General features: G+C 41.3%; 4 protein-coding genes across 8 annotated transcripts; 2 read left to right on the forward strand and 2 right to left on the reverse strand.

Annotated features, from left to right (window-relative positions):
- The first annotated feature begins 2,761 nt into the window (after window positions 1–2,761).
- LOC128596678 (cytochrome P450 2G1-like) lies at window positions 2,762–31,718 on the forward strand. 3 transcript variants are annotated; one of them, XM_053606290.1, is made up of 10 exons: window positions 2,762–2,956; window positions 19,029–19,253; window positions 19,807–19,969; window positions 21,620–21,769; window positions 23,826–23,986; window positions 24,497–24,673; window positions 25,702–25,843; window positions 27,471–27,658; window positions 27,778–27,919; window positions 31,110–31,718. In XM_053606290.1, exons 1-10 carry the CDS (start codon window positions 2,900–2,902, stop codon window positions 31,289–31,291), a joined length of 1,587 nt encoding a protein of 528 aa, XP_053462265.1. In that variant the 5' UTR covers window positions 2,762–2,899; the 3' UTR covers window positions 31,292–31,718. The 3 variants fall into 3 exon arrangements, with proteins under 3 accessions (XP_053462265.1, XP_053462267.1, XP_053462266.1); XM_053606292.1 differs by lacking the exon at window positions 2,762–2,956 and adding an exon at window positions 2,995–3,137; XM_053606291.1 differs by lacking the exon at window positions 2,762–2,956 and adding an exon at window positions 3,003–3,158.
- Window positions 27,926–31,103, reverse strand: LOC128596680 (serine/threonine-protein kinase 31-like). Its single transcript, XM_053606293.1, has one exon. It carries the CDS (start codon window positions 30,293–30,295, stop codon window positions 29,516–29,518), a length of 780 nt encoding a protein of 259 aa, XP_053462268.1. The 5' UTR covers window positions 30,296–31,103; the 3' UTR covers window positions 27,926–29,515.
- A 5,778-nt stretch (window positions 31,719–37,496) lies between the features above and the next one.
- LOC128596719 (cytochrome P450 2G1-like) lies at window positions 37,497–66,443 on the forward strand. Of its 3 annotated transcripts, none has more exons than XM_053606373.1 (10): window positions 37,497–37,679; window positions 53,751–53,975; window positions 54,529–54,691; window positions 56,342–56,491; window positions 58,552–58,712; window positions 59,223–59,399; window positions 60,427–60,568; window positions 62,196–62,383; window positions 62,503–62,644; window positions 65,835–66,443. In XM_053606373.1, the coding sequence occupies exons 1-10, from the start codon at window positions 37,623–37,625 to the stop codon at window positions 66,014–66,016; spliced, it is 1,587 nt and encodes a 528-aa protein (XP_053462348.1). In that variant the 5' UTR covers window positions 37,497–37,622; the 3' UTR covers window positions 66,017–66,443. The 3 variants fall into 3 exon arrangements, with proteins under 3 accessions (XP_053462348.1, XP_053462350.1, XP_053462349.1); XM_053606375.1 differs by lacking the exon at window positions 37,497–37,679 and adding an exon at window positions 37,719–37,860; XM_053606374.1 differs by lacking the exon at window positions 37,497–37,679 and adding an exon at window positions 37,726–37,881.
- On the reverse strand, window positions 62,651–65,828 carry LOC128596720 (serine/threonine-protein kinase 31-like). The gene has a single exon (XM_053606376.1). It carries the CDS (start codon window positions 65,018–65,020, stop codon window positions 64,241–64,243), a length of 780 nt encoding a protein of 259 aa, XP_053462351.1. The 5' UTR covers window positions 65,021–65,828; the 3' UTR covers window positions 62,651–64,240.
- Window positions 66,444–71,037: the final 4,594 nt, after the last annotated feature.

The following is a 71,037-nucleotide window of genomic DNA, read 5'->3' on the forward strand; positions in this document are numbered from 1 at the left end:
ACTTTGGTGAATACCAAACATGGAAAGTCTTCCTCTTTTTATGGCTGAATAGTATTCCATGGTATACATATACCACTGTTTATTAATCCATTCATGGGTTGATGGGCACTTGGGTTGTTTCCACATCTTTGCGATTGTGAATTGAGCTGCTAAAAATATTCAAGTGCTAATGTCCTTGTGAAAAAATAGTATTTTTTCTTCTCAGTAAATACTTAGCAATGGAACTGTGGGACAAAGTGGAAGGCCTACCTTTGGCTCCTTGAAGATTCTCCATATTTCTTTTATAAAAGGACTATAAATGTTCCTCATTCTCTGCACCCACATGAGCATCTGCAGCTTTGGGAGCTTGTGATATGAACTGTTCTGACAGTTCTGGCATTAGGTGATTTCTCAAACTGATTTTGATTTGTATTTCTCTGATGATTAAGGATGATGAGCATTTTTCATGTGTTTGCTGGCCATTCATCTGTCCCCTTGGTTCTGTTCATGTCCCTAGCCCATTGATTGATGGAGTTGTTTGCTCTTTTCCTGTTGATTTCCTTGAGTTCTTTGTAGATCCTGGTTACCAGCCCTTTCTCAGAAGTGTAACATGGGAATATCTTCTCCCATAATGAAGGCTGTAAATTTGCTTTCTTGTCGTGTCCCTCACAGTGTAGAAGACTTTTAACTTGATCAGGTGTTGCTGCCATTGCCAATGGTGTCTTCTTCATAAATTCATTCTCATGGTCAATATCATCACATGGTGGGTGAGTTTACCTGATGGGTGTCTATTTTGCTAATCCATGTATAATGCAGGTCTGAGGATTTCCTGCAGGGCAGGTATGGTCTTGACAAATTCCCTCAATGTTTGCTTGTCTAGAACAGACTTAATTTCTTTTCTTTCTTTCTTTTTTTTTTAATAAGTTAGGCCTTTTTTATTTGTTTTTGTTTTTGTTTTTTTGGCCAGGGCAGGGTTTGAACCCACCACCTCCGGCATATGGGACCGGCGCCCTACTCCTTGAGCCACAGGCGCTGCCCCCAGACTTAATTTCTTTATTAAATGTGACATTTAGTTTTTCAGGATAAAAATTTCTATTTAATAATGTTGAAGATGTGGGCCCATTCCCTTCTGGCTTCTAAGTTTTCTGCTGCTAAGCCTGCTATTATCCTGATGGGTTTTTCCTTGTAGATCAGTTGCTGCTTACATCTAGCTGCTTGTAGCATTTTCTCTTTCATCTGGACTTTGGCCAGGTGGAATACTATGTCCTCTTTGGTATGAATCCTTCTAGAGTTTGAAGACCATCTTGTATCTGCATGGCTGGATCTCTGGCGGTACTAGGAAAGGTTTCCACAATAATACCTCAAATAGGTTGTCTATGCTTTTAGCACTTTCTTCTTCTCCCTTGTGGATTCCTGTAATTCATATGTTTGCTCACTTCACATGGTCCCATAGTCCCATGACTCTCTAAGTGATTGCTTTGCCTCTGTTGTTCTCTTCTGTACCTCTTTCAATGGTTGGATTAGCTCAAGAACCTTGTCTTAAGCTATTCATTCTTTTTTTTTTTTTTTTGAGATAGTCTCACTCTGTCACCCTGGGTTCGGTGCCATCGTGTTATAGTTCACAGCAACCTCAAACTCTTGGGCTTGAGCCATTCTCTTGCCTCAGATTTTCAATTTACAGTAGAGACAGGGTGTTGCTCTTGCTCAGGCTGGTCTGGAACACCTGGGCTCAAGCAATCTACCCTCTTTGGGCTCCCGGAATGCTAGGAATACATGTGTGAGCCACTGAGCCCAGCCCCGATATTCTTTCTTCTCTTTAAGTCTAATCTATTGCTGAAACTTCCTGCTTTGCTTTGAAAATAACTGAATGACTCTTTCATTTCTTAAGTCCTATCATATCCTTTCTAATTTTGTCTTGTTCTTTAGTCATACTTTCATTAATTTCTTGAAATGTATTTTGGGTTTCTTTTTGTTTTCAACTTTCTCTTCAATTCCACTCATCTTCTTTGCCATTCCCATTCTGAATTCCATTTCTGTTATTTTTGACAATTTCCTTGGAGTTTGGAGTGAATGCTGTAGCTCCATTGTGATCACGGGGCAGGGGGTGGTGTAGATCTGTTTTGATTTTTCATATTTCCAGGATTCTCTCATGGGCGTCTCCTCTGAGACTTCTTATCTCAATTCAGTGCTAACAGATTTTCTGGACACCTGTTCTTTACTGGGAACTCTTGAGAAAACTGTAGGATGCTCATAATGAGAGCCGGTGAGACCCTCAACACTGAGGCTAGTGTTGTGGGGATTGCTCTACTTAGAGTCTTCCCACAGAGGTAACAAGCAGCAGCTGGATAACACTGTAATTCATTCCCAGGTTGTGGGCATTTGCTCAAAGCAGGTCACAGTGAGCAAGGTAGACCAAGGCAGGGGATTGCTAGAGCTCAGGAATTCGAGAGCAGCCTGAGCAAGAGTGAGACCCTGTCTCTCTACTAAAAATAGTTGGGTGTTGTGGCAGGCACCTGCACTCCTATCTACTCAGGAGACTGAGGCAAGAGGATCACTTGAGCCCCAGAATTTCATGATTCTGTGAGTTATGATGCCATGGCACTCTACCTAGGGTGACAAAGTGGGAATCTGTCTCACAAAAAACAAAAAACAAAAAAGCAGGTCACAGTGAGCTTCTGCCTTGAGGCCAGGCATTTCCGTTGGAACACTGGACTTCGGAGCACAGTTCTTCCAGGCCAGATTTGGTGGTGGAGGCTCTGGGGTGGGATTTTGGCATCTAGGTGCAGTGGCAGAATCTTGGGGATGGTGTCTCATTGCTTGTGAGTGTTCTGGGGGAGCAGGGGCAGATCCTGAGACCCTGATGTGATACCCTCAGAGCCAGGACAGAGAAGCCATAAGCAGAGCTTATAAGCATGTCCTCATGAATACAAGGGCTTATCTTATCAGTACGGAAGAACGCCATGAATGCATGGGCCAGGTAAGAGCTTGGTGAGGGGTGGAGTCAGCACAAGCCAGTAGGAGGCTGCTTCCGAGACACAGAGACCTGTCCTGTGGATGCATTTTGAGCCAGGCAGAGGTTGGTTCCAGCAACCTCTGGACTGCAGACCTCACCATTCCCCACTGAGAACCTGCTGAAGTGGTTGCCAAAAGCCTCTCAGGTCAGCCTCTGTTGTGCTCAGGTATGAAAGCCTCACAGGTGTACCTGGGAAGGAACATTAAGGAAAATCTCTGAGCAGGGCTTGTGAGCTAGAAGCAGGGCTGTGCAGATAGTGGGATGATCTGACTGGAAGGTGAGGTCAGGGCCAAGCGGGGAGGAGGCTGTTGGGGCCTGGTAGGATGCAATCAGGTCAAGCAAGCAGTTGGCTGTTCTGCAGGTAGAGGGGCTGGTGGATGTCAGGTTAAGCAGGCAGAAGTTAACTCCAGTGTCCCCGGAGCTATGGGATTCTCCATGCCTCATTCAGGAATTGCTGAAGTGGTCTCCCAAAGCTCCTCGGGTCAAAGCCTGGTGCGCACCCCACTCCCCCACCAACACACACACTCATGTGAGAGCCTCAGAGCTGAAACTGGGCAGGAGCCACAAGCCAAGCCTCTGAGCAGGGCTTCTGGACCAGAGCAGGGTGGTATAGACAGAGAACTATACAGAGGACCGGGTCAGGGCCAAGCAAGCAGGAGGCAGATGGCACCTGAAGGGCAGACTCTGTGCACCCAGCACCCACCAAACTATGGCCCAAAGCCTGCCAGGTGGGTGCCTACTGCATTCGGGTCAATTCTTGTGCTCAGGTCCCGTTGTGGTCTAGGGGTAAAGGGCTCAGCTTCAAGTTCCAGGGTCCATTTCAGGGAAGCCACAAGTCAGTCCGCTGCCCCCCTCCAGCCTGGTGGAGACCGGAGGTGGTGCACCCATGGGTACAGGATGGCTTAGCTTTTGCCTGATCCCCACCGCACCTGTTGTCTGGTGCATTGGCTGTACACAGACTTCGGTCAGGTCCCCAGTCCCATAAGGTAAAAGGTCTGGTGTGGTGGTGGGAAGCGTCTTGCACTGAGCCAGCACTCACATTCTCCGATCTCGTTATATGTGTCCCCCCTTCACCTTCTGTTGCACACAAATGTCCTTTGCTTCTCAGCGATTTCACAATGCTGCATCAGAGAAGACTTATCCATATGTACGAAGTTGCCTGCACCTTTCTCTTCTTTCCTTGTGAGTGGCGTGCTGGGAGGCTGCCTCTACTCTGCCACTTTTTAAACCCACATTTTCTTTTTCTTAATCTTTTCTTTTTAAGCTTGTTAAATGATGTTCAAACTCCTGAAAATGGAAAGTAAACATAGGGATTAAAACAATGACATGAGGCTGGGCGCGTGGCTCACGTCTGTAATCCCAGCACTCTCAGAGACCCAGGCGGGTTGATTGCTTGAGTTCACTAGTTTGAGACCAGCCTGAGGAAGAATGAGACTCCATCTCTAAGAAAACACCAGGTGTTCTTGTGGGTGCAGCTACTCGGGAGGCTGAGGCAAAAGAATCATTGGAATCTAAGAGTTTGAGGTTACTGTGAGCTATGATGGCACATCACTCTACCAAGCGTGACAAAGTGAGACTTTGTCTCCAAAAATAATAAAATAAAATAAATGGCATGTATGTAGCATGTAAAACATTCAGAAAAGACGGTTTGGCTTGATTTTGTCAGTGTTCTTCATGATATATACTGCAAGTGGTACTGTTATTTGGTACAGTAAAATGTAATTACATTTGCACTGCACACATTCTTTTTGTCCAGACAGGGCGTCGCTCTGTTGTTCAGGCGACAGTGCAGTAGGGCAATCAGATCTCACTGTCACCCGAAGCTCCTGGGCTCAGACAACCCTGCCTCAGCCTCCTGTGTAGTTGGGATTGCAGGTGTGTGCCCCCATGCCCAACAAATGTTTTTTTTATTTTTTGTGGAGATGAGTTCCGACTATGCTGCCCAGGCTGATTTCAAATTCCTGGGCTCAAGCAGTCTCAAGTGATGTTGATTATTTTTTCATATACTTTTTGGTATTTCCCATGTCTTCTTTTGAGAAATGTCCATTCACATCTTTGCCCTATTTTTATTTTTATTTTTTGTGTGTGACAGAGTCTCATTCTGTAGGCCTGGGTAGAATCCTGTGGTATCATAGTTCACAACAACCTCAATCTCTTGGGCTCAGGCTCCAAGAGCTGGGACTACAAGTGCCTGCCACTGTGTCTGACTAGTTTTTCTACTTTTAGTAGAGATGGGGTTTTGCTCTTGCTCAGGCTGGTCTTGAACTCCTGAAATCAAGCCATCCACCCACCTTGGCCTCTCAGAGTGCTAGTATTACAGGTGTCAGGCACCGTACCTAGCCCATTTGCCTATTTTTAAATTGTTCCTTTTTCTTGCTATTATTTGAATTTCTGATATGTTTTGTATATTAACACCTTGTCAGATATAGGGTTTGCAAATATTTTCTCCCATTCCACAGATTGTCCCTTCACTCTGTTGATTATTTCCTTTGTTGTGCCTAAACTTTACACTTTGATGTAATCACATTTGTCTCTTTTTGTTTTCATTGCCTGTGCTTTCAGGGACATATCCAAAAACTCATTGCCCAAACCAGTGTAATGGAGCTTTTCCCTTGTTTTTTTTGGTGAGTAGTTTTGCAGTTTCAGGTCATATGTTAAAGTCAAGTCTTCAGCGTCGTCTTTGTGTCAATGCCGCCAGGAGTTGGGCTTTAACAGAAGTTTGCTGTTGCCACAATCACTGATACTCAGAATTTCCTGTTGCAATGGGCAGCAAAGTTTTCAAATTGTTCCAGTGACCTTGTTTTTATCTCACCTCTGGTTTCTGGGTCTCTCTGTTTATGCTGACCCTCAAAGAGAGTCTTTCTCCTGTAGCTGGTTCAACTAACACCTACTGTTTTATTAATAAACTAACACCCACTGTTTTATTAATATACAACAGTGTATATTGCTATACAAGAGGCTTAGTAGTTGGTCACAGGTTTTGGGGATGGGGGAAGGAATCCTCTTTAATATCTAATTCAGGCCCACTCTTTAGAGCACACAATGAACCTGTGACTCAGAAGTGTGTCCTTAACACATTTCTCTACTCCTTATCTGGGACATCAATTTTGTTCAGGAATAGTGCCAAGTATTTTCTATGAATAAACCCATGTAAGAATTCCCTTTTATAATTGCATGGTAGATGGAGAACAGAGTAATCAGGTTTGCAGACTAGTGGTAGAGTTATCTACCAAAAGTCACATAACAAGAACTACGGGAGCTAGAACTAGAATTCCAGTCTGTCTGCGGGCAAAGTCCACGTTCTTGAGCTCTACAAATGTATTAGGAGAGAAGTAGTGATAGGGTAGGAGAAATAGAGAAAAGGAGGAGACGTGAAACAGATGGAGAGTGGCTAAGAAGAGAAAGAGAGAAGGAATAGGAAGAAATAGAGTTGAGGTGACACTTTGAGAAAGGAGAAAGGAAAGAAAAGAAATAGGATAGACAGAGTAAAAGATGGAAATAGAAGAGCTGGGAAATGAAGGGATGAGGGAAAAGGAGAAAGGAGAGAAGAAGGAAGAGAGGAAGAAGGGAAGAGGAATGAAGAATGATCCTCAAAATGATAAAAACATTATTCTTTTTTACTTTTCTGAGACAGAGTCTCACTGTGTAGCCCCAGGCTGGAGTGCAATGGTATCAGGCTAGCTCAAAGCAATCTCAATCTCCTGGGTTCAATGGATACTCTTGCCTTGGCCTCCCCAGCAGCTGAGACTGCATGCACCCACAATAACGCCCAGCTAGTTTTTCTATTTTTAGTAGAGACACAGTCTTGCTCTTGATCTCAAACACGGTCTTGTTCTTGAACTCCTTAACTAAAAGGACCCTCCTACCTTGGCATCCCAGAGTGCTAGGATTACAGGTGTGAGCCATCGTGCGCCACCAAAATGAAAAAAACATTCTTACAATAGATTGTTTCACAGGTCAAATTATATAATTCATTAATGTGTAAACTAAGTGTAAACAAACCTGGTTCTAAAGACAAATGGAACACGGGTATTTTAAATCCATATTGAAGAAACACAAAACTGGTTAATGTTTAATTTTATTGCATTATTGCTTAAATTGCAGGGGTTATTTTCTTGATCTAATAGAACAGAAAGTCATCATGACTTATCAGTTTTATGTAAGTGTGAACAAACAAGTTTACACAATAATCAATTGACCAAACAGGAGAGACATTCCATTTTGGAACAAGATTACCCTTAACCAGGCCTGTCAGGAAATATGCTTACAATGACTTCTTAGAAATTCCATGACAAGATTTTTTCTTTTGAGACTGAGTCTCACTTTGTCACTTTCAGTAGAGTGCTATGGCATCATAGCTCACAGCAACCTCAAATTCTTGGGCTCAAGAGATCCTCTTGACTAAGCCTTCTGAGTAGCTGGGACTACAAGTATCCACCACAACACCCAGCCACTTTTTAGAGACAGGGTCTCGCTCTTGCTCGGACTGGTCTTGACTCATGAGCTCAAGTAATCCACCAGCCTCAGCCTCCCAGAGTGCTAGGATTATATGTGTGAGCCATCCCACCTGGCCTGTAAATTCTTTCTTTATTGCCATGTTTTAACAAGGAGATCAGAATCACTATTAACAATCCTTTCACTTTCCAATAGTAAAAATGACCCCTCTGCCAAATTCAGCCTCTATGTTAACAGACGAAGAGGGTCTTGACATCTGTCACTGTCAGCCAATATGCAGAGATGGGGATAGGTCCACCAAACTTGATTTGTTAGAAGTCCAGTATTCTAGAGAACAGTGACAGTAGCCTCTCCAAGACTGTTCTGTTCTACAACTTCCAAAGTTATAATTTTATTCATTAAGTTCAAAGTGAAGACCATGTTAACCCTCATATTAAGCAATAATCTGCAGAACCCATGACACCCAGTAAACAATAATCAGTATAACCCATGACCCAAAATAACATTCTAATTCAAAATTAATCTCCTAAATCAATCCACCTAAACTACTCAAGATAGGCATCTTTAGGGTGGGAGCTAAATTCACAAACCAGGAAGAATGGGAAACAGTGGGTGAAGGTCAGGCAGGACTTAAACTGACCAGACCAGCTGTGTCATGTCTATCCTAGCCTGACAGAATCCACGGTATTCTCACTAGACGTGTTTTCATCCCCTATTCCTATTACTGCATTTCATATCTATGAAATAGATTTTAAATGGAAATAATGGCTACAATTTATTGCACTTGTCCTGGGATTCAGCTTATGTGGGCAAAGAACAGGTTTTAAGTTATACTGGGAACAACATGCAGCACAGTTAATAAAGGACAACAAGGGACACATTACATACAATAACGAACAAAGATATCTGAGAATAATAAACTTCCCATCCCAACAACTGAAGCTTTTAACCCTTGTCTCTGCACAGTTCTGCAGTCCACTGGTCCAGCTTGAGGTTGCTGGGTCTTTTCAAAGGGATAAGGCTAGATGTAGGAATGATGTAATCCAAACAACTTGACCGCTATAGGGGTTGCAAGTAGGATGTCCCAGAGGTCATCCACTTACCCTTGAGTTTGTCAGGTCTTTCCCTTCAAGTCCTAAGGATAACCTGCTTATTGGCTGGAATGTATGTAGGCTTTAGGAAGCAGGGCAAGAGACTTTTTAAGCAATTCAGAGTGCGGTGGCAGAGTGCAGCTCAGGAGGTGGCTGGGCTTGCCATGACAGAGATCAAAGATCATCTGCTGGAGGCCTTGAAAAAATCAGGAAGGCCTCTTGGGTAGAGGGTCCAAGGCCAGCTGAGTAAGTTCCTTGGTCTGGGTGAGTCTGTTACTGGAATGCAGGATCTGGAAGATATATCTCAAAAACTACTCCAGGGTAAAAAAGCAAACAAAGGATGTTCAATCTGGCTTCTTCACACTGACAGGGATGAAGTTGGGGCTCTGTCCAGGGTAAAAGAATGAAACCATTTAGCAGTCATCTACAAATATCTATTAAGTTCTGGGTTTCAAGGCTAAGATTTGCATGATGAGAACATTAGCCTTCTTACTTATAGCCTTAGCACAGTTCTTAAGATAATACTTAGTTTTATGAGTCTCTATAAAACTGATCTTAAGTATGTATGCTTTTCCATTTGTTAACATCTTCATCTACTCTTACTGGAGTTAGATAATATCTCAAAGTAGTTTTGATTTGCATTTCTCTGATGATTAAAGATGATGAGCATTTTTTCATATGTTTGTAGACCATAAGCCTGTCTTCTTTTTTTAAATTATTTTTTATTAAATCATAACTTTGTACATTGATACATTTTGGGGGTTCAGGATACTGCTTCAATATACAATGTGAAATGCTTACATTGAACTAAGTAAGACATCCATCACAATTATTCTCATGTCTTAATAGTTTTGAAATGTACCATTGCATCATGCACATTAGGTGAGGTCCCCCCAGATACTGTCCTCCCATATCTCCTTTCCCATCTCCTCTCTCTCCTTTTCCTTTCTATGTTCTGGACTATAGTTATGTTTTGCCATTCATATGAGTGTGTAGGTGGTTATATGTTGATCTCATAGTAGTATTGAGTACATTGGATACTTTCCCCCCCATTCTTGAGATACTTTACTGAAAAGAATATGTTCCAGCTCCATCCAGGTAAACATAAAAGATATGAAGTCTCTATCTTTTTTATGGCTGCATAGTATTCCATGGTGTACATATACCACGATTTGTTAATCCATTCATGGGTTGATGGACACTTGGGCTGTTTCCATGTCTTGGCTATTATGAATTGGGCTGCAATAAACATTATGGTGCAAATGTCTTTGTTGTAAACTGATTTTTGATCATCTGGGTATATACCTAGTAGAGGAATTTCAGGATCAATCAGTGGGTCTACTTTTAGTTCCTTGAGTGTTCTCCAAACTTCTTTCCAAAAAGGTCGTATTACCTTGCATTCCCGCCAGCAGTGTAGAAGTGTTCCCTTCTCTCTGTATCCATGCCAACGTCTGTAGTTTTGGGATTTTGTGATGTGGGCTAATCTTATGGGAGTTAGATGATATCTCCAAGTGGTTTTGATTTGCATTTCTCTGATGATTAAGGATAATGAGCATTTTTCATGTGTTTGTAGACCATGCATCTGTCTTCATCAGAGAAGTTTCTGTTCAAGTCTCTTGCCCACAAAGAAATGGGGTTATTTATTCTTTCTTATTGATTGGTTTGAGTTCTCTGTAGATTCTAGTTATCAGACCTTTGTTGGAAGCATAACCTGCAAAAATCTTCTCCCATTCTGAAGGTTGTCTGTTTGCTTTACTTACTGTGCTCTTGGCTGTGCAAAAGCTTTTTAGTTTGATCAGATCCCAGTAATGTATTTTCGGTGTTGCTTCGATTGCCTGGGGGTCCTCCTCATAAAATATTCTCCCAGGCCTATTCCTTCAAGTGTTTTCCCTATGCTCTCTTCTAGTATTTTTATAGTTCCAGGTCTTAGGTTTAAATCTTTTATCCAGTACGAATCAATTTTTGTTAATGGTGAAAGGTGGGGGTCTAGTTTCAGTCTTGTACAGGTCGCCAGCCATTCACCCAACACCATTTGTTAAATAGGGAATCTTTCCCGCAATTTACGTTTTTGATAGGCTTATCAGAGATCAAATGACAATAAATGGCTGGGTTCATCTCTTGGTTCTCTATTCTGTTCCATACCTCTCCCTCTCTGTTTTTGTGCCAGTACCATGCTGTTTTGATCACTGTAGATTTATAGTATAGCCTGAAGTCTGGTAGCATGATTCCTCCTGCTTTGCTTTTATTTCTGAGTAATGTCTTGGCTATTCAAGGTTTTTCTGATTCCATCTAAAACAAAGTACAATTTTTTCCAGATCTTTAAAGTATGACAGTGGTGCTTTAATAGGCATTGCATTAAATTTGTATATTGCTTTGGGTAGTATGGACATTTTAACAATGTAGACTCTTCCAAGCCATGAGCATGGTATGTTTTTCCATTTGTTAACATCTTCAGCTATTTCCTTTCTCAGAGTTTCATAGTTCTCTTTATAAATATCTTTCACATTCTTTGTTAGGTAAATTCCCAAATATTTCATCTTCTTTGGCACTACTGTAAATAGTCCTTGAGTATTTTTTCAGCTTGACTATTGTTGGTATACATAAAAGCTAATGATTTGTAAATATTGATTTTGTATACTGAGACACTGCTGTATTTATTGATCACTTCTGAGAGTTTTGTAGTTGAGTCCCTGGGGTTTTCCAGGTCATAAAAGCAGCGCAAGTGCCCATCAACCCAGGAATAGACTAACAAATTGTGATATATGTATGCCATGGAATGTTATGTAGCCATAAAAAAGATGGAGACTTTACCTCTTTTATGGTTACATGGATAGTGCTGGATCATATTCTTCTTAGTAAAGTATCTCAAGAATAGAAGAAAAATATCCAATGTACTCAGTACTATTATGAACCCAATATATAATCACCCTCACTTTCATACAAATGATAAAACACAATTATAGCCCAGAAAGTAGAAGAGAAGAGGAGGGCGAGGGGAGGGTTGCGGGTGGCCAGGTAGAAGGAGGGTAATTGGTGGGACCTCACCTATTGTGCATCTTGCAAGGGGACATGTCAAATATTTTAAGAGTGGAGTATAAATGTCTTAACACAACAATTAAATTAATGAGGTGAAGGCTATGTTAACCAGTTTGATGTAAGCATTCCAAATTGTATGTAAAATCAGCACATTGTACCCCTTAAATGCCATATTGTACGTGGTTATGATCTAATTTAAAAAAAAGTTCCAGCAAAGCCAATTTTAAGAGAAAGAAAAGACTAGATGGCTAATAATTATTCTTATCGCGCTTTATGCAAATAGTCAGACCCAGTATGCTCAAAGTACAGTTTATTTTGGCAATTAAAATGACAATTCTGCTGTAACTTGTTTTTAGTAAAATGGGAAATTAGAGTGAGAAAAAAATGTCATTCAAAAATAAGAAACTGTGGCCCACCTGTATTAGATTCCAGCAGTGTGTGCAATGTGAGCTCAAAGAATGAGATATAGCTGTATAACTAAACTGAACTGTTAACAGGACTAAGAGAGTGTCCAAAGGATATAGAATCATGTACAGTAGTCAGATGTGCTCCAATCTGGTTTTCCTTCCTGCTTCTTAGCCCTGAGATAACATATAAAGTTTAAAATATTTTAATTACAAAGGGGACATTGAAAAAAAAAAGTTCAAAATATTTACTCCAAAGTACTTGGCTCAAACATATTTTTGGATGACTGCCCCAAAAGTAACATTATAAGAGCTTGCTGAGAATACTTGTTCCAGTGTACAGACTATATGCCAACAGAAGTGTGGTTAGAGATTTGTCTCCGACTCTAAGGCTGATGGGAAAGAAACTGCAAAAGCCTTAAGGCTCAACAAAGATGATGTGGTGGCTACACTAGAGGGAATCTCTGCAGTATTAAATACTATCTGTTGTGTCTATGTAAATACCTCAGGAGAAATTAGAACCTAAATAAAAACTTCCCAGTAAGTGGTATGGCTACAACATGGCCTCACAAGTGGCCCCACATTTAACTGATTTTTAGGGCTATTCACTTGAATTAGCCCACATAACAAAATCCCAAAACTTTAGATGTTGGTGTGAATGTGGAGAGAAGGGAACACTTCTGCACTGCTGGTGGGAATGCAAACGAATACGTCCCTTCTGGAAAGAAGTTTGGAGAACACTTAGGGAACTAAAAGTAGACCTGCCATTTAATCCTGTAATTACTCTACTAGATATATACCCAGATGACCAAAAATCATTTTACAACATAGACATTTGCACAAGAATGTTTATTGCAGCCTAATTCATAATTTGTGAAACTTTTTATAAGGAATCTCAGGTTAGACTTGAAAGCCTCTCATGAGCCCAGCCTCTCTAATGGCTTCATCTATACCATTAGATACTTGTATGCATTGGGTGAATTCCTCTTCTCTTGAGGTCCCAAAGCAAATTATGATTCCCGGACCTCTCAGAAAATGACATTCTTTACTCACCACAGATCAGGAAATGTTATTGATGATGTATCTGGCCAATTTTTCCAACAGGCTTTTCATCGGCTTCATAAAGTCAACCTTAATTCCTTAACACAATCTGGACACTTCTGAAAACGTCATTCCAGTCAAAGCCTTGGTAAAATAACCCGTATCTTTTATTGTGTCCCATACAAGAAAACAGATTCTTATTGAACATAGGCAAACAAGTATGTTGTCAGAAATTAATAATACTTACAAATGGTTTTCAATTCCTGGAGAAATCAAGGAGAGAAAAAAAAGTTTCAAATTTTACATATATATACATACATTGCTGAAAGCTATAAATACTCAAAAGATGGAAAAGGGTTTTCTTGACTTCTAGAAAAGAGAACACAGAAAGAATTAGCAATGTTTTAAATTCAAGTCATGACAAATTAGTTCAGTCCTGTGTAATTAATTTCTGTTCTGTTTCAGCTTTCCTTTCTTTTTTTTTTTTATTGTTAAATCGTAACTGTGTACATTAGTGCAATCAAGGGGTACAATGTGCTGGTTTCATATACAATCTGAAATATTCTCATCAAACTGTTTAAGATAGCCTTCATGGCATTTTCTTAGTTATTGTGTGTAGACATTTGGTTTCTGCATTTAGTAAGTTTCGCCTGTACCCATTCTAAGATGCACCGTAGGTGTGGCCCTACCAATTACTCTCCCTCCACCTTAGCCTCCCCCCCTCCCCTTCCTGGGCCCTTTCCCCATATTCTTGTGCTATAGTTGGGTTATAGCCTTCTGTGAAACCTATAAATTAGCTTCATAGTAGGGCTGAGTACATTGGATACCTTTTCTTTCATTCCTGAGATACTTTGCTAAGAAGAATATGTTCCAGGGGCGGCGCCCATGGCTCAAGGAGTAGGGCGCCGGTCCCATATGCCGGAGGTGGTGGGTTTAAACCTAGCCCCGGCCAAAAACCAAAAAAAAAACAAAAAAAGAAGAAGAATATGTTCCAGCTCCATCCATGTAAACATGAAAGAGGTAAAGTCTCCATCTTTCTTTAAGGCTGCATAATATTCCATGGTATACATTTACCACAATTTGCTAGTCCATTCGTGGGTCGATGGGCACTTGGGCTTCTTCCATGACTTAGCAATTATGAATTGGGCTGCAATAAACATTCTGGTACAGATGTCTTTGTTATATTGTGATTTTTGGTCTTCTGGGTATAAACCTAGTAAAGGAATTATGGGATCGAATGGCAGGTCTATTTACAGGTCTCTAAGTATTCTCCAAACATCCTTCCAGAAGGAACGTATTAGTGTGCATTCCCACCGGCAGTGTAGAAGTGTGCCCTTTTCTCCACATCCACGCCAACATCTCTGGTTTGGGGATTTTGTTATGTGGGCTACTCTTACTGGGGTTAGGTGATATCTCAAAGCAGTTTTGATTTACATTTCTCTGATGATTAAGGATGATGAGCTTTTCATCATGTGTTTGTAGATCGTGCATCTGTCTTCTTTAGAGAAGTTTCTCTTCAAGTCCCTTGCCCACCCTGAGATGGGATCACTTGTTCTTTTCTTGCTAATACATTTGAGTTCTCTGTGGATTCTGGTTATTAGACCTTTTTCAAGATCTTTAAAATATGACAATGGAGCTTTAATAGGAATTGCTTTAAAATTATATATTGCTTTGGGTAGCATAGACATTTTAACAATGTTGATTCTTCCCAGCCAGGAGCATGGTATATTTTTCCATTTGTTAACATCTTCAGCTACTTCTTTTCTTAAAGTTTCATAGTTCTCTTTGTAGAGATGTGTCATGTCCTTTGTTAGGTATACTCCCAAATATTTCATCTTCTTTGGCACTACTGTGAAAAGAATAGAGTCCTTGACTGTTTTTTTCGGCTTGGTTATTGTTGGTATATATAAAGGCTACAGATTTAGGGGTTTTGATTTTGTAGCCTGAGACATTGCTGTATTCCTTGATCACTTCTAAAAGTTTTGTAGTAGAATCCCCAGCATTTTCCAGATATACGATCATATCATTTGCGAAGAGTGAACGTTTCATCTCTTCTGACCCTATGTGGATACCCTTGATCGCCTTTTCTTCCCTAATTGCAATGGCTAAAGCTTCCATTACAAAGTTAAAGAGCAATGGAGACAATGGGCAACCTTGCCTGGTTCCTGATCTAAATGGAAATGATTTCAATTTAACTCCATTCAATACGATATTGGCTGTGGGTTTGCTGTAGATGGCCTCTATTAGTTTAAGAAATGTCCCTTCTATACCAATTTTCTTATGTGTTCTGATGATGAAGGGATGCTGGATATTATCAAAAGCTTTTTCTGTGTCAATTGAGAGAATCATGTGGTCTTTATTTTTTAGTTTGTTTATGTGTTGAATTACATTTATAGATTTACGTATATTGAACCAGCCTTGAGACCCTGGGATAAATTCCACTTGGTCCTGGTGTATAATTTTTTTTGATGTGTTGCTGGATTCTGTTTGTTAGGATCTTATTAAGTATTTTTGCATCAATATTCATTAGTGATATTGGTCTATAATTTTGTTTTCTCGTTGGGTCTTTCCCTGGTTTGGGGATCAAGGTGATGTTTGCCTCCTAGAATGTGTTGGGTAATATTCCTTCTTTTTCTCTATTTTGGAAGAGATTTAGTAATATAGGTACTAGTTCTTCTTTAAAGGTTTGGTAGAATTCTGACATAAAGCCATCTGGTCCTGGGCTTTTCTTTTTAGGGAGATTTTGTATAGTTGATGCTATTTCAGAACTTGATATAGGCCTGTTCAACATTTCCACTTCATTCTGGCTACGTCTTGGTAGGTGGTGTACTTCCAGGTATTGTCAATTTCTTTCACATTTTCAGATCTCTGAGAGTAGAGTTTCTTGTAATGTTCATTAAGGATTTTTTGAATTTCTGAGGGGTCTGTTGTTATTTCATCGTTACCATTTCTGATTGATGAAATTAGAGATTTTACTCTCTTTTTCCTGGTTAGTTTGGCCAAAGATTTATCTATTTTATTGATCTTTTCAAAAAACCAACTTTTGGATTTATTGATCTGTTGTATAATTCTTTTGTTTTCAATTTCATTTAATTCTGCTCTGATTTTGGTTATTTCTTTTCTTCTGCTGGGTTTGGGGTTGGAATGTTCTTCCTTCTCCATTTGCTTGAGATGTCCCATTAAGTTATTAACTTCCTCTCTTTCCGTTTTCTTGAGGAAGGCCTACAGTGGTACAAATTTCCCTCTTAGGACTGCCTTTTCAGTATCTCAGAGGTTCCAATAATTCGTGTCTTCATTGTTGTTTTGTTCCAAAAATGTGGTGATTTCCTTCTTAACCTCATCTATAACCCATCTATTCATCAGCATAAGGTTGTTTAGCTTCCATGTTTTTGTATGGGTATGCAGATTCCTGTTGTTACTGAGTTCAACTTTTATTCCATGATGGTCTGAGAAGATGCAAGAAATAATTTCTATTTTTTTTAAGTTTGCTGAGGTTAGATTTGTGGCCTAGGATGTGGTCGATTTTGGAGTATGTTCTGTGGGCTGATGAGAAGAATGTGTATTCAGTTTTGTTGGGATGAAATGTTCTGTAGATATCTGTTAAGTCCAGATATTCAATGGTTAAGTTTAAATGTAAAATTTCTTTGCTTAGCTTCTTTTTGGAGGATCTATCCAGCACTGCTAAAGGGGTGTTAAAATCTCTAACTACTATGGAACTTGAGGAAATCAAGTTGCTCATGTCTGTTAGAGTTTCTCTTATAAATTGAGGTGCATTCTGGTTGGGTGCATAAATGTTAATAATGGAAATCTCATCATATTGAGTATTACCTTTAACAAATATGAAGTGTCCATCCTTATCCTTCCTTATTTTGGTTGATTTAAAGCCTATTGCGTCTGCGACTAGGATTGCAATGCCTGCTTTTTTCTGCTTTCCATTTGCCTGGAGTATACATGACCATCCCTTCACCTTGAGTCTATATTTGTCTTTTAATGTAAGATGCGATTCTTGTATGCAGCAGATATCTGGCTTGAGTTTTTGTATCTAGTCAGCCAACCTGTGCCTTTTTAGAGGTCAATTTAAACCATTCACATTAATTGAGAATATTGATAAGCTTTTTGAGAGTCCGGTGGACATTTTTAATCCTTTTGCGACTGTGGAAGTTGGAATTTGATCAAAATTTTCTGGGTGGGTTTACTTTTGTGGTGGAGGATTACGCTGGTCTTTGTGAAGGATAGGTCTAAGAATATCCTGGAGAGCTGGTGTAGTTATGGCAAATATCTTCAACAGACACACTTTACATAATTAATCTTTTTTTTTTTTTTTTTTGCAGTTTTTGGCTGGGGCTGGGTTTGAACCCACCACCTCTGGCTTATGGGGCCAGTGACCTACTCCTTTGAGCCACAGGCGCTGCCCTACATAATTAATCTCAATAGCATGTGGGAAAATAATTAGGAAGTGATGGGCTTTGAGTATTTGTTACTTTCTTCCAAAAGAAAATAATGCATTCAATTTTGGTTTACATAATTTTCACATAACTACTGAACATTTAATAATCTGCTCTTGAATAAGCTCCACTATGCCACTGCTCCTCACCTACAAGTTCTGCATTTAGCCTCCTTGAGGCTCCTGTCCTAGAAAGAAGGCAACTTATGAAGAACATGGCCTAGTACTACAATTTAACATATGCACATTGGTGTGACCCTCTGAGTTGTCAGAGGCATCTTTTGACTGAGGTTGGCGTCTTAGTTCATTCGATGTTGCTATAAAGCAATAATGGAGGCTGGGTAACTTATAAGGAAGAGTACTTGGCTCTCAATCTTCAGGCTGTACAGGAAGCACGATGCCAGCATCTGCTTCTGGGAAGGGCTTTAGCTTCTTCCACTCGTGGCAGAAGGCAAAATGGAGCCAACATGTGCAGAGACCACACGGTGAGAGAGGAAGTAAAGGGGAAGGGTAGGAAGGTACCAGGTTCTTTTTATTAACAAGCACTCAAGCAACTACCAGAGCAAGAGCTCACTCATTAGCTTGAGGAGGGCACCAAGCCATTCATGAGGGATCTGCCCCACGACACAAAAATCTCACATGAAATCTCATCTCCAACAACAGGGAATAAATTTTAACATCAAGTTTGGGGCCACAAGCATCCTAACTATAGCAGGTGGTAAATGGGTAGCTCAGCCACTTCTCCAGGATCAATCACCCCATAATTCAGCAGGTAAAGGGGCCTGCTCCATCTCCAACCAGTGTCTATCTATGCTGCCCGGTTGTTAAATATATTTATTATCATCACTTGCAAGTTCTAAATCCATACATTTATCCTCTTTCCAAAGAATCTTGCAATGTCTCCCACCTGATAATCTGTATTCCATGATGGGATTGGAAGTACCACTGCATTCTGAATTTAAAATGTTCTCAGAAACCCTGGACTAAAAACATTTGAGAAACTCAGAACTAAAATGTTTCTTTTAAGACCTCTTTAAGATCTGACATGCCATAGCTCTTGGCTGACACCCTAACCTAAAGTTTGAGAGTGAGAGAAGTTGGGGTAGGTATAAGCACTAGGAAGACTTCCCAATGGACATATAAGGTGATGGAATTAAATTACATTGACACTCAGAAAGTGTGGCAAATAACAAAGCATTATTCTCATTCTAAGCCACTAAGTTCTCAGTTGTTTTGTTATGCAGTGTTCAATAACTAACACACAGGTATTTTAATAGGTGTAATAGAGGACAGCTAATTTTTTGGTTAAGGAGAGAAAGAGGTCAACCTTCCCTCTTGAATAACTTTAAGTTGTTAAACATGATAGTCACTTTTCTATATTAAATAAATATACAGGTGGTACTCAGACATAGTAAAACAATATACCTTTATTCAGATGGGAAGATTATAGGTTATATATCATCCTCCAGATAAAGTAGTGTCTTTCCTGATGCATCCATGCCCAGAAAATTTAAATCCCAGGGTGTTCAGATTTTGTGTAAGCTGATCTCCCAGAACCTATTTAGGCAGAATCTGGTGCCCAGAATACAACCCTTTGGCCTGTTACCACCATGGAGCTGGGAGAAGCCTTGACCATCTTTCTGGAACTCTGCTTGTCTTGCCTGATCATCCTTTTTGCCTGGAAACGAATCAAAAAGGGAGGAAAGCTGCCCCCAGGTCCCACACCAATACCTTTCCTGGGGAACCTGCTACAAGTTCACCCTGATGCCACATTTCAGTCTTTCATGAAGGTGAGTCTCTTCTCTTATGGTTGGAAGGAAATAATGCTGGATACACATGGAATCTCATGACATATCAAAAATAGACTCTTAGAAACACAGACTTGCCAAACCTTAGCATCGTTAAATTCTAGAATCATAAAATTTGGAAGCAAAAATTCCTAGAGCATTGAAATAAGACTCTCACAAATTTAAGGACTACAGAGACCCTTGACCCCAGGTTGTCTTAGAACTTTGAGACTTAGTGTCATGAAATTGAAACATTCGAGAAATTTACCATTTCAGGGAGAAGCATGAGTCTTGGAATACTTCTAATCCTGGTTTAATATTTAAATATGAGGTATCTAATTCTTTCAGGAATTGTTGGTGGGTTCTTGCCCAAGATCACAGGACCCAAGATTTCTGTGCCCCTTTCCCAGTAGTAGTATTTCCAAGCCCAGAGGTTAGCTTTATTCATTATTCCCACATTTATATCACCCTGAAGTCTCCATCGTCTAAAACCCTTGATTGGTCTACATTTGGTATTCCGATTAACACCTCCTTTTGTGTCTTCCTTCACTCCCAGCTCAGGGAGAAATATGGCCCCGTGTTCACTGTGTACCTGGGACCTCGGCCAGTAGTGGTGTTATGTGGACATGAAGCAGTGAAGGAAGCTCTGGTAGACCAAGGAGATGAGTTCAGTGGCCGTGGAGAATTGGCTATCATAGAGCGAAACTTCCAAGGTCATGGTGGGTAGCAACAACAATGAAAATAGAAATGATTATAATGTACTCCTTATGTTCCAAGTTCTTTGATATTTGCTCTACATGAATTATTGCAGCATCTCCTTTTGGAGAGCTATTAATATTATACTATATTGTAAGTGAAAAGTCTGTGGATAAGAACAGTTAGGTTATGTTACACAGTAAGTGGTGCATCCACTTTTTTTGAACCTACACCATCTGTCTCTAGAGTCTTTTCTGGGTCACTTCTGTTCTTTCTATTCTTAGATTACTGCCTGATATTCTTTCTGTAGCCCCTAAAACCCTGATAGCCAAGGTTACTTTTCTTTTTTTTTTTTTTTTTTCTGAGACAGAGTCTCACTATGTCACCCTCGGTAGAGTGCTGTGGCGTCACAGCTCACGGCAACCTCCAACTCTTGGGCTTAAGAGATTCTCTTGCCTCAGCCTCCCAAGTAGCTGGGACTACGGGTGTCTGCCACAACGCCCAGCTATTTTGTTGTTGTTCTTGTTGTTTCAGTTGTCATTGTTTAGCTGTCCTGGGCCAGATTTGAACCCACCAGCCTGGGTGTATGTGGCCTTCACCCTATCCACTGAGCTACGGGCACTGCCCCCAGTGTTACTTTTCATCTCCGTACACACATGCACATACCTGACTCATATGTCCCTTGTCCCCTCATTAGGTAGACTCATTTCTCCAATACAAGCATCTCTAAATGCCCAGATCCTTCAGTTTCAAGCAGGCTCACTCCATTCTTTCCATCCTTTCATCTACCTATCCCTGTACCTTTTCTTCCTAATGTCCACTGATACAAAAATTCATTGAAAACTCATTTATTAATTATTCATCTATACAAACATCTTTTATTCAGTTATCTACACATCTATCAATTAACGTTCTCTTTCTCTAGCCATCATTTCATCCATCCATTCATTAACCCATGCATCATTCATACATACATTAGTGGATATTGACTGAAATTATTTTGGTGGACTGGTGAATAAAAGAAAGTTTATGACATGAATGTCTGATGGTGGTTGGATGGATGAAAGACTTCATAGCTGGGTGAAACTTTAATGGATCGATGATTTGAAATAGATAAATGATGGCTGGAAAGAAAGATTTAATTGTAATGCATTAGCATGAGATTGTAATCAATGCATACGTTTGGTAATTTTGAAATATTTCTTCCCACATGGTAACCCTTTTTCTTTAGATATATTGATGTAGAAGTGTGAGCTTCTGTGTACACATATGTACGTGTGTCTAGAGAATCCAAGTGTTATTCACAAACATTAGTATCTGATTTTATATTACTCTAGATACATTCTATGCTTACCTCCTTCCAGCTTCCATGCATTTATCCATTTACTTATTTATTCATTCATTCAGTTCCATGTCTGCTTCTTGTAAGAATTCTCTTTGATGTCCTCCATCACTCCTAAAGAGATTCCCTTTTCTCCCACCTCAGTCTAGTCTGGTTTTGAGGATCCTGCAGGGAGGGAATATTAGTCTCTTCATTGAGCCTGGAGGATTGGGAGGGACTTCCTTGACAATAGTATCTAGAGGTTTCATAATCTGTCTCCATCATTGTCTAGCACAAAGTTAAACACAGGAAGGGGAGGGGAGGCAGAAGCCTGACACTAAGATCCCTGCAGGTGTTGTTATGGCCAATGGAGATAGATGGAAGATTCTCAGACGCTTCTCTCTGACCATCCTTCGAGACTTTGGGATGGGTAAGCGGAGCATTGAGGAGAGGATCCAGGAAGAGGCCGGCTACCTACTGGAGGAATTGCGGAAGACCAAGGGTAAGGAGGCCACAAGGGGGCAGACGCTAGGTGACTGGTGGTTACAGAAAGCCCAGTCATGAGGAGATGGGCCTTGGGGGAAGAAAGGTCTGGCATGGGAGAGGATAGAAAATATTAAGGATTCACTGTGATTTCTGGTGAGGTTTTGTGTTAAAAGTTAACATGGGCCAGGCACGGTGGCTCACACCTGTAATCCTGGCACTCAGAAAGGCAAAAGTCAGAGGATCATTTAAGCTCAGGAGTTGGAGACCAGCCTTCGCAAGAGTGGGACCCTGTCTCTATTAAAAATAGAAAAATTATGGGCGGCGCCTGTGGCTCAGTCTGTAAGGCGCCGGCCCCATATACCGAGGGTGGCGGGTTCAAACCCGGCCCCGGCCGAACTGCAACAAAAAAGTAGCCGGGCGTTGTGGCGGGCGCCTGTAGTCCCAGCTACTTGGGAGGCTGAGGCAAGAGAATCCCGTAAGCCCAGGAGTTGGAGGTTGCTGTGAGCTGTGTGATGCCATGGCACTCTACCTAGGGCCATAAAGTGAAACTCTGTCTCTACACACACACACAAAAAAAAAAAACAGAAAAATTAGCAGGGCATGGTGATTTGTCTGTAGTCTCAGCTACTCAAAAGGCTGAAGCAGGGGAATACCTTGAGCCTAGGAGTTTGAGGCTGTTGTAAGCTACAATGACACCCTGCACTTGAGCCAAAGAGACAGAGAAAAAATGTGAACATGGAAGACATGTAGAGACATGTCCAGAAATATTAATCAATGGATCTCGCAAAGTCTGTGAGCTCCTGATATCATATGCATATTTTATACCCCTTTCTGGAGACAGGATCAAATTTCATTATATTATATAAAGACACATATGGCAGGTGTAGTGGCTTACTTCTGTAATCCTAGGTCTGTGGGAGGCTGAGATAGAAGAATCACTTGAGCTCAGGAGCTCATGACCAGCTTCAGCAAGAATGAGACCCCATCTCTATGAAAAAGAGAAAAATTAGGCAGGCGTTGTGATGGGCAACTGTACTCCCAGTTACTTGGAGACTGAAGCAGAAGGATCACTTGAATCCAAGAGATTGAGGTTGCTGTGAGCTAGGCTGATGCCATGGCACTCTAGCCTGCACAAGACAGTAAGACTCTGTCTCACAAAAGCACAAACAAACAAACAGCACAAACACAAAAGTAAAACCAAAAAAAAGGACATAAAATAAAATGTTCCATCTTCACCATTTCTAAATGTGCAGTTCAACAGTATTGAGTATATTCATTGCTGTGATAGAAATCTTTAGAACTTTTCCATCTTGAGAATATGAAGCTTTATAATCATCTTATTATATTTTAAAGAAGTCCAGCCCCACCAAAAAAATAAAGCATGGAAACACGATGCCTTCAGAGAAAAGAACAGAGGCTGAGAAATATAGAGCTAAATAGATAAGAAATAGAAAGAGACATTTCTCTAAATCAGAGGTCCCTCACCTAAACAGGGTCTATATAAAGGCCACACATGTCCACATTCCCACAGCAATTTGTTGTGAAACTTTAAATTGGTGAATATGTGTGTTGTTCCAGAGAAATTACCTCCAAATCCTCTGATGTGACTAGCAGCCTGTTTTACACATGGTGGAGCTGAGGCCTAGGGAAGGATTTTCTTAATAGCCCAAATGTCAATCAGTGGTAGAGCTACCCAGAATTCAGGCATTCTTTTCTTTTTAGTTTGCCTTTTACCATCACTTCTTTTCACAAATACATGACTCTCCAAAATCCATATACGTAAGCAATGAGGACAAAACATAACTATTAAGCTCTGCCAGCATTTCTTGAGTGCTTACTATATGCCAGGCACAGCGGGGAAGCATTTTATGTGCATAGTTATAGTGAATCCTTGTGAACAAATGAAGTGGTTCCTAAACCAATTTGCAGATTGGGAAATCTAGATTCAAAACACAAAAATGAAGTACCTCACACATGCTATTAAGAAACACAGCTGGGCTCAAATCCATGACGGAATGATTCCACACCCCTTCTTCCTAATCAATGCTTCCAACACAATTTCTATCACCCAGGTGCCCCCATCGAACCCACCTTCTTCCTGAGCCGCACCGTCTCCAATGTCATCAGTTCTGTTGTCTTTGGAAGTCGCTTCGACTATGAGGATAAGCAGTTCCTGCACCTGCTGCAGCTGATGAATGAGAATTTCTTTGAGTTCAGCACACCCTGGACACAGGTGCCACCTAGCCACCTCTCCACCCATGCCACCAACAACAGTTGACTAAGCGCTTCTTATACCCTGCTCAATCCTCCCACAATTGTGGGAGGCGAGTACAGTAGTTCCCCCATCCCCACAGGATATGTTCCAAGACACCCAGGGGATACCTGAAACTGTGGATAGTACCAAATCCCCCACATATTAAATTTTTCCTAAACATGCCTGTCTATGATAAAGTTTATCAAGTATAATATACTCTAATGAAAGGTACATGAATGTGCTAGTTCTCTGTCTCTCTGTCATTTATTGTATGTAGTATTTTCAGACCTCAGTTGACTGAGGGTAAATGAAATGGTGGAAAGTGAAGCCACAGTAAGGGGGAACCAATGCTTATTGGACTGTATGTCCAAGAAGCAAAAGGGCATCAGTCACTTCCTGGACCCAGCACCAGATGTTGAGCCCAGCTGTCTGATTCCACTCAGGCCCTGGTGCTGACCACTGACAAATCCCCTTTGCCGGTTCCCACAGCTATACAACATGTTTCCTGGAATCATGCAATATTTGCCAGGAAGACATAATCGCATCTACTACCTGACAGAGGAGCTCAAGGACTTTGTTGCTTCCAAGGTCAAGATCAACGAAGCATCCCTTGACCCCCAAAACCCACGGGACTTCATTGACTGCTTCCTCATCAAGATGCACCAGGTGCCTCCTCCCCTTCCCGAATCCTTCCTTCTCACCTCCTCCCTCTCAACTGCCTGCACCGTTAAACCCATCTACAAATGTGGGAAAAGACCAAGTTATTATTTCAAATAGATCACTTATATCTGCAGTTGAATTCTAGAAAGTGTAAAAGTATGAGTTCTTATACCTTTAAAAGGTATAAGAGGCTGAGTGCAGTGGCTGATGCCTGTAATCCTAGCACTCTAGGAGGCCAAGGTGGATGGATTGGTTGAGCTCAGCAGTTCAAGACCAGCCTGAGCAAGAGCAAGATACTGTCTTTAAAAATATCCAGGGCTTGTGGCAGGGGCCTGTAGTCTCAGATCCTTGGGAGGCTGAGGCAAGAGGATCACTTAAGCCCAAAAGTTTGAGGTTGCTGTGAATTATGGTGCCATGGCACTCTACCAAAGGTGACAAAGTAAGACTCTGCCTCAAAAAAAAAAAAAAATTAAATTAAATAAATACTGAATGTAGAAATTTTAGGAAAATAGAAACTTAAAATCTAACACTTTTCTAATCATTTGTGCCATAGCATTACAACAGTAGCCTTTTTAGAATATTAAAATTTGGAAAAGATACAAGTTTTAAGTCTTGAAACTGAAGAGTTTTAAATTAAAAGGCTAAAGGCTTAGAGATGTACACATTTAGAAACTTAATACATCAGTATCATCAATTCTTAGAGTTTTATAAATTTATATTTTTCTACCATATAATAGAACATTAAGCATTTGGAAGTTGATGATCATATACACAAATGTCCCAAAACTTTCCAATCTTCCAAGGCATGCAATGTTCTTCTCCCCTCATTTTCCCCATTATTCACCCCACACTGCCTCTGCCTTGCTGTTCCTCTGTCACACCAGGAACATTTCTGCCTCAGCACCTTTGCCCCAGCTGTTGCTTCTCCCACACACTCATAGTTTACCCGTCTATGCCTCCCCACACACAGGGAGAAAATAAGAAGATCAAGGCAGAAGACAATGACTCTATGTACTATCCCCCTTCACTTTTAGGATCAAAACAATCCCCACACAGAATTCAACCACAAGAACTTGGTCCTCACCACTCTGAACCTCCTCTTTGCTGGCACAGAGACTGTGAGCTCCACCCTGCGCTATGGATTCTTGCTTCTGATGAAGTATCCTGAGGTGGAAGGTGAGTGTCCACCCTGGGCTGCTTATCTGGTACCTCCTGCTCTCATCAGAAGGAAGATGTAACGCGAAAACTTAGAATCCCACAGTCTGCGAATCTTCACTCTTTAGATCCTCAGGACACAGAGTCTCAAAATCTCTAAGTAATGGGCATTATTTCACTGACTGTCTTACCAAAATCAAACAGAGTCCATCTCCCTCAAGTCACGTGTTGGTCAGGTTTGGGACGCCCTTTAATGTAATGTCCCACTTGGAGTCTGCATTTCCTTCCCATGGCTGCTGTAACAAATCACCACAGATTCATTATCTCACACTTCAGAAGTTCAAATACACTTTCACTAGGTTGAACCCCAGTTAGAAGTTGACGCCTTCCCTTTCTCAGAGCTGCATTCCTTGTACACGTTCTACAGAGTCCATGACTCTTTCCTTCAGCTTCAAAGCCATTAGCACGACATCTTCAAACCTGACTCTGCTTCTGTTGTCACACCTCCTTTTCTCACTCTGATCCTCCTGCCACTCTTTTATACAGGTACAGATTATTAATATAGGGCCAACCTGAGTAAACCAGGTCATTTCAGGATCATTTCAGGATCCTTAGTTTAATGTCATCTGCAAAGTACCTTTTGTATATTTGTAACCCTTACAAATGTAATATTCCAGAGTGTAGGAGGTGAGCATCTTTGATGGCCATTATTGAGCCAACTACCCTGCCAAAATACAATAGAAGCCCACAGATTATAATCTGGTCTTGTTGCACAGCTCCACTAATGAGGAACTCATTAAGGCATAAGGAAAATCACCAACGATAGCCCCTCTTCCCACTGATACTGTTGAAGACAAGCCAAAAGACTTCTCCTGGTACACAAGAGAGACTAGTCGGTTTCCACTCAAATGTTTCTAATCTCACCTCCACTGTCCGAGTTTTCTTGCATGCTCTAAACAATACAATATGCAGTACATAATTATGTGCTGGGCACAGTCATAATTTCTTGCATACTGGACTTCATGTGATGTTTACAACTCCCTCACATGGTCAGACTATCACACCCAACATGAGGACGTAGAACAGAGGTCCACGAGGTGGAGTTATTTGCCCTAGGTCACTCATCCATGAAGAGCAGCAGTGGTGTAACTCATCACTGTCCCATTAGCGTTTGGCATTTCCTCTATCCTGTTCAAATTACGCAGGAACATTCCTGCCTCAGCACCTTTGCCCTGACTGCTGCCTCTCCCAGACCCTCACTTGGTTTACCCATCTATGCCTCCCCATACACAGGGGAAAAAAAGCCTGTCTCTTTCCCATTTAGTCAAAAATCTGTGTTTGAAAGCCCAGCTGGGCCCAGGATTCACGCATCAGTCTTCCATGGGTCCTCAGTGTTTTCAAATAAAGACCAAACATCCCAGCTGGCATTCAAGTCTCCAGGCTGTGTGCCACCCATACCCCACCCCACCCCCCCATGCTGGATGAGGAATTATTGAGCACCACTAACGGGTTAGGAAGTAGAAGGAGGCCATCCAAGCACACACGACTTGCACACCAGATCTCACTTTCTCCTGGGGACAGAAATGCATTATCTGTCCCAGCTTCTCTAACAAAAACACCTGCTGTCCTTTTTTCTGGATGCTTCCAGCCAAGATCCATGAAGAGATTGACCAGGTAATCGGACCACAGCGGATCCCAAGTGTCAATGACCGGGTCAAGATGCCCTACACAGACGCCGTGATCCATGAGATACAGAGGCTGTTAGACTTTGTTCCCCTGGGAGTCCCCCACAAAGTCACCCAAGACACCCATTTCCGAGGCTACCTTCTGCCCAAGGTGGGGTTGCAGCTTCATTGCCACCTCGTCACCCTCCCCTACATCCCTCTTTCCTCCTGGATCCCTAGCCCCACAATCCAACACTGATTTCTCCTAACTTCCCCCCCTTTTTACCCCAGGGCACAGACGTATTTCCCGTGCTTGGCTCAGTCCTCAAGGATCCAAAATACTTCCGCTACCCAGATGCCTTCTATCCCCAGCATTTCCTGGATGAGCAGGGTCGCTTCAAGAAGAGTGAAGCCTTTGTGGCTTTTTCCTCTGGTAGGTTTCTATGGCCCAGATCTCCTGAAACCAGGTATGTGCTGAGTCTACCTTCCAGCCATTGCTCTGTATTTGAAGTTCAAGTCTAAATGGTAACTTGAAGGTTCTATTATAGAACCCCAAAATTTTAGAATCCCAGAATCAGGGAATAATAGAAATGTTAACTCGGATAATTAGAAAAAAAGGGTAGATAGGGGTAGCACTAAACGGGGATCAGCAAACTTTCTGTTAAGAACCAAATAAAAAATATTTTTATTATTTCATTGTTCCAGCCAGATGGTCTTGCCATTTTACTATCCAAGCAGCCATGACAATTTTTAAATGAATGAGCATGTATGTGAACCAGCACTGAAACTTGAAATTTCACATATCACAAAATAGTTTTCTTCTTTTGTTATTTTTCTTTTTTATCTTCAGATTTTTTATTAACAAAAATAAGCAAAGATATTAAAAAGAACATCTGTAACAACAACAGAACACTACTTTATCAATCAAAGTTGGCTTCACCATTTCTTGTCTTTTCCTCATATTTATTCAAGTCTCTAACTTAAATTCTTCTTCCTTTTTACATTGGGAATATTCAACATCTTTTTCTGGGTCTGTAACTGATTTCCCCTTTGGTATCAAGAAACATTCAGCTTTCAAAACTTGCTCAGCCGTCATTGAACTTCTAGAATATATCAAGCTACTGAGGAGGAATTTGACATTATCATCCAAATGAAACTGATCCACTTTCGGGATTCCATCTTCATTTGTCTCAAACTCCTGACTTTCAACAGAAAGCCATAATAAAAGGCATCCATAAGCATATAAGTCTGAACTTGGAGAAGCAGGTTTTCCCATTTTCAGTTCAGGGGATATCAAACTCAAGTCACCAACCATCATGTTCACTGAGGTTCACTGACTCACAGATTTGGTGAAGTCAAAGTCTCCAACAATTCCTTGTTCACGGTTTAAAGCAAATACATTGTTCTGATGAAGTGACCCATGAATTATGGCAGCCTTGTGCAAGGTATGCAGGCCCTGGGCAACACCTTTCATCACCTTTAAAGCTTCTTCCGAAGTTAAAGGCATACTGGCTTGAATAGCACTCAAGTTTGCCCTAGGATAGTATGGCACCATCAGTAAGCCATAGGATCAGACTTACACAAAATCAGGAACATCAATGGTAGTAACCCTGACTCTTCTTTAGCTTCTCTCCAAGCTCTATGGTAGGTGGCTGCTCTTTGAATCACTCTGGGCTTCTGTGTCAACATCCACAGAATAGCCCTTTAAAAGAATTATCTGCCCATTAACCTCAGAACATACCAAAGGACGCTTGCTGCTAAGTTCCTCACGGGCTCAGCATCAAGAAGATCCCATTCCAAGCTCATAGTAAAAAGACCTCCAGAGTTCATGTACTTAAGTAATCCTATTTCAGGATGAAGCAGAGGCAGCTCAGGGAACCATTTCTGTCCCAAGGTATTCAGCTTCTCGTATTTTTCCCTCTCATGATAAATTTCTTGAAAGACACTATTGCATAACTGGGTTATTTCTTGTTTTATTTTCTCAATTTCAGATCCATCGTGTTCATCAGATTCTTCCAAATTATTCTTTTCAACCAATTTCCATCTCCAGCTCTTTGCAAACACTTGACTCGGTCTTCTCTAGGATTTCATCAGTGTTACTGATTGTATCTTCTGAAGTCAGTGATTCTTCCACAGACAGATCAAAAACCTTTAAGGTTTTCTGGAACCTTGCTACAAGACGTTGTAGAGAAGCATATGTTTCGCTTCTACCATTGGTGAACTCCTGTTTTTTAACACGTTTCCAGTCATAAAATTTCCTAAGTATTTTTTCAGAGTTTGTTCCTTCTTTGGCTTGTCCATACACTGCTTCTAAAGAAGCTGACAAATCCTGCAATGTTTTAAAGCATTTATTAAGAGGTAACTCATCTATTTCCAAAACAAAAACTTCAACTGCCAGGCACAGCTTCTGCTGCACTTCATTTCTCTTGGCAATCAAAATATTCCCTTCATTCACATTTTGACAAGTTTGAATCTTCTCTCGAGCCAGATTGTATTCTGCCCAAAATTTCTCTAATTCATTCAAAGAAGCTGGGGTAGTAAAGCATCCCTCATCCAACACTTGTAGAGCATCTGAAAGGTCATTTCCAAAACGAACATTGATGCTGACGTGCCTGACTTCTTTCAGTATTTCCACTTTAGCTGCCAGATTTTTCATTCTGGTACCTACAGGAATCTTCAAGGACCTTTCAAAATTTTTAGCCAAATCCATGGCAGCTGCTTTCTTTTGCTGGGCCCCAAATGTTACTGCATCTTCTACGTGACTTCCAATCACATCTTCAACTTTATCATAATGAGTATCTTCGTCCATTTAGACAATCTGAAAAACTCACACTTTCCACTGCAGACGTTTTAGAAAAGTGTCCCTGGCCCCACATGCTGGGCCTCAGCCCTCTACCCGCCACCACGGCTAAACCTCGGCCACAGTCGCGCACGTGCAAAAACTTACCCTTTTGTTATTTTTTCTTAATCATTGTAAAATGTAAGCAGCATCTCTAGTTTGGAGGCCATATGAATACAGAAAGTAGGGCAGATTCATCCAATAGACAGTGGCTTGCCCACCTGAAGCATAACATTTCTGTGCGAAGGCATTTTACCTGTGTGTCAGTAAAGATCTGGAGTCAGGTCAGCGGCTGGGAAACTGGACCTCACCCCACCACGAACAAACTGAGGCACCTCAGGCGAGTTACTTCAGCTCCCCATCTGGGAAGTGGAGATGACTCTCTCCCCGCAATCAGACGGGGCATTGCCAGGAGTAAGCATTATTTAAGTGAGAGCTCTCACTTTTTTCCTCACCAGTGTCTGACACCTAAAGGCATCTGATAAAACTTTGAGGAACTGGAATGAACACAATGATCCTTTAAAACCATTCAATCTCGGAATAGGGGGAGGCCCAGCCATCAGAGAAGTAGCTGCCACGTGCTGGGTCCCTACAAGTGGCAGGTCCTAGTAAGTCCTAAATATAGGAACCTATTAAGCTTTTACAATCACCATTTATACAGTGGGTACAGTCACCACCCCAAAAATGCTACTGAGGCTCAATGAGTGGTGAATCCACGTGTTCCTGACACCTCTGTCCCTGGTGCAGGTGTGACGTTCCTTTCTATTCTCCCTTGTGCCCGCAGGAAAGCGCATCTGTCTGGGCAAGACCTTGGGGCGCATGGAACTCTTCCTTTACTTCACCTCCGTCCTTCAGAACTTCTCTCTACGCCCCCTAGTGCCACCCGCCGACATCGACATCACTCCCAAGGTCTCTGGCTTTGGCAACATCCCGCCGACTTATGAGCTGTGCCTCGTGCCCCGCTGAGCGCCCCCTCCTGGGCAGGAAAAGAACAGCAAAGAACAGAGCTTCGCTCTCACGACGTGAACCCATCCTCTCCATCTTGCTCCTTTCACAACATCCCTGTAAGACGGCACCATTTTTCCTGTCACGGCTCCACAATCACCTATAATCATCTGAAACTATACAGTAGTATATCCTCTACATGAAGAAAAGCAATGTCCTGTCCAAGATTTCCACCGAAGCCAGCAACTTTGATGCTGACTTCATCACGTCTGTCTAAGTTTCCATCTGCACCAAATTTTTCTTGTAGATTCTATGTCTTTACAATTGTCCTTTTTGTGTGGGCCCTGGTAATGATCAAACGTGATCTACAGTCCTTTCTCATCTTGATTCTCATCTTCACCCACTAGCTACCCAAAAGTCAATAAAGAATTTAAAGCTGTTCACTGTGCAGCATGTTCATTGTGTATTTGTGTGTGGCACCAATGTGGGGCACAGGAAACAACTTGAAACGGGCGCTTTGACTTCTTTTTCACTGTCTTCCCTGCCAGCCCCCTCCAGTGATTTCCTCTGGGTTGGGGCTCCCCTGAAACACCCCAGCCTCATCCATTTTGCTGACATGCTACCTTTCCCCACCATCATGTCTTCTTCTCAACTTGCTTTCCTGGTTGCTGCCACCACAGCTCCCCATTCCAAATACTCCCCACACCAGTTTGTTCACAGCTTGTATTATTCCACTTCCAGGTTCCATCAACATGGTCAACTGATGAAAACCTTCCCTCATGTTTCAATTATACAACCAATATTTATTGAATACTCAAAAAATATCAATATGTCGTTCAGGTACTTGGGATACATCAGTGTGCAGAAACAACAAAGACTCCTACCTTTGTAGAGCTTACATTCTGGTGATGAGGGTAGGCAAGAGAGCATAAATGTAACAAATGAATGATTATAGTGTATTAGAAAAGCAAAGTAGGGAAAAGTGGTACATGTTCTGGGGTGGGGTGGTGTCCTGCCATGCTTTCTGATATATGACAAGGGAGTGTTCCCTTGGAAAACAACAGAGTCATAAGTCAGGAGGATGTGTATTCAGGAATCCACAAAGAGACCAGTGTAGCTGGAGTGGAGGAAGGCAGAGAGTAGGAATAAATAAGATGAGGAGAGGGAGTCACTGAGGCCCAGACAGTGTGAGGCCCTGTGGGCCGAGGTAAGGACTTGGCTTTTACCTTGAGAGTGATCAAGATCCTTGGGGAGCTACTGAGCAGGGGGTGACATGCACTGGCATATTTTATAAGGCTCACACTGATCACTGCATGATTCCTAGACTCGGGAGGTTTTGTGTACAAAAGTCAAACCAATTAGGGGGCTACTGGATGTGGTAATGTTGGCTCAGACACAGCAGAACCAATGAAGTTGGGGAGAAGATGGTGGATTTAGAATCTATTGTAATGTCTCAGATGGCAGGTTTGCTAATGTATTGTATGTAGGGTGTGAGAGCAAAGGGCATTAGGGCATGACTCCAAGGATCAAATGTCCTCCTTTTTCACCTCTCCTTCCAGGGAACCTCAGGACCTGTGAAAGTCAGGGTTCCTATTCTTAAGTGACATAAAATGAATTTTGCTACTAAAAGGAGAAGGGCTGTTGGCTACTGTAAACTGATTGTTTAGCACACAAAACCAACGGGAATCCTGGAAAAACAGGCAAAGAATATGAGTAGTCAAAAAAGACAGAGTAGGAAACATCAGCCAAGGTGATGCCAAAGCCTTCCAGCCCCTGGGCACTGGCCATCCCTGCCAGGGAACACTGGACTCATTTCTGCCTAGACAAGACAACTTCCTGATTGTGTCTATGGTTTTCTGTCACGTCCTCAATTCGGACTATTAGATGTGCAGTCACATGTGAAAGCCTTAGGCTCAGAGTAAAGTGAGGAAGGATAAATGGCTCCTTCAGCTTCTGTGGTGGAATGCAAAGCCTCGCCTGTGATCAATGACCTCAACATGTGGGCTTCTTGCAAAACTGGAAAACACTTTTGAGACTGAGTATGTAATAAATGATAAATGCCCCCATGTATTATGGAACACATGAACATACCTAGAGCTATGTGAATTTTACTTATTATTATCTGAAGTAACAGAGACTTGCACTATCTTTGTGGCCAGGCATCTCTCAGGCCTCAGTGAGCAACTTTCAACTGTAGCAGATGTGGTATTAATATTGTGTTGGTCATACTCTACACGTCTCCTGGCTTAAACCTGAAGCAACTGTGGATTATCTCTCCTCCTCGTTGCTATTTTCACCCTTTGAACATCCACACGATAAAGATTCAAAAGGTAAAAAGTAATTTAAAACCAAATTTCCCTACCTAGGGGATAGCAATCTTACCAGTTTCCATGTATTTTACACACAAATAATAACTTACTGTATCCAGTGTATCAGTAGCAATGGGTTAGATGTAGTTCAACAAGGTCAAAGTTAATTCCTCAGTTCCAAAGTGTGTTGGCAGGTGACTCTGCTCATTGTCATCACTTAGGCTGCACCCTAACAGGTACCTCCATGGCCACCATGGTAGAAACTATGGAGGGTCCCAGGTCAGCATTAAATTCTCTGGCCCAGAGGACATACATATTACTTCTCACCTCCCAGTAATCAGAAATAGTTTCATCGCACAATAGTGAGGGATCTGGGAAGTTCAGGTTCCATATGCCTTGAAGGAGAAGAGCGCCCGATAGCAAGAAGCAGTACTATTGATTCTCTAATGCACTTCTGCTTCTTCCTGTATATGAAGTATAACCTGGGAGGGATGTTCCATTTCTGCATTCATTTCTGCAGCTGCATGGGAATATACTAGATGTCCTACATGTATTTGCCCTCCCATCTCCACTCTCAAGCCTGATCTGACTTTTACAAAAGTGGTTCTATAAATTGTACCACCCAAGTTCCTTTACCTTTTCTCTTTTGTATGATTTGGGCAATGAAATGTTGAGCGCTGAGCAATATCACTTATTTATTCTCTAGCTGATTTTTTTTTTCATTTTGGATTACTATGAGGGTACATACAATTAGATTACATTGTTTGCATTTGTAAGGTGAAATCCAAGTTGCTGTTGAGTCCTTCACCTAGGAAGTGTGCCATATACCCCTACACTGTACCCAATAGGTGGCAACTTACCAAGCCTTCTTTCCCCTATCCCCTTCTTGAATTTGTTTTGCTCTCTTATGGGCCTATTGTTCTACTAGTAACAGATTGCTACTCAATACATGGGGTGCTTGCTTTTCCATTCTTGATATAGTTGGCTCAGGAAAACGTTCTCCAAGTCTACTTTGGTGAATACCAAACATGGAAAGTCTTCCTCTTTTTATGGCTGAATAGTATTCCATGGTATACATATACCACTGTTTATTAATCCATTCATGGGTTGATGGGCACTTGGGTTGTTTCCACATCTTTGCGATTGTGAATTGAGCTGCTAAAAATATTCAAGTGCTAATGTCCTTGTGAAAAAATAGTATTTTTTCTTCTCAGTAAATACTTAGCAATGGGACTGTGGGACAAAGTGGAAGGCCTACCTTTGGCTCCTTGAAGATTCTCCATATTTCTTTTATAAAAGGACTATAAATGTTCCTCATTCTCTGCACCCACATGAGCATCTGCAGCTTTGGGAGCTTGTGATATGAACTGTTCTGACAGTTCTGGCATTAGGTGATTTCTCAAACTGATTTTGATTTGTATTTCTCTGATGATTAAGGATGATGAGCATTTTTTTTTTTTTTAAATACTAGATAATTTTTTTTTTTTTTTTTGGCCGGGGCTGGGTTTGAACCTGCCACCTCTGGCATATGGGACCCGCGCCCTACTCCTTGAGCCACAGGCGCCACCCGATGATGAGCATTTTTCATGTGTTTGCTGGCCATTCATCTGTCCCCTTGGTTCTGTTCATGTCCCTAGCCCATTGATTGATGGAGTTGTTTGCTCTTTTCCTGTTGATTTCCTTGAGTTCTTTGTAGATCCTGGTTACCAGCCCTTTCTCAGAAGTGTAACATGGGAATATCTTCTCCCATAATGAAGGCTGTAAATTTGCTTTCTTGTCGTGTCCCTCACAGTGTAGAAGACTTTTAACTTGATCAGGTGTTGCTGCCATTGCCAATGGTGTCTTCTTCATAAATTCATTCTCATGGTCAATATCATCACATGGTGGGTGAGTTTACCCTGATGGGTGTCTATTTTGCTAATCCATGTATAATGCAGGTCTGAGGATTTCCTGCAGGGCAGGTATGGTCTTGACAAATTCCCTCAATGTTTGCTTGTCTAGAACAGACTTAATTTCTTTTCTTTCTTTCTTTTTTTTTTTTAATAAGTTAGGCCTTTTTTATTTGTTTTTGTTTTTGTTTTTTTGGCCAGGGCAGGGTTTGAACCCACCACCTCCGGCATATGGGACCGGCGCCCTACTCCTTGAGCCACAGGCGCTGCCCCCAGACTTAATTTCTTTATTAAATGTGACATTTAGTTTTTCAGGATAAAAATTTCTATTTAATAATGTTGAAGATGTGGGCCCATTCCCTTCTGGCTTCTAAGTTTTCTGCTGCTAAGCCTGCTATTATCCTGATGGGTTTTTCCTTGTAGATCAGTTGCTGCTTACATCTAGCTGCTTGTAGCATTTTCTCTTTCATCTGGACTTTGGCCAGGTGGAATACTATGTCCTCTTTGGTATGAATCCTTCTAGAGTTTGAAGACCATCTTGTATCTGCATGGCTGGATCTCTGGCGGTACTAGGAAAGGTTTCCACAATAATACCTCAAATAGGTTGTCTATGCTTTTAGCACTTTCTTCTTCTCCCTTGTGGATTCCTGTAATTCATATGTTTGCTCACTTCACATGGTCCCATAGTCCCATGACTCTCTAAGTGATTGCTTTGCCTCTGTTGTTCTCTTCTGTACCTCTTTCAATGGTTGGATTAGCTCAAGAACCTTGTCTTAAGCTATTCATTCTTTTTTTTTTTTTTTTGAGATAGTCTCACTCTGTCACCCTGGGTTCGGTGCCATCGTGTTATAGTTCACAGCAACCTCAAACTCTTGGGCTTGAGCCATTCTCTTGCCTCAGATTTTCAATTTACAGTAGAGACAGGGTATTGCTCTTGCTCAGGCTGGTCTGGAACACCTGGGCTCAAGCAATCTACCCTCTTTGGGCTCCCGGAATGCTAGGAATACATGTGTGAGCCACTGAGCCCAGCCCCGATATTCTTTCTTCTCTTTAAGTCTAATCTATTGCTGAAACTTCCTGCTTTGCTTTGAAAATAACTGAATGACTCTTTCATTTCTTAAGTCCTATCATATCCTTTCTAATTTTGTCTTGTTCTTTAGTCATACTTTCATTAATTTCTTGAAATGTATTTTGGGTTTCTTTTTGTTTTCAACTTTCTCTTCAATTCCACTCATCTTCTTTGCCATTCCCATTCTGAATTCCATTTCTGTTATTTTTGACAATTTCCTTGGAGTTTGGAGTGAATGCTGTAGCTCCATTGTGATCACGGGGCAGGGGGTGGTGTAGATCTGTTTTGATTTTTCATATTTCCAGGATTCTCTCATGGGCGTCTCCTCTGAGACTTCTTATCTCAATTCAGTGCTAACAGATTTTCTGGACACCTGTTCTTTACTGGGAACTCTTGAGAAAACTGTAGGATGCTCATAATGAGAGCCGGTGAGACCCTCAACACTGAGGCTAGTGTTGTGGGGATTGCTCTACTTAGAGTCTTCCCACAGAGGTAACAAGCAGCAGCTGGATAACACTGTAATTCATTCCCAGGTTGTGGGCATTTGCTCAAAGCAGGTCACAGTGAGCAAGGTAGACCAAGGCAGGGGATTGCTAGAGCTCAGGAATTCGAGAGCAGCCTGAGCAAGAGTGAGACCCTGTCTCTCTACTAAAAATAGTTGGGTGTTGTGGCAGGCACCTGCACTCCTATCTACTCAGGAGACTGAGGCAAGAGGATCACTTGAGCCCCAGAATTTCATGATTCTGTGAGTTATGATGCCATGGCACTCTACCTAGGGTGACAAAGTGGGAATCTGTCTCACAAAAAACAAAAAACAAAAAAGCAGGTCACAGTGAGCTTCTGCCTTGAGGCCAGGCATTTCCGTTGGAACACTGGACTTCGGAGCACAGTTCTTCCAGGCCAGATTTGGTGGTGGAGGCTCTGGGGTGGGATTTTGGCATCTAGGTGCAGTGGCAGAATCTTGGGGATGGTGTCTCATTGCTTGTGAGTGTTCTGGGGGAGCAGGGGCAGATCCTGAGACCCTGATGTGATACCCTCAGAGCCAGGACAGAGAAGCCATAAGCAGAGCTTATAAGCATGTCCTCATGAATACAAGGGCTTATCTTATCAGTACGGAAGAACGCCATGAATGCATGGGCCAGGTAAGAGCTTGGTGAGGGGTGGAGTCAGCACAAGCCAGTAGGAGGCTGCTTCCGAGACACAGAGACCTGTCCTGTGGATGCATTTTGAGCCAGGCAGAGGTTGGTTCCAGCAACCTCTGGACTGCAGACCTCACCATTCCCCACTGAGAACCTGCTGAAGTGGTTGCCAAAAGCCTCTCAGGTCAGCCTCTGTTGTGCTCAGGTATGAAAGCCTCACAGGTGTACCTGGGAAGGAACATTAAGGAAAATCTCTGAGCAGGGCTTGTGAGCTAGAAGCAGGGCTGTGCAGATAGTGGGATGATCTGACTGGAAGGTGAGGTCAGGGCCAAGCGGGGAGGAGGCTGTTGGGGCCTGGTAGGATGCAATCAGGTCAAGCAAGCAGTTGGCTGTTCTGCAGGTAGAGGGGCTGGTGGATGTCAGGTTAAGCAGGCAGAAGTTAACTCAAGTGTCCCCGGAGCTATGGGATTCTCCATGCCTCATTCAGGAATTGCTGAAGTGGTCTCCCAAAGCTCCTCGGGTCAAAGCCTGGTGCGCACCCCACTCCCCCACCAACACACACACTCATGTGAGAGCCTCAGAGCTGAAACTGGGCAGGAGCCACAAGCCAAGCCTCTGAGCAGGGCTTCTGGACCAGAGCAGGGTGGTGTAGACAGAGAACTATACAGAGGACCGGGTCAGGGCCAAGCAAGCAGGAGGCAGATGGCACCTGAAGGGCAGACTCTGTGCACCCAGCACCCACCAAACTATGGCCCAAAGCCTGCCAGGTGGGCGCCTACTGCATTCGGGTCAATTCTTGTGCTCAGGTCCCGTTGTGGTCTAGGGGTAAAGGGCTCAGCTTCAAGTTCCAGGGTCCATTTCAGGGAAGCCACAAGTCAGTCCGCTGCCCCCCTCCAGCCTGGTGGAGACCGGAGGTGGTGCACCCATGGGTACAGGATGGCTTAGCTTTTGCCTGATCCCCACCGCACCTGTTGTCTGGTGCATTGGCTGTACACAGACTTCGGTCAGGTCCCCAGTCCCATAAGGTAAAAGGTCTGGTGTGGTGGTGGGAAGCGTCTTGCACTGAGCCAGCACTCACATTCTCCGATCTCGTTATATGTGTCCCCCCTTCACCTTCTGTTGCACACAAATGTCCTTTGCTTCTCAGCGATTTCACAATGCTGCATCAGAGAAGACTTATCCATATGTACGAAGTTGCCTGCACCTTTCTCTTCTTTCCTTGTGAGTGGCGTGCTGGGAGGCTGCCTCTACTCTGCCACTTTTTAAACCCACATTTTCTTTTTCTTAATCTTTTCTTTTTAAGCTTGTTAAATGATGTTCAAACTCCTGAAAATGGAAAGTAAACATAGGGATTAAAACAATGACATGAGGCTGGGCGCGTGGCTCACGTCTGTAATCCCAGCACTCTCAGAGACCCAGGCGGGTTGATTGCTTGAGTTCACTAGTTTGAGACCAGCCTGAGGAAGAATGAGACTCCATCTCTAAGAAAACACCAGGTGTTCTTGTGGGTGCAGCTACTCGGGAGGCTGAGGCAAAAGAATCATTGGAATCTAAGAGTTTGAGGTTACTGTGAGCTATGATGGCACATCACTCTACCAAGCGTGACAAAGTGAGACTTTGTCTCCAAAAATAATAAAATAAAATAAATGGCATGTATGTAGCATGTAAAACATTCAGAAAAGACGGTTTGGCTTGATTTTGTCAGTGTTCTTCATGATATATACTGCAAGTGGTACTGTTATTTGGTACAGTAAAATGTAATTACATTTGCACTGCACACATTCTTTTTGTCCAGACAGGGCGTCGCTCTGTTGTTCAGGCGACAGTGCAGTAGGGCAATCAGATCTCACTGTCACCCGAAGCTCCTGGGCTCAGACAACCCTGCCTCAGCCTCCTGTGTAGTTGGGATTGCAGGTGTGTGCCCCCATGCCCAACAAATGTTTTTTTTATTTTTTGTGGAGATGAGTTCCGACTATGCTGCCCAGGCTGATTTCAAATTCCTGGGCTCAAGCAGTCTCAAGTGATGTTGATTATTTTTTCATATACTTTTTGGTATTTCCCATGTCTTCTTTTGAGAAATGTCCATTCACATCTTTGCCCTATTTTTATTTTTATTTTTTGTGTGTGACAGAGTCTCATTCTGTAGGCATGGGTAGAATCCTGTGGTATCATAGTTCACAACAACCTCAATCTCTTGGGCTCAGGCTCCAAGAGCTGGGACTACAAGTGCCTGCCACTGTGTCTGACTAGTTTTTCTACTTTTAGTAGAGATGGGGTTTTGCTCTTGCTCAGGCTGGTCTTGAACTCCTGAAATCAAGCCATCCACCCACCTTGGCCTCTCAGAGTGCTAGTATTACAGGTGTCAGGCACCGTACCTAGCCCATTTGCCTATTTTTAAATTGTTCCTTTTTCTTGCTATTATTTGAATTTCTGATATGTTTTGTATATTAACACCTTGTCAGATATAGGGTTTGCAAATATTTTCTCCCATTCCACAGATTGTCCCTTCACTCTGTTGATTATTTCCTTTGTTGTGCCTAAACTTTACACTTTGATGTAATCACATTTGTCTCTTTTTGTTTTCATTGCCTGTGCTTTCAGGGACATATCCAAAAACTCATTGCCCAAACCAGTGTAATGGAGCTTTTCCCTTGTTTTTTTGGTGAGTAGTTTTGCAGTTTCAGGTCATATGTTAAAGTCAAGTCTTCAGCGTCGTCTTTGTGTTAATGCCGCCAGGAGTTGGGCTTTAACAGAAGTTTGCTGTTGCCACAATCACTGATACTCAGAATTTCCTGTTGCAATGGGCAGCAAAGTTTTCAAATTGTTCCAGTGACCTTGTTTTTATCTCACCTCTGGTTTCTGGGTCTCTCTGTTTATGCTGACCCTCAAAGAGAGTCTTTCTCCTGTAGCTGGTTCAACTAACACCTACTGTTTTATTAATAAACTAACACCCACTGTTTTATTAATATACAACAGTGTATATTGCTATACAAGAGGCTTAGTAGTTGGTCACAGGTTTTGGGGAAGGGGGAAGGAATCCTCTTTAATATCTAATTCAGGCCCACTCTTTAGAGCACACAATGAACCTGTGACTCAGAAGTGTGTCCTTAACACATTTCTCTACTCCTTATCTGGGACATCAATTTTGTTCAGGAATAGTGCCAAGTATTTTCTATGAATAAACCCATGTAAGAATTCCCTTTTATAATTGCATGGTAGATGGAGAACAGAGTAATCAGGTTTGCAGACTAGTGGTAGAGTTATCTACCAAAAGTCACATAACAAGAACTACGGGAGCTAGAACTAGAATTCCAGTCTGTCTGCGGGCAAAGTCCACGTTCTTGAGCTCTACAAATGTATTAGGAGAGAAGTAGTGATAGGGTAGGAGAAATAGAGAAAAGGAGGAGACGTGAAACAGATGGAGAGTGGCTAAGAAGAGAAAGAGAGAAGGAATAGGAAGAAATAGAGTTGAGGTGACACTTTGAGAAAGGAGAAAGGAAAGAAAAGAAATAGGATAGACAGAGTAAAAGATGGAAATAGAAGAGCTGGGAAATGAAGGGATGAGGGAAAAGGAGAAAGGAGAGAAGAAGGAAGAGAGGAAGAAGGGAAGAGGAATGAAGAATGATCCTCAAAATGATAAAAACATTATTCTTTTTTACTTTTCTGAGACAGAGTCTCACTGTGTAGCCCCAGGCTGGAGTGCAATGGTATCAGGCTAGCTCAAAGCAATCTCAATCTCCTGGGTTCAATGGATACTCTTGCCTTGGCCTCCCCAGCAGCTGAGACTGCATGCACCCACAATAACGCCCAGCTAGTTTTTCTATTTTTAGTAGAGACACAGTCTTGCTCTTGATCTCAAACACGGTCTTGTTCTTGAACTCCTTAACTAAAAGGACCCTCCTACCTTGGCATCCCAGAGTGCTAGGATTACAGGTGTGAGCCATCGTGCGCCACCAAAATGAAAAAAACATTCTTACAATAGATTGTTTCACAGGTCAAATTATATAATTCATTAATGTGTAAACTAAGTGTAAACAAACCTGGTTCTAAAGACAAATGGAACACGGGTATTTTAAATCCATATTGAAGAAACACAAAACTGGTTAATGTTTAATTTTATTGCATTATTGCTTAAATTGCAGGGGTTATTTTCTTGATCTAATAGAACAGAAAGTCATCATGACTTATCAGTTTTATGTAAGTGTGAACAAACAAGTTTACACAATAATCAATTGACCAAACAGGAGAGACATTCCATTTTGGAACAAGATTACCCTTAACCAGGCCTGTCAGGAAATATGCTTACAATGACTTCTTAGAAATTCCATGACAAGATTTTTTCTTTTGAGACCGAGTCTCACTTTGTCACTTTCAGTAGAGTGCTATGGCATCATAGCTCACAGCAACCTCAAATTCTTGGGCTCAAGAGATCCTCTTGACTAAGCCTTCTGAGTAGCTGGGACTACAAGTATCCACCACAACACCCAGCCACTTTTTAGAGACAGGGTCTCGCTCTTGCTCGGACTGGTCTTGACTCATGAGCTCAAGTAATCCGCCAGCCTCAGCCTCCCAGAGTGCTAGGATTATATGTGTGAGCCATCCCACCTGGCCTGTAAATTCTTTCTTTATTGCCATGTTTTAACAAGGAGATCAGAATCACTATTAACAATCCTTTCACTTTCCAATAGTAAAAATGACCCCTCTGCCAAATTCAGCCTCTATGTTAACAGACGAAGAGGGTCTTGACATCTGTCACTGTCAGCCAATATGCAGAGATGGGGATAGGTCCACCAAACTTGATTTGTTAGAAGTCCAGTATTCTAGAGAACAGTGACAGTAGCCTCTCCAAGACTGTTCTGTTCTACAACTTCCAAAGTTATAATTTTATTCATTAAGTTCAAAGTGAAGACCATGTTAACCCTCATATTAAGCAATAATCTGCAGAACCCATGACACCCAGTAAACAATAATCAGTATAACCCATGACCCAAAATAACATTCTAATTCAAAATTAATCTCCTAAATCAATCCACCTAAACTACTCAAGATAGGCATCTTTAGGGTGGGAGCTAAATTCACAAACCAGGAAGAATGGGAAACAGTGGGTGAAGGTCAGGCAGGACTTAAACTGACCAGACCAGCTGTGTCATGTCTATCCTAGCCTGACAGAATCCACGGTATTCTCACTAGACGTGTTTTCATCCCCTATTCCTATTACTGCATTTCATATCTATGAAATAGATTTTAAATGGAAATAATGGCTACAATTTATTGCACTTGTCCTGGGATTCAGCTTATGTGGGCAAAGAACAGGTTTTAAGTTATACTGGGAACAACATGCAGCACAGTTAATAAAGGACAACAAGGGACACATTACATACAATAACGAACAAAGATATCTGAGAATAATAAACTTCCCATCCCAACAACTGAAGCTTTTAACCCTTGTCTCTGCACAGTTCTGCAGTCCACTGGTCCAGCTTGAGGTTGCTGGGTCTTCTCAAAGGGATAAGGCTAGATGTAGGAATGATGTAATCCAAACAACTTGACCGCTATAGGGGTTGCAAGTAGGATGTCCCAGAGGTCATCCACTTACCCTTGAGTTTGTCAGGTCTTTCCCTTCAAGTCCTAAGGATAACCTGCTTATTGGCTGGAATGTATGTAGGCTTTAGGAAGCAGGGCAAGAGACTTTTTAAGCAATTCAGAGTGCGGTGGCAGAGTGCAGCTCAGGAGGTGGCTGGGCTTGCCATGACAGAGATCAAAGATCATCTGCTGGAGGCCTTGAAAAAATCAGGAAGGCCTCTTGGGTAGAGGGTCCAAGGCCAGCTGAGTAAGTTCCTTGGTCTGGGTGAGTCTGTTACTGGAATGCAGGATCTGGAAGATATATCTCAAAAACTACTCCAGGGTAAAAAAGCAAACAAAGGATGTTCAATCTGGCTTCTTCACACTGACAGGGATGAAGTTGGGGCTCTGTCCAGGGTAAAAGAATGAAACCATTTAGCAGTCATCTACAAATATCTATTAAGTTCTGGGTTTCAAGGCTAAGATTTGCATGATGAGAACATTAGCCTTCTTACTTATAGCCTTAGCACAGTTCTTAAGATAATACTTAGTTTTATGAGTCTCTATAAAACTGATCTTAAGTATGTATGCTTTTCCATTTGTTAACATCTTCATCTACTCTTACTGGAGTTAGATAATATCTCAAAGTAGTTTTGATTTGCATTTCTCTGATGATTAAAGATGATGAGCATTTTTTCATATGTTTGTAGACCATAAGCCTGTCTTCTTTTTTTAAATTATTTTTTATTAAATCATAACTTTGTACATTGATACATTTTGGGGGTTCAGGATACTGCTTCAATATACAATGTGAAATGCTTACATTGAACTAAGTAAGACATCCATCACAATTATTCTCATGTCTTAATAGTTTTGAAATGTACCATTGCATCATGCACATTAGGTGAGGTCCCCCCAGATACTGTCCTCCCATATCTCCTTTCCCATCTCCTCTCTCTCCTTTTCCTTTCTATGTTCTGGACTATAGTTATGTTTTGCCATTCATATGAGTGTGTAGGTGGTTATATGTTGATCTCATAGTAGTATTGAGTACATTGGATACTTTCCCCCCCATTCTTGAGATACTTTACTGAAAAGAATATGTTCCAGCTTCATCCAGGTAAACATAAAAGATATGAAGTCTCTATCTTTTTTATGGCTGCATAGTATTCCATGGTGTACATATACCACAATTTGTTAATCCATTCATGGGTTGATGGACACTTGGGCTGTTTCCATGTCTTGGCTATTATGAATTGGGCTGCAATAAACATTATGGTGCAAATGTCTTTGTTGTAAACTGATTTTTGATCATCTGGGTATATACCTAGTAGAGGAATTTCAGGATCAATCAGTGGGTCTACTTTTAGTTCCTTGAGTGTTCTCCAAACTTCTTTCCAAAAAGGTCGTATTACCTTGCATTCCCGCCAGCAGTGTAGAAGTGTTCCCTTCTCTCTGTATCCATGCCAACGTCTGTAGTTTTGGGATTTTGTGATGTGGGCTAATCTTATGGGAGTTAGATGATATCTCCAAGTGGTTTTGATTTGCATTTCTCTGATGATTAAGGATAATGAGCATTTTTCATGTGTTTGTAGACCATGCATCTGTCTTCATCAGAGAAGTTTCTGTTCAAGTCTCTTGCCCACAAAGAAATGGGGTTATTTATTCTTTCTTATTGATTGGTTTGAGTTCTCTGTAGATTCTAGTTATCAGACCTTTGTTGGAAGCATAACCTGCAAAAATCTTCTCCCATTCTGAAGGTTGTCTGTTTGCTTTACTTACTGTGCTCTTGGCTGTGCAAAAGCTTTTTAGTTTGATCAGATCCCAGTAATGTATTTTCGGTGTTGCTTCGATTGCCTGGGGGTCCTCCTCATAAAATATTCTCCCAGGCCTATTCCTTCAAGTGTTTTCCCTATGCTCTCTTCTAGTATTTTTATAGTTCCAGGTCTTAGGTTTAAATCTTTTATCCAGTACGAATCAATTTTTGTTAATGGTGAAAGGTGGGGGTCTAGTTTCAGTCTTGTACAGGTCGCCAGCCATTCACCCAACACCATTTGTTAAATAGGGAATCTTTCCCGCAATTTACGTTTTTGATAGGCTTATCAGAGATCAAATGACAATAAATGGCTGGGTTCATCTCTTGGTTCTCTATTCTGTTCCATACCTCTCCCTCTCTGTTTTTGTGCCAGTACCATGCTGTTTTGATCACTGTAGATTTATAGTATAGCCTGAAGTCTGGTAGCATGATTCCTCCTGCTTTGCTTTTATTTCTGAGTAATGTCTTGGCTATTCAAGGTTTTTCTGATTCCATCTAAAACAAAGTACAATTTTTTCCAGATCTTTAAAGTATGACAGTGGTGCTTTAATAGGCATTGCATTAAATTTGTATATTGCTTTGGGTAGTATGGACATTTTAACAATGTAGACTCTTCCAAGCCATGAGCATGGTATGTTTTTCCATTTGTTAACATCTTCAGCTATTTCCTTTCTCAGAGTTTCATAGTTCTCTTTATAAATATCTTTCACATTCTTTGTTAGGTAAATTCCCAAATATTTCATCTTCTTTGGCACTACTGTAAATAGTCCTTGAGTATTTTTTCAGCTTGACTATTGTTGGTATACATAAAAGCTAATGATTTGTAAATATTGATTTTGTATACTGAGACACTGCTGTATTTATTGATCACTTCTGAGAGTTTTGTAGTTGAGTCCCTGGGGTTTTCCAGGTCATAAAAGCAGCGCAAGTGCCCATCAACCCAGGAATAGACTAACAAATTGTGATATATGTATGCCATGGAATGTTATGTAGCCATAAAAAAGATGGAGACTTTACCTCTTTTATGGTTACATGGATAGTGCTGGATCATATTCTTCTTAGTAAAGTATCTCAAGAATAGAAGAAAAATATCCAATGTACTCAGTACTATTATGAACCCAATATATAATCACCCTCACTTTCATACAAATGATAAAACACAATTATAGCCCAGAAAGTAGAAGAGAAGAGGAGGGCGAGGGGAGGGTTGCGGGTGGCCAGGTAGAAGGAGGGTAATTGGTGGGACCTCACCTATTGTGCATCTTGCAAGGGGACATGTCAAATATTTTAAGAGTGGAGTATAAATGTCTTAACACAACAATTAAATTAATGAGGTGAAGGCTATGTTAACCAGTTTGATGTAAGCATTCCAAATTGTATGTAAAATCAGCACATTGTACCCCTTAAATGCCATATTGTACGTGGTTATGATCTAATTTAAAAAAAAGTTCCAGCAAAGCCAATTTTAAGAGAAAGAAAAGACTAGATGGCTAATAATTATTCTTATCGCGCTTTATGCAAATAGTCAGACCCAGTATGCTCAAAGTACAGTTTATTTTGGCAATTAAAATGACAATTCTGCTGTAACTTGTTTTTAGTAAAATGGGAAATTAGAGTGAGAAAAAAATGTCATTCAAAAATAAGAAACTGTGGCCCACCTGTATTAGATTCCAGCAGTGTGTGCAATGTGAGCTCAAAGAATGAGATATAGCTGTATAACTAAACTGAACTGTTAACAGGACTAAGAGAGTGTCCAAAGGATATAGAATCATGTACAGTAGTCAGATGTGCTCCAATCTGGTTTTCCTTCCTGCTTCTTAGCCCTGAGATAACATATAAAGTTTAAAATATTTTAATTACAAAGGGGACATTGAAAAAAAAAAGTTCAAAATATTTACTCCAAAGTACTTGGCTCAAACATATTTTTGGATGACTGCCCCAAAAGTAACGTTATAAGAGCTTGCTGAGAATACTTGTTCCAGTGTACAGACTATATGCCAACAGAAGTGTGGTTAGAGATTTGTCTCCGACTCTAAGGCTGATGGGAAAGAAACTGCAAAAGCCTTAAGGCTCAACAAAGATGATGTGGTGGCTACACTAGAGGGAATCTCTGCAGTATTAAATACTATCTGCTGTGTCTATGTAACTACCTCAGGAGAAATTAGAACCTAAATAAAAACTTCCCAGTAAGTGGTATGGCTACAACATGGCCTCACAAGTGGCCCCACATTTAACTGATTTTTAGGGCTATTCACTTGAATTAGCCCACATAACAAAATCCCAAAACTTTAGATGTTGGTGTGAATGTGGAGAGAAGGGAACACTTCTGCACTGCTGGTGGGAATGCAAACGAATACGTCCCTTCTGGAAAGAAGTTTGGAGAACACTTAGGGAACTAAAAGTAGACCTGCCATTTAATCCTGTAATTACTCTACTAGATATATACCCAGATGACCAAAAATCATTTTACAACATAGACATTTGCACAAGAATGTTTATTGCAGCCTAATTCATAATTTGTGAAACTTTTTATAAGGAATCTCAGGTTAGACTTGAAAGCCTCTCATGAGCCCAGCCTCTCTAATGGCTTCATCTATACCATTAGATACTTGTATGCATTGGGTGAATTCCTCTTCTCTTGAGGTCCCAAAGCAAATTATGATTCCCGGACCTCTCAGAAAATGACATTCTTTACTCACCACAGATCAGGAAATGTTATTGATGATGTATCTGGCCAATTTTTCCAACAGGCTTTTCATCGGCTTCATAAAGTCAACCTTAATTCCTTAACACAATCTGGACACTTCTGAAAACGTCATTCCAGTCAAAGCCTTGGTAAAATAACCCGTATCTTTTATTGTGTCCCATACAAGAAAACAGATTCTTATTGAACATAGGCAAACAAGTATGTTGTCAGAAATTAATAATACTTACAAATGGTTTTCAATTCCTGGAGAAATCAAGGAGAGAAAAAAAAGTTTCAAATTTTACATATATATACATACATTGCTGAAAGCTATAAATACTCAAAAGATGGAAAAGGGTTTTCTTGACTTCTAGAAAAGAGAACACAGAAAGAATTAGCAATGTTTTAAATTCAAGTCATGACAAATTAGTTCAGTCCTGTGTAATTAATTTCTGTTCTGTTTCAGCTTTCCTTTCTTTTTTTTTTTATTGTTAAATCGTAACTGTGTACATTAGTGCAATCAAGGGGTACAATGTGCTGGTTTCATATACAATCTGAAATATTCTCATCAAACTGTTTAAGATAGCCTTCATGGCATTTTCTTAGTTATTGTGTGTAGACATTTGGTTTCTGCATTTTGTAAGTTTCGCCTGTACCCATTCTAAGATGCACCGTAGGTGTGGCCCTACCAATTACTCTCCCTCCACCTTAACCTCCCCCCCTCCCCTTCCTGGGCCCTTTCCCCATATTCTTGTGCTATAGTTGGGTTATAGCCTTCTGTGAAACCTATAAATTAGCTTCATAGTAGGGCTGAGTACATTGGATACCTTTTCTTTCATTCCTGAGATACTTTGCTAAGAAGAATATGTTCCAGGGGCGGCGCCCATGGCTCAAGGAGTAGGGCGCCGGTCCCATATGCCGGAGGTGGTGGGTTTAAACCTAGCCCCGGCCAAAAACCAAAAAAAAAACAAAAAAAGAAGAAGAATATGTTCCAGCTCCATCCATGTAAACATGAAAGAGGTAAAGTCTCCATCTTTCTTTAAGGCTGCATAATATTCCATGGTATACATTTACCACAATTTGCTAGTCCATTCGTGGGTCGATGGGCACTTGGGCTTCTTCCATGACTTAGCAATTATGAATTGGGCTGCAATAAACATTCTGGTACAGATGTCTTTGTTATATTGTGATTTTTGGTCTTCTGGGTATAAACCTAGTAAAGGAATTATGGGATCGAATGGCAGGTCTATTTACAGGTCTCTAAGTATTCTCCAAACATCCTTCCAGAAGGAACGTATTAGTGTGCATTCCCACCGGCAGTGTAGAAGTGTGCCCTTTTCTCCACATCCACGCCAACATCTCTGGTTTGGGGATTTTGTTATGTGGGCTACTCTTACTGGGGTTAGGTGATATCTCAAAGCAGTTTTGATTTACATTTCTCTGATGATTAAGGATGATGAGCTTTTCATCATGTGTTTGTAGATCGTGCATCTGTCTTCTTTAGAGAAGTTTCTCTTCAAGTCCCTTGCCCACCCTGAGATGGGATCACTTGTTCTTTTCTTGCTAATACATTTGAGTTCTCTGTGGATTCTGGTTATTAGACCTTTTTCAAGATCTTTAAAATATGACAATGGAGCTTTAATAGGAATTGCTTTAAAATTATATATTGCTTTGGGTAGCATAGACATTTTAACAATGTTGATTCTTCCCAGCCAGGAGTATGGTATATTTTTCCATTTGTTAACATCTTCAGCTACTTCTTTTCTTAAAGTTTCATAGTTCTCTTTGTAGAGATGTGTCATGTCCTTTGTTAGGTATACTCCCAAATATTTCATCTTCTTTGGCACTACTGTGAAAAGAATAGAGTCCTTGACTGTTTTTTTCGGCTTGGTTATTGTTGGTATATATAAAGGCTACAGATTTAGGGGTTTTGATTTTGTAGCCTGAGACATTGCTGTATTCCTTGATCACTTCTAAAAGTTTTGTAGTAGAATCCCCAGCATTTTCCAGATATACGATCATATCATTTGCGAAGAGTGAACGTTTCATCTCTTCTGACCCTATGTGGATACCCTTGATCGCCTTTTCTTCCCTAATTGCAATGGCTAAAGCTTCCATTACAAAGTTAAAGAGCAATGGAGACAATGGGCAACCTTGCCTGGTTCCTGATCTAAATGGAAATGATTTCAATTTAACTCCATTCAATATGATATTGGCTGTGGGTTTGCTGTAGATGGCCTCTATTTGTTTAAGAAATGTCCCTTCTATACCAATTTTCTTATGTGTTCTCATGATGAAGGGATGCTGGATATTATCAAAAGCTTTTTCTGTGTCAATTGAGAGAATCATGTGGTCTTTATTTTTTAGTTTGTTTATGTGTTGAATTACATTTATAGATTTACGTATATTGAACCAGCCTTGAGACCCTGGGATAAATTCCACTTGGTCCTGGTGTATAATTTTTTTTGATGTGTTGCTGGATTCTGTTTGTTAGGATCTTATTAAGTATTTTTGCATCAATATTCATTAGTGATATTGGTCTATAATTTTGTTTTCTCGTTGGGTCTTTCCCTGGTTTGGGGATCAAGGTGATGTTTGCCTCCTAGAATGTGTTGGGTAATATTCCTTCTTTTTCTCTATTTTGGAAGAGATTTAGTAATATAGGTACTAGTTCTTCTTTAAAGGTTTGGTAGAATTCTGACATAAAGCCATCTGGTCCTGGGCTTTTCTTTTTAGGGAGATTTTGTATAGTTGATGCTATTTCAGAACTTGATATAGGCCTGTTCAACATTTCCACTTCATTCTGGCTACGTCTTGGTAGGTGGTGTACTTCCAGGTATTGTCAATTTCTTTCACATTTTCAGATCTCTGAGAGTAGAGTTTCTTGTAATGTTCATTAAGGATTTTTTGAATTTCTGAGGGGTCTGTTGTTATTTCATCGTTACCATTTCTGATTGATGAAATTAGAGATTTTACTCTCTTTTTCCTGGTTAGTTTGGCCAAAGATTTATCTATTTTATTGATCTTTTCAAAAAACCAACTTTTGGATTTATTGATCTGTTGTATAATTCTTTTGTTTTCAATTTCATTTAATTCTGCTCTGATTTTGGTTATTTCTTTTCTTCTGCTGGGTTTGGGGTTGGAATGTTCTTCCTTCTCCATTTGCTTGAGATGTCCCATTAAGTTATTAACTTCCTCTCTTTCCGTTTTCTTGAGGAAGGCCTACAGTGGTACAAATTTCCCTCTTAGGACTGCCTTTTCAGTATCTCAGAGGTTCCAATAATTCGTGTCTTCATTGTTGTTTTGTTCCAAAAATGTGGTGATTTCCTTCTTAACCTCATCTATAACCCATCTATTCATCAGCATAAGGTTGTTTAGCTTCCATGTTTTTGTATGGGTATGCAGATTCCTGTTGTTACTGAGTTCAACTTTTATTCCATGATGGTCTGAGAAGATGCAAGAAATAATTTCTATTTTTTTTAAGTTTGCTGAGGTTAGATTTGTGGCCTAGGATGTGGTCGATTTTGGAGTATGTTCTGTGGGCTGATGAGAAGAATGTGTATTCAGTTTTGTTGGGATGAAATGTTCTGTAGATATCTGTTAAGTCCAGATATTCAATGGTTAAGTTTAAATGTAAAATTTCTTTGCTTAGCTTCTTTTTGGAGGATCTATCCAGCACTGCTAAAGGGGTGTTAAAATCTCTAACTACTATGGAACTTGAGGAAATCAAGTTGCTCATGTCTGTTAGAGTTTCTCTTATAAATTGAGGTGCATTCTGGTTGGGTGCATAAATGTTAATAATGGAAATCTCATCATATTGAGTATTACCTTTAACAAATATGAAGTGTCCATCCTTATCCTTCCTTATTTTGGTTGATTTAAAGCCTATTGCGTCTGCGACTAGGATTGCAATGCCTGCTTTTTTCTGCTTTCCATTTGCCTGGAGTATACATGACCATCCCTTCACCTTGAGTCTATATTTGTCTTTTAATGTAAGATGCGATTCTTGTATGCAGCAGATATCTGGCTTGAGTTTTTGTATCTAGTCAGCCAACCTGTGCCTTTTTAGAGGTCAATTTAAACCATTCACATTAATTGAGAATATTGATAAGCTTTTTGAGAGTCCGGTGGACATTTTTAATCCTTTTGCGACTGTGGAAGTTGGAATTTGATCAAAATTTTCTGGGTGGGTTTACTTTTGTGGTGGAGGATTACGCTGGTCTTTGTGAAGGATAGGTCTAAGAATATCCTGGAGAGCTGGTGTAGTTATGGCAAATATCTTCAACAGACACACTTTACATAATTAATCTTTTTTTTTTTTTTTTTTTGCAGTTTTTGGCTGGGGCTGGGTTTGAACCCACCACCTCTGGCTTATGGGGCCAGTGACCTACTCCTTTGAGCCACAGGCGCTGCCCTACATAATTAATCTCAATAGCATGTGGGAAAATAATTAGGAAGTGATGGGCTTTGAGTATTTGTTACTTTCTTCCAAAAGAAAATAATGCATTCAATTTTGGTTTACATAATTTTCACATAACTACTGAACATTTAATAATCTGCTCTTGAATAAGCTCCACTATGCCACTGCTCCTCACCTACAAGTTCTGCATTTAGCCTCCTTGAGGCTCCTGTCCTAGAAAGAAGGCAACTTATGAAGAACATGGCCTAGTACTACAATTTAACATATGCACATTGGTGTGACCCTCTGAGTTGTCAGAGGCATCTTTTGACTGAGGTTGGCGTCTTAGTTCATTCGATGTTGCTATAAAGCAATAATGGAGGCTGGGTAACTTATAAGGAAGAGTACTTGGCTCTCAATCTTCAGGCTGTACAGGAAGCACGATGCCAGCATCTGCTTCTGGGAAGGGCTTTAGCTTCTTCCACTCGTGGCAGAAGGCAAAATGGAGCCAACATGTGCAGAGACCACATGGTGAGAGAGGAAGTAAAGGGGAAGGGTAGGAAGGTACCAGGTTCTTTTTATTAACAAGCACTCAAGCAACTACCAGAGCAAGAGCTCACTCATTAGCTTGAGGAGGGCACCAAGCCATTCATGAGGGATGTGCCCCACGACACAAAAATCTCACATGAAATCTCATCTCCAACAACAGGGAATAAATTTTAACATCAAGTTTGGGGCCACAAGCATCCTAACTATAGCAGGTGGTAAATGGGTAGCTCAGCCACTTCTCCAGGATCAATCACCCCATAATTCAGCAGGTAAAGGGGCCTGCTCCATCTCCAACCAGTGTCTATCTATGCTGCCCGGTTGTTAAATATATTTATTATCATCACTTGCAAGTTCTAAATCCATACATTTATCCTCTTTCCAAAGAATCTTGCAATGTCTCCCACCTGATAATCTGTATTCCATGATGGGATTGGAAGTACCACTGCATTCTGAATTTAAAATGTTCTCAGAAACCCTGGACTAAAAACATTTGAGAAACTCAGAACTAAAATGTTTCTTTTAAGATCTCTTTAAGATCTGACATGCCATAGCTCTTGGCTGACACCCTAACCTAAAGTTTGAGAGTGAGAGAAGTTGGGGTAGGTATAAGCACTAGGAAGACTTCCCAATGGACATATAAGATGATGGAATTAAATTACATTGACACTCAGAAAGTGTGGCAAATAACAAAGCATTATTCTCATTCTAAGCCACTAAGTTCTCAGTTGTTTTGTTATGCAGTGTTCAATAACTAACACACAGGTATTTTAATAGGTGTAATAGAGGACAGCTAATTTTTTGGTTAAGGAGAGAAAGAGGTCAACCTTCCCTCTTGAATAACTTTCAGTTGTTAAACATGATAGTCACTTTTCTATATTAAATAAATATACAGGTGGTACTCAGACATAGTAAAACAATATACCTTTATTCAGATGGGAAGATTATAGGTTATATATCATCCTCCAGATAAAGTAGTGTCTTTCCTGATGCATCCATGCCCAGAAAATTTAAATCCCAGGGTGTTCAGATTTTGTGTAAGCTGATCTCCCAGAACCTATTTAGGCAGAATCTGGTGCCCAGAATACAACCCTTTGGCCTGTTACCACCATGGAGCTGGGAGAAGCCTTGACCATCTTTCTGGAACTCTGCTTGTCTTGCCTGATCATCCTTTTTGCCTGGAAACGAATCAAAAAGGGAGGAAAGCTGCCCCCAGGTCCCACACCAATACCTTTCCTGGGGAACCTGCTACAAGTTCACCCTGATGCCACATTTCAGTCTTTCATGAAGGTGAGTCTCTTCTCTTATGGTTGGAAGGAAATAATGCTGGATACACATGGAATCTCATGACATATCAAAAATAGACTCTTAGAAACACAGACTTGCCAAACCTTAGCATCGTTAAATTCTAGAATCATAAAATTTGGAAGCAAAAATTCCTAGAGCATTGAAATAAGACTCTCACAAATTTAAGGACTACAGAGACCCTTGACCCCAGGTTGTCTTAGAACTTTGAGACTTAGTGTCATGAAATTGAAACATTCGAGAAATTTACCATTTCAGGGAGAAGCATGAGTCTTGGAATACTTCTAATCCTGGTTTAATATTTAAATATGAGGTATCTAATTCTTTCAGGAATTGTTGGTGGGTTCTTGCCCAAGATCACAGGACCCAAGATTTCTGTGCCCCTTTCCCAGTAGTAGTATTTCCAAGCCCAGAGGTTAGCTTTATTCATTATTCCCACATTTATATCACCCTGAAGTCTCCATCGTCTAAAACCCTTGATTGGTCTACATTTGGTATTCCGATTAACACCTCCTTTTGTGTCTTCCTTCACTCCCAGCTCAGGGAGAAATATGGCCCCGTGTTCACTGTGTACCTGGGACCTCGGCCAGTAGTGGTGTTATGTGGACATGAAGCAGTGAAGGAAGCTCTGGTAGACCAAGGAGATGAGTTCAGTGGCCGTGGAGAATTGGCTATAATAGAGCGAAACTTCCAAGGTCATGGTGGGTAGCAACAACAATGAAAATAGAAATGATTATAATGTACTCCTTATGTTCCAAGTTCTTTGATATTTGCTCTACATGAATTATTGCAGCATCTCCTTTTGGAGAGCTATTAATATTATACTATATTGTAAGTGAAAAGTCTGTGGATAAGAACAGTTAGGTTATGTTACACAGTAAGTGGTGCATCCACTTTTTTTGAACCTACACCATCTGTCTCTAGAGTCTTTTCTGGGTCACTTCTGTTCTTTCTATTCTTAGATTACTGCCTGATATTCTTTCTGTAGCCCCTAAAACCCTGATAGCCAAGGTTACTTTTCTTTTTTTTTTTTTTTTTTCTGAGACAGAGTCTCACTATGTCACCCTCGGTAGAGTGCTGTGGCGTCACAGCTCACGGCAACCTCCAACTCTTGGGCTTAAGAGATTCTCTTGCCTCAGCCTCCCAAGTAGCTGGGACTACGGGTGTCTGCCACAACGCCCAGCTATTTTGTTGTTGTTCTTGTTGTTTCAGTTGTCATTGTTTAGCTGTCCTGGGCCAGATTTGAACCCACCAGCCTGGGTGTATGTGGCCTTCACCCTATCCACTGAGCTATGGGCACTGCCCCCAGTGTTACTTTTCATCTCCGTACACACATGCACATACCTGACTCATATGTCCCTTGTCCCCTCATTAGGTAGACTCATTTCTCCAATACAAGCATCTCTAAATGCCCAGATCCTTCAGTTTCAAGCAGGCTCACTCCATTCTTTCCATCCTTTCATCTACCTATCCCTGTACCTTTTCTTCCTAATGTCCACTGATACAAAAATTCATTGAAAACTCATTTATTAATTATTCATCTATACAAACATCTTTTATTCAGTTATCTACACATCTATCAATTAACGTTCTCTTTCTCTAGCCATCATTTCATCCATCCATTCATTAACCCATGCATCATTCATACATACATTAGTGGATATTGACTGAAATTATTTTGGTGGACTGGTGAATAAAAGAAAGTTTATGACATGAATGTCTGATGGTGGTTGGATGGATGAAAGACTTCATAGCTGGGTGAAACTTTAATGGATCGATGATTTGAAATAGATAAATGATGGCTGGAAAGAAAGATTTAATTGTAATGCATTAGCATGAGATTGTAATCAATGCATACGTTTGGTAATTTTGAAATATTTCTTCCCACATGGTAACCCTTTTTCTTTAGATATATTGATGTAGAAGTGTGAGCTTCTGTGTACACATATGTACGTGTGTCTAGAGAATCCAAGTGTTATTCACAAACATTAGTATCTGATTTTATATTACTCTAGATACATTCTATGCTTACCTCCTTCCAGCTTCCATGCATTTATCCATTTACTTATTTATTCATTCATTCAGTTCCATGTCTGCTTCTTGTAAGAATTCTCTTTGATGTCCTCCATCACTCCTAAAGAGATTCCCTTTTCTCCCACCTCAGTCTAGTCTGGTTTTGAGGATCCTGCAGGGAGGGAATATTAGTCTCTTCATTGAGCCTGGAGGATTGGGAGGGACTTCCTTGACAATAGTATCTAGAGGTTTCATAATCTGTCTCCATCATTGTCTAGCACAAAGTTAAACACAGGAAGGGGAGGGGAGGCAGAAGCCTGACACTAAGATCCCTGCAGGTGTTGTTATGGCCAATGGAGATAGATGGAAGATTCTCAGACGCTTCTCTCTGACCATCCTTCGAGACTTTGGGATGGGTAAGCGGAGCATTGAGGAGAGGATCCAGGAAGAGGCCGGCTACCTACTGGAGGAATTGCGGAAGACCAAGGGTAAGGAGGCCACAAGGGGGCAGACGCTAGGTGACTGGTGGTTACAGAAAGCCCAGTCATGAGGAGATGGGCCTTGGGGGAAGAAAGGTCTGGCATGGGAGAGGATAGAAAATATTAAGGATTCACTGTGATTTCTGGTGAGGTTTTGTGTTAAAAGTTAACATGGGCCAGGCACGGTGGCTCACACCTGTAATCCTGGCACTCAGAAAGGCAAAAGTCAGAGGATCATTTAAGCTCAGGAGTTGGAGACCAGCCTTCGCAAGAGTGGGACCCTGTCTCTATTAAAAATAGAAAAATTATGGGCGGCGCCTGTGGCTCAGTCTGTAAGGCGCCGGCCCCATATACCGAGGGTGGCGGGTTCAAACCCGGCCCCGGCCGAACTGCAACAAAAAAGTAGCCGGGCGTTGTGGCGGGTGCCTGTAGTCCCAGCTACTTGGGAGGCTGAGGCAAGAGAATCCCGTAAGCCCAGGAGTTGGAGGTTGCTGTGAGCTGTGTGATGCCATGGCACTCTACCTAGGGCCATAAAGTGAAACTCTGTCTCTACACACACACACAAAAAAAAAAAACAGAAAAATTAGCAGGGCATGGTGATTTGTCTGTAGTCTCAGCTACTCAAAAGGCTGAAGCAGGGGAATACCTTGAGCCTAGGAGTTTGAGGCTGTTGTAAGCTACAATGACACCCTGCACTTGAGCCAAAGAGACAGAGAAAAAATGTGAACATGGAAGACATGTAGAGACATGTCCAGAAATATTAATCAATGGATCTCACAAAGTCTGTGAGCTCCTGATATCATATGCATATTTTATACCCCTTTCTGGAGACAGGATCAAATTTCATTATATTATATAAAGACACATATGGCAGGTGTAGTGGCTTACTTCTGTAATCCTAGGTCTGTGGGAGGCTGAGATAGAAGAATCACTTGAGCTCAGGAGCTCATGACCAGCTTCAGCAAGAATGAGACCCCATCTCTATGAAAAAGAGAAAAATTAGGCAGGCGTTGTGATGGGCAACTGTACTCCCAGTTACTTGGAGACTGAAGCAGAAGGATCACTTGAATCCAAGAGATTGAGGTTGCTGTGAGCTAGGCTGATGCCATGGCACTCTAGCCTGCACAAGACAGTAAGACTCTGTCTCACAAAAGCACAAACAAACAAACAGCACAAACACAAAAGTAAAACCAAAAAAAAGGACATAAAATAAAATGTTCCATCTTCACCATTTCTAAATGTGCAGTTCAACAGTATTGAGTATATTCATTGCTGTGATAGAAATCTTTAGAACTTTTCCATCTTGAGAATATGAAGCTTTATAATCATCTTATTATATTTTAAAGAAGTCCAGCCCCACCAAAAAAATAAAGCATGGAAACACGATGCCTTCAGAGAAAAGAACAGAGGCTGAGAAATATAGAGCTAAATAGATAAGAAATAGAAAGAGACATTTCTCTAAATCAGAGGTCCCTCACCTAAACAGGGTCTATATAAAGGCCACACATGTCCACATTCCCACAGCAATTTGTTGTGAAACTTTAAATTGGTGAATATGTGTGTTGTTCCAGAGAAATTACCTCCAAATCCTCTGATGTGACTAGCAGCCTGTTTTACACATGGTGGAGCTGAGGCCTAGGGAAGGATTTTCTTAATAGCCCAAATGTCAATCAGTGGTAGAGCTACCCAGAATTCAGGCATTCTTTTCTTTTTAGTTTGCCTTTTACCATCACTTCTTTTCACAAATACATGACTCTCCAAAATCCATATACGTAAGCAATGAGGACAAAACATAACTATTAAGCTCTGCCAGCATTTCTTGAGTGCTTACTATATGCCAGGCACATTTTGCGGGGAAGCATTTTATGTGCATAGTTATAGTGAATCCTTGTGAACAAATGAAGTGGTTCCTAAACCAATTTGCAGATTGGGAAATCTAGATTCAAAATACAAAAATGAAGTACCTCACACATGCTATTAAGAAACACAGCCGGGCTCAAATCCATGACGGAATGATTCCACACCCCTTCTTCCTAATCAATGCTTCCAACACAATTTCTATCACCCAGGTGCCCCCATCGAACCCACCTTCTTCCTGAGCCGCACCGTCTCCAATGTCATCAGTTCTGTTGTCTTTGGAAGTCGCTTCGACTATGAGGATAAGCAGTTCCTGCACCTGCTGCAGCTGATGAATGAGAATTTCTTTGAGTTCAGCACACCCTGGACACAGGTGCCACCTAGCCACCTCTCCACCCATGCCACCAACAACAGTTGACTAAGCGCTTCTTATACCCTGCTCAATCCTCCCACAATTGTGGGAGGCGAGTACAGTAGTTCCCCCATCCCCACAGGATATGTTCCAAGACACCCAGGGGATACCTGAAACTGTGGATAGTACCAAATCCCCCACATATTAAATTTTTCCTAAACATGCCTGTCTATGATAAAGTTTATCAAGTATAATATACTCTAATGAAAGGTACATGAATGTGCTAGTTCTCTGTCTCTCTGTCATTTATTGTATGTAGTATTTTCAGACCTCAGTTGACTGAGGGTAAATGAAATGGTGGAAAGTGAAGCCACAGTAAGGGGGAACCAATGCTTATTGGACTGTATGTCCAAGAAGCAAAAGGGCATCAGTCACTTCCTGGACCCAGCACCAGATGTTGAGCCCAGCTGTCTGATTCCACTCAGGCCCTGGTGCTGACCACTGACAAATCCCCTTTGCCGGTTCCCACAGCTATACAACATGTTTCCTGGAATCATGCAATATTTGCCAGGAAGACATAATCGCATCTACTACCTGACAGAGGAGCTCAAGGACTTTGTTGCTTCCAAGGTCAAGATCAACGAAGCATCCCTTGACCCCCAAAACCCACGGGACTTCATTGACTGCTTCCTCATCAAGATGCACCAGGTGCCTCCTCCCCTTCCCGAATCCTTCCTTCTCACCTCCTCCCTCTCAACTGCCTGCACCGTTAAACCCATCTACAAATGTGGGAAAAGACCAAGTTATTATTTCAAATAGATCACTTATATCTGCAGTTGAATTCTAGAAAGTGTAAAAGTATGAGTTCTTATACCTTTAAAAGGTATAAGAGGCTGAGTGCAGTGGCTGATGCCTGTAATCCTAGCACTCTAGGAGGCCAAGGTGGATGGATTGGTTGAGCTCAGCAGTTCAAGACCAGCCTGAGCAAGAGCAAGATACTGTCTTTAAAAATATCCAGGGCTTGTGGCAGGGGCCTGTAGTCTCAGATCCTTGGGAGGCTGAGGCAAGAGGATCACTTAAGCCCAAAAGTTTGAGGTTGCTGTGAATTATGGTGCCATGGCACTCTACCAAAGGTGACAAAGTAAGACTCTGCCTCAAAAAAAAAAAAAATTAAATTAAATAAATACTGAATGTAGAAATTTTAGGAAAATAGAAACTTAAAATCTAACACTTTTCTAATCATTTGTGCCATAGCATTACAACAGTAGCCTTTTTAGAATATTAAAATTTGGAAAAGATACAAGTTTTAAGTCTTGAAACTGAAGAGTTTTAAATTAAAAGGCTAAAGGCTTAGAGATGTACACATTTAGAAACTTAATACATCAGTATCATCAATTCTTAGAGTTTTATAAATTTATATTTTTCTACCATATAATAGAACATTAAGCATTTGGAAGTTGATGATCATATACACAAATGTCCCAAAACTTTCCAATCTTCCAAGGCATGCAATGTTCTTCTCCCCTCATTTTCCCCATTATTCACCCCACACTGCCTCTGCCTTGCTGTTCCTCTGTCACACCAGGAACATTTCTGCCTCAGCACCTTTGCCCCAGCTGTTGCTTCTCCCACACACTCATAGTTTACCCGTCTATGCCTCCCCACACACAGGGAGAAAATAAGAAGATCAAGGCAGAAGACAATGACTCTATGTACTATCCCCCTTCACTTTTAGGATCAAAACAATCCCCACACAGAATTCAACCACAAGAACTTGGTCCTCACCACTCTGAACCTCCTCTTTGCTGGCACAGAGACTGTGAGCTCCACCCTGCGCTATGGATTCTTGCTTCTGATGAAGTATCCTGAGGTGGAAGGTGAGTGTCCACCCTGGGCTGCTTATCTGGTACCTCCCGCTCTCATCAGAAGGAAGATGTAACGCGAAAACTTAGAATCCCACGGTCTGCGAATCTTCACTCTTTAGATCCTCAGGACACAGAGTCTCAAAATCTCTAAGTAATGGGCATTATTTCACTGACTGTCCTACCAAAATCAAACAGAGTCCATCTCCCTCAAGTCACGTGTTGGTCAGGTTTGGGACGCCCTTTAATGTAATGTCCCACTTGGAGTCTGCATTTCCTTCCCATGGCTGCTGTAACAAATCACCACAGATTCATTATCTCACACTTCAGAAGTTCAAATAGACTTTCACTAGGTTGAACCCCAGTTAGAAGTTGACGCCTTCCCTTTCTCAGAGCTGCATTCCTTGTACACGTTCTACAGAGTCCATGACTCTTTCCTTCAGCTTCAAAGCCATTAGCACGACATCTTCAAACCTGACTCTGCTTCTGTTGTCACACCTCCTTTTCTAACTCTGATCCTCCTGCCACTCTTTTATACAGGTACAGATTATTAATATAGGGCCAACCTGAGTAAACCAGGTCATTTCAGGATCATTTCAGGATCCTTAGTTTAATGTCATCTGCAAAGTACCTTTTGTATATTTGTAACCCTTACAAATGTAATATTCCAGAGTGTAGGAGGTGAGCATCTTTGATGGCCATTATTGAGCCAACTACCCTGCCAAAATACAATAGAAGCCCACAGATTATAATCTGGTCTTGTTGCACAGCTCCACTAATGAGGAACTCATTAAGGCATAAGGAAAATCACCAACGATAGCCCCTCTTCCCACTGATACTGTTGAAGACAAGCCAAAAGACTTCTCCTGGTACACAAGAGAGACTAGTCGGTTTCCACTCAAATGTTTCTAATCTCACCTCCACTGTCCGAGTTTTCTTGCATGCTCTAAACAATACAATATGCAGTACATAATTATGTGCTGGGCACAGTCATAATTTCTTGCATACTGGACTTCATGTGATGTTTACAACTCCCTCACATGGTCAGACTATCACACCCAACATGAGGACGTAGAACAGAGGTCCACGAGGTGGAGTTATTTGCCCTAGGTCACTCATCCATGAAGAGCAGCAGTGGTGTAACTCATCACTGTCCCATTAGCGTTTGGCATTTCCTCTATCCTGTTCAAATTACGCAGGAACATTCCTGCCTCAGCACCTTTGCCCTGACTGCTGCCTCTCCCAGACCCTCACTTGGTTTACCCATCTATGCCTCCCCATACACAGGGGAAAAAAAGCCTGTCTCTTTCCCATTTAGTCAAAAATCTGTGTTTGAAAGCCCAGCTGGGCCCAGGATTCACGCATCAGTCTTCCATGGGTCCTCAGTGTTTTCAAATAAAGACCAAACATCCCAGCTGGCATTCAAGTCTCCAGGCTGTGTGCCACCCATACCCCACCCCACCCCCCCATGCTGGATGAGGAATTATTGAGCACCACTAACGGGTTAGGAAGTAGAAGGAGGCCATCCAAGCACACACGACTTGCACACCAGATCTCACTTTCTCCTGGGGACAGAAATGCATTATCTGTCCCAGCTTCTCTAACAAAAACACCTGCTGTCCTTTTTTCTGGATGCTTCCAGCCAAGATCCATGAAGAGATTGACCAGGTAATCGGACCACAGCGGATCCCAAGTGTCAATGACCGGGTCAAGATGCCCTACACAGACGCCGTGATCCATGAGATACAGAGGCTGTTAGACTTTGTTCCCCTGGGAGTCCCCCACAAAGTCACCCAAGACACCCATTTCCGAGGCTACCTTCTGCCCAAGGTGGGGTTGCAGCTTCATTGCCACCTCGTCACCCTCCCCTACATCCCTCTTTCCTCCTGGATCCCTAGCCCCACAATCCAACACTGATTTCTCCTAACTTCCCCCCCTTTTTACCCCAGGGCACAGACGTATTTCCCGTGCTTGGCTCAGTCCTCAAGGATCCAAAATACTTCCGCTACCCAGATGCCTTCTATCCCCAGCATTTCCTGGATGAGCAGGGTCGCTTCAAGAAGAGTGAAGCCTTTGTGGCTTTTTCCTCTGGTAGGTTTCTATGGCCCAGATCTCCTGAAACCAGGTATGTGCTGAGTCTACCTTCCAGCCATTGCTCTGTATTTGAAGTTCAAGTCTAAATGGTAACTTGAAGGTTCTATTATAGAACCCCAAAATTTTAGAATCCCAGAATCAGGGAATAATAGAAATGTTAACTCGGATAATTAGAAAAAAAGGGTAGATAGGGGTAGCACTAAACGGGGATCAGCAAACTTTCTGTTAAGAACCAAATAAAAAATATTTTTATTATTTCATTGTTCCAGCCAGATGGTCTTGCCATTTTACTATCCAAGCAGCCATGACAATTTTTAAATGAATGAGCATGTATGTGAACCAGCACTGAAACTTGAAATTTCACATATCACAAAATAGTTTTCTTCTTTTGTTATTTTTCTTTTTTATCTTCAGATTTTTTATTAACAAAAATAAGCAAAGATATTAAAAAGAACATCTGTAACAACAACAGAACACTACTTTATCAATCAAAGTTGGCTTCACCATTTCTTGTCTTTTCCTCATATTTATTCAAGTCTCTAACTTAAATTCTTCTTCCTTTTTACATTGGGAATATTCAACATCTTTTTCTGGGTCTGTAACTGATTTCCCCTTTGGTATCAAGAAACATTCAGCTTTCAAAACTTGCTCAGCCGTCATTGAACTTCTAGAATATATCAAGCTACTGAGGAGGAATTTGACATTATCATCCAAATGAAACTGATCCACTTTCGGGATTCCATCTTCATTTGTCTCAAACTCCTGACTTTCAACAGAAAGCCATAATAAAAGGCATCCATAAGCATATAAGTCTGAACTTGGAGAAGCAGGTTTTCCCATTTTCAGTTCAGGGGATATCAAACTCAAGTCACCAACCATCATGTTCACTGAGGTTCACTGACTCACAGATTTGGTGAAGTCAAAGTCTCCAACAATTCCTTGTTCACGGTTTAAAGCAAATACATTGTTCTGATGAAGTGACCCATGAATTATGGCAGCCTTGTGCAAGGTATGCAGGCCCTGGGCAACACCTTTCATCACCTTTAAAGCTTCTTCCGAAGTTAAAGGCATACTGGCTTGAATAGCACTCAAGTTTGCCCTAGGATAGTATGGCACCATCAGTAAGCCATAGGATCAGACTTACACAAAATCAGGAACATCAATGGTAGTAACCCTGACTCTTCTTTAGCTTCTCTCCAAGCTCTATGGTAGGTGGCTGCTCTTTGAATCACTCTGGGCTTCTGTGTCAACATCCACAGAATAGCCCTTTAAAAGAATTATCTGCCCATTAACCTCAGAACATACCAAAGGACGCTTGCTGCTAAGTTCCTCACGGGCTCAGCATCAAGAAGATCCCATTCCAAGCTCATAGTAAAAAGACCTCCAGAGTTCATGTACTTAAGTAATCCTATTTCAGGATGAAGCAGAGGCAGCTCAGGGAACCATTTCTGTCCCAAGGTATTCAGCTTCTCGTATTTTTCCCTCTCATGATAAATTTCTTGAAAGACACTATTGCATAACTGGGTTATTTCTTGTTTTATTTTCTCAATTTCAGATCCATCGTGTTCATCAGATTCTTCCAAATTATTCTTTTCAACCAATTTCCATCTCCAGCTCTTTGCAAACACTTGACTCGGTCTTCTCTAGGATTTCATCAGTGTTACTGATTGTATCTTCTGAAGTCAGTGATTCTTCCACAGACAGATCAAAAACCTTTAAGGTTTTCTGGAACCTTGCTACAAGACGTTGTAGAGAAGCATATGTTTCGCTTCTACCATTGGTGAACTCCTGTTTTTTAACACGTTTCCAGTCATAAAATTTCCTAAGTATTTTTTCAGAGTTTGTTCCTTCTTTGGCTTGTCCATACACTGCTTCTAAAGAAGCTGACAAATCCTGCAATGTTTTAAAGCATTTATTAAGAGGTAACTCATCTATTTCCAAAACAAAAACTTCAACTGCCAGGCACAGCTTCTGCTGCACTTCATTTCTCTTGGCAATCAAAATATTCCCTTCATTCACATTTTGACAAGTTTGAATCTTCTCTCGAGCCAGATTGTATTCTGCCCAAAATTTCTCTAATTCATTCAAAGAAGCTGGGGTAGTAAAGCATCCCTCATCCAACACTTGTAGAGCATCTGAAAGGTCATTTCCAAAACGAACATTGATGCTGACGTGCCTGACTTCTTTCAGTATTTCCACTTTAGCTGCCAGATTTTTCATTCTGGTACCTACAGGAATCTTCAAGGACCTTTCAAAATTTTTAGCCAAATCCATGGCAGCTGCTTTCTTTTGCTGGGCCCCAAATGTTACTGCATCTTCTACGTGACTTCCAATCACATCTTCAACTTTATCATAATGAGTATCTTCGTCCATTTAGACAATCTGAAAAACTCACACTTTCCACTGCAGACGTTTTAGAAAAGTGTCCCTGGCCCCACATGCTGGGCCTCAGCCCTCTACCCGCCACCACGGCTAAACCTCGGCCACAGTCGCGCACGTGCAAAAACTTACCCTTTTGTTATTTTTTCTTAATCATTGTAAAATGTAAGCAGCATCTCTAGTTTGGAGGCCATATGAATACAGAAAGTAGGGCAGATTCATCCAATAGACAGTGGCTTGCCCACCTGAAGCATAACATTTCTGTGCGAAGGCATTTTACCTGTGTGTCAGTAAAGATCTGGAGTCAGGTCAGCGGCTGGGAAACTGGACCTCACCCCACCACGAACAAACTGAGGCACCTCAGGCGAGTTACTTCAGCTCCCCATCTGGGAAGTGGAGATGACTCTCTCCCCGCAATCAGACGGGGCATTGCCAGGAGTAAGCATTATTTAAGTGAGAGCTCTCACTTTTTTCCTCACCAGTGTCTGACACCTAAAGGCATCTGATAAAACTTTGAGGAACTGGAATGAACACAATGATCCTTTAAAACCATTCAATCTCGGAATAGGGGGAGGCCCAGCCATCAGAGAAGTAGCTGCCACGTGCTGGGTCCCTACAAGTGGCAGGTCCTAGTAAGTCCTAAATATAGGAACCTATTAAGCTTTTACAATCACCATTTATACAGTGGGTACAGTCACCACCCCAAAAATGCTACTGAGGCTCAATGAGTGGTGAATCCACGTGTTCCTGACACCTCTGTCCCTGGTGCAGGTGTGACGTTCCTTTCTATTCTCCCTTGTGCCCGCAGGAAAGCGCATCTGTCTGGGCAAGACCTTGGGGCGCATGGAACTCTTCCTTTACTTCACCTCCGTCCTTCAGAACTTCTCTCTACGCCCCCTAGTGCCACCCGCCGACATCGACATCACTCCCAAGGTCTCTGGCTTTGGCAACATCCCGCCGACTTATGAGCTGTGCCTCGTGCCCCGCTGAGCGCCCCCTCCTGGGCAGGAAAAGAACAGCAAAGAACAGAGCTTCGCTCTCACGACGTGAACCCATCCTCTCCATCTTGCTCCTTTCACAACATCCCTGTAAGACGGCACCATTTTTCCTGTCACGGCTCCACAATCACCTATAATCATCTGAAACTATACAGTAGTATATCCTCTACATGAAGAAAAGCAATGTCCTGTCCAAGATTTCCACCGAAGCCAGCAACTTTGATGCTGACTTCATCACGTCTGTCTAAGTTTCCATCTGCACCAAATTTTTCTTGTAGATTCTATGTCTTTACAATTGTCCTTTTTGTGTGGGCCCTGGTAATGATCAAACGTGATCTACAGTCCTTTCTCATCTTGATTCTCATCTTCACCCACTAGCTACCCAAAAGTCAATAAAGAATTTAAAGCTGTTCACTGTGCAGCATGTTCATTGTGTATTTGTGTGTGGCACCAATGTGGGGCACAGGAAACAACTTGAAACGGGCGCTTTGACTTCTTTTTCACTGTCTTCCCTGCCAGCCCCCTCCAGTGATTTCCTCTGGGTTGGGGCTCCCCTGAAACACCCCAGCCTCATCCATTTTGCTGACATGCTACCTTTCCCCACCATCATGTCTTCTTCTCAACTTGCTTTCCTGGTTGCTGCCACCACAGCTCCCCATTCCAAATACTCCCCACACCAGTTTGTTCACAGCTTGTATTATTCCACTTCCAGGTTCCATCAACATGGTCAACTGATGAAAACCTTCCCTCATGTTTCAATTATACAACCAATATTTATTGAATACTCAAAAAATATCAATATGTCGTTCAGGTACTTGGGATACATCAGTGTGCAGAAACAACAAAGACTCCTACCTTTGTAGAGCTTACATTCTGGTGATGAGGGTAGGCAAGAGAGCATAAATGTAACAAATGAATGATTATAGTGTATTAGAAAAGCAAAGTAGGGAAAAGTGGTACATGTTCTGGGGTGGGGTGGTGTCCTGCCATGCTTTCTGATATATGACAAGGGAGTGTTCCCTTGGAAAACAACAGAGTCATAAGTCAGGAGGATGTGTATTCAGGAATCCACAAAGAGACCAGTGTAGCTGGAGTGGAGGAAGGCAGAGAGTAGGAATAAATAAGATGAGGAGAGGGAGTCACTGAGGCCCAGACAGTGTGAGGCCCTGTGGGCCGAGGTAAGGACTTGGCTTTTACCTTGAGAGTGATCAAGATCCTTGGGGAGCTACTGAGCAGGGGGTGACATGCACTGGCATATTTTATAAGGCTCACACTGATCGCTGCATGATTCCTAGACTCGGGAGGTTTTGTGTACAAAAGTCAAACCAATTAGGGGGCTACTGGATGTGGTAATGTTGGCTCAGACACAGCAGAACCAATGAAGTTGGGGAGAAGATGGTGGATTTAGAATCTATTGTAATGTCTCAGATGGCAGGTTTGCTAATGTATTGTATGTAGGGTGTGAGAGCAAAGGGCATTAGGGCATGACTCCAAGGATCAAATGTCCTCCTTTTTCACCTCTCCTTCCAGGGAACCTCAGGACCTGTGAAAGTCAGGGTTCCTATTCTTAAGTGACATAAAATGAATTTTGCTACTAAAAGGAGAAGGGCTGTTGGCTACTGTAAACTGATTGTTTAGCACACAAAACCAACGGGAATCCTGGAAAAACAGGCAAAGAATATGAGTAGTCAAAAAAGACAGAGTAGGAAACATCAGCCAAGGTGATGCCAAAGCCTTCCAGCCCCTGGGCACTGGCCATCCCTGCCAGGGAACACTGGACTCATTTCTGCCTAGACAAGACAACTTCCTGATTGTGTCTATGGTTTTCTGTCACGTCCTCAATTCGGACTATTAGATGTGCAGTCACATGTGAAAGCCTTAGGCTCAGAGTAAAGTGAGGAAGGATAAATGGCTCCTTCAGCTTCTGTGGTGGAATGCAAAGCCTCGCCTGTGATCAATGACCTCAACATGTGGGCTTCTTGCAAAACTGGAAAACACTTTTGAGACTGAGTATGTAATAAATGATAAATGCCCCCATGTATTATGGAACACATGAACATACCTAGAGCTATGTGAATTTTACTTATTATTATCTGAAGTAACAGAGACTTGCACTATCTTTCTGACCCTGATAGTATTTCTTCTCCTTAAGTCTAATCTGTTGCTGAAACTTTCTGCTTTGCTTTGAAAATCCCTGAATAACTCTTCCATTTCTTCAGGTCCTATCATGTCCTTTCTAATTTTGTCTTGTTCTTTTTTTTTTTTTTTTTTTGAGAAAATATGTATTTTTTAATCTCCAAATATTACTGGTGGTACAAATGTTTTTGATTACGTGTATCAATTTTGTAATGAGTCAATGTTTGTTGTATCTGTAAGGTAGTTTTCACCCATGCCCTCCGCCCTACCCCGCTTGATTTCCTCTGAGTTTTACTTCCTTCTGTGCACATATCTGCTCATCAGTTAGTTGCAGCTTAATAGTGAGTAGATGTGGCAATTACTTTCCCATTCTTTAGATAATTCACTTAGGATAATGTTCTCAATATCTATTCAAATGGTTGCAAAAGGCCTTAATTCATCCTTCTTCATTCCTGAGTAGTATTGTATAGCATGCATATACCACATTTTCTTAATCCACTCATGAATTGATGGGCCCTTTTGTTGATTTCCACATCTTTGCAATTGTGAATTGTTCTGCAATAAGCATTTGAGTGCAGGTGTCTTTTTGATTTACCTTTGGGTAAATTCCCAATTGTGGGATTGCTGGATTGAACAGGCAGGTCTACTTTTTTAGTTCTTTGAGCAATCTCCATACTATTTTCCATAGAGGTGACACTACTTTGCAGTCCTACCAACAGTGCATAAGCTTTTTTGCATTTTTTTGCATTGCTTTTTCTCTGTATCCACAATGGAATCTGTATCCACAATGGAATCTACTATTTGGGAGGTTTCTAATAAAGGCCATTCTAACAGACTAAGGTGATATGTCATTGCATTTTCCTGTGATGTTGAGCATTTTTTTCCATATGTTTATTGGCCATTTGTCTGTTGTCTTTTGAAAAGCTTTTGTTCATGTTTTTTGCCCGTTTTTTAATGTTTTTTGTTTGTTTGTTTGCTTGTTTTTTCTTGCTGATTTGCTTGAGTTTTTCTAGGTTCTGGATATTAGCCCTTTATGGGATGTGTAGTTTGGAAGTACTCTCTCTCATTCTGTACTTTGTCTATTTGCTCTGTTAATAATTTTCTTTGCTATGTAGAAGCTCTTGAATGTAATCAACTTCCATTTATTTATTATTATTGTTGCTGTCATTGCCATTTTGTTTTTCTTCATATAGTCTTTGCTTAGACTATCTAAGAGTTTTTTTTTAACTTTTTTGGTTTAAAATTCTCATTGTTTCATGCCTTACATTTAAGTCTTTTCCTACCTTGAGTTTATTTTTGTGAGTAGTAAGAGATATGAATCCTGTTTGAATCTTCTGTTTGTGGCTATCCAGTTTTCCCAGCACCATTTACTGAATGGTGCTTTTTTTTTTTTTATTCTTGGGGATTCATTGAGGGTACAATAAGCCAGGTTACACTGATTGCAATTGTTAGGTAAAGTCCCTCTTGCAATCATGTCTTGCCCCCATAAAGTGTGACACACACCAAGGCCCCACCCCCCTCCCTCCATCCCTCTTTCCGCTTCCCCCCCCATAACCTTAATTGTCATTAATTGCCTTCATATCAAAATTGAGCACATAGGATTCATGCTTCTCCATTCTTGTGATGCTTTACTAAGAATAATGTCTTCCACTTCCATCCAGGTTAATACGAAGGATGTAAAGTCTCCATTTTTTTTAATGGCTGAATAGTATTCCATGGTATACATATACCACAGCTTGTTAATCCATTCCTGGGTTGGTGGGCATTTAGGCTGTTTCCACATTATGGCGATTGTAAATTGAGCTGCCATAAACAGTCTAGTACAAGTGTCCTTATGATAAAAGGATTTTTTTCCTTCTGGGTAGATGCCCAGTAATGGGATTGCAGGATCAAATGGGAGGTCTAGCTTGAGTGCTTTGAGGTTTCTCCATACTTCCTTCCAAAAAGGTTGTACTAGTTTGCAGTCCCACCAGCAGTGTAAAAGTGTTCCCTTCTCTCCACATCCACGCCAGCATCTGCAGTTTTGAGATTTTGAGATGTGGGCCATTCTCACTGGGGTTAGATGATATCTCAGGGTTGTTTTGATTTGCATTTCTCTAATATATAGAGATGATGAACATTTTTTCATGTTTTTGTTAGCCATTCGTCTGTCGTCTTTAGAGAAAGTTCTATTCATGTCTCTTGCCCATTGATATATGGGAGTGTTGGCTTTTTTCATGTGGATTAATTTGAGTTCTCTGTAGATCCTAGTTATCAAGCTTTTGTCTGATTGAAAATATGCAAATATCCTTTCCCATTGTGTAGGTTGTCTCTTTGCTTTGGTTATTGTCTCCTTAGCTGTACAGAAGCTTTTCAGTTTAATGAAGTCCCATTTGTTTATTTTTGTTGTTGTTGCAATTGCCATGGCAGTCTTCTTCATGAAGTCTTTCCCCAGGCCAATATCTTCCAGTGTTTTTCCTATGCTTTCTTGGAGGATTTTTATTGTTTCATGCCTTAAATTTAAGTCCTTTATTCATCTTGAATCAATTTTTGTGAGTGGGGAAAGGTGTGGGTCCAGTTTCAGTCTTTTACATGTAGACATCCAGTTCTCCCAACACCATTTATTGAATAGGGAGTCTTTCCCCCAAGGTATGTTCTTGTTTGGTTTATCGAAGATTAGGTGGTTGTAAGATGTTAGTTTCATTTCTTGGTTTTCAATTTGATTCCAAGTGTCTATGTCTCTGTTTTTGTGCCAGTACCATGCTGTCTTGAGCACTATGGCTTTGTAGTACAGACTAAAATCTGGTATGCTGATGCCCCCAGCTTTATTTTTGTTACTAAGAACTGCCTTAGCTATACGGGGTTTTTTCCGGTTCCATACAAAATGCAGAATCATTT

The sequence above is a fragment of the Nycticebus coucang genome, chromosome 10 (assembly GCF_027406575.1).
Source record: "Nycticebus coucang isolate mNycCou1 chromosome 10, mNycCou1.pri, whole genome shotgun sequence".
In the NCBI taxonomy this organism is placed as follows: Eukaryota; Metazoa; Chordata; class Mammalia; order Primates; family Lorisidae; genus Nycticebus; species Nycticebus coucang.

What these genes read in the sequence shown, in the direction of transcription:
- LOC128596720 (XM_053606376.1), bottom strand. Translation starts at nt 65,020, where the DNA reads ATGGACGAAGATACTCATTATGATAAAGTTGAAGATGTGATTGGAAGT.
- LOC128596678 (XM_053606290.1), top strand. Translation starts at nt 2,900, where the DNA reads ATGAATACAAGGGCTTATCTTATCAGTACGGAAGAACGCCATGAATGC. An exon ending in GGAATTGCGGAAGACCAAGG is followed by an intron (nt 21,770 to 23,825) that starts GTAAGGAGGCCA and finishes TCTATCACCCAG; the next exon opens with GTGCCCCCATCGAACCCACC. An exon ending in GAAGTATCCTGAGGTGGAAG is followed by an intron (nt 25,844 to 27,470) that starts GTGAGTGTCCAC and finishes GGATGCTTCCAG; the next exon opens with CCAAGATCCATGAAGAGATT.
- LOC128596680 (XM_053606293.1), bottom strand. Translation starts at nt 30,295, where the DNA reads ATGGACGAAGATACTCATTATGATAAAGTTGAAGATGTGATTGGAAGT.
- LOC128596719 (XM_053606373.1), top strand. Translation starts at nt 37,623, where the DNA reads ATGAATACAAGGGCTTATCTTATCAGTACGGAAGAACGCCATGAATGC. An exon ending in GGAATTGCGGAAGACCAAGG is followed by an intron (nt 56,492 to 58,551) that starts GTAAGGAGGCCA and finishes TCTATCACCCAG; the next exon opens with GTGCCCCCATCGAACCCACC. An exon ending in CTTTGTGGCTTTTTCCTCTG is followed by an intron (nt 62,645 to 65,834) that starts GTAGGTTTCTAT and finishes TTGTGCCCGCAG; the next exon opens with GAAAGCGCATCTGTCTGGGC.